The following is a 72,089-nucleotide window of genomic DNA, read 5'->3' on the forward strand; positions in this document are numbered from 1 at the left end:
TATGCATATATATATTTGAAATGTGGTACTTAAATCAAACTTATAATTTAAATTCAAATCTATATTTTACTCTATTTCTTTTCTATCTCTAACCCATATTAATTTTCTTATAAATTTTAAATCCATACCTTTTATTTAAATTTTTTTAGATACATCTGCCTTACTTTTAATGCTAGGTTTATTTATGGTGTCTTTTAAATTTAATAAAAACCCTTCAAAATTTGCTGACGAGGAGACCTTGCTTATTAAAAAACTATATGTAATTATTGTACGTAACTTGATGCCTACCACAATAAAAAGCATTGTTTTCCGAAACGATCGTACAGATAATTGATTTTGTTGTTGTTCCTTCTTATGAAACAGATTTTTAATTTAATTATAATTTGATTTTTAAATTTTAAATTATCAATCACATTACTTAATTTATATATATATATATATATATATATATATATATATATATATATTAAGTGAGAATGTGTGCGTGAAAACAACTCTCAACCTATATATTCAAAGAATTTTTTATCTACAGACTTGAAATTTAATATATAGGGTATTCAGACATGTGGCAAATTTTTAACCGGTTCTCATCCGGAACAAAAGGCTGTTAAGGGGTCAAATTTCAAAAATTGATACGTGAGAGTGATCGGATTTTATCTGCTTGTCAACTGTTTCACGAATGAGCATTGCAGGGCCATGAAACATGATATCTTCTTCATGTTTAGAATAAGTAGATTGGAAAAGACTTTCTAATTATTCTGTCAAGCTGGTCTAATGATTATCGTAATTGACTCACTGTTTATAGGTTTTGATTTTGATCTCGGCTGGAGCATTTTTTCTGTTTATACTTACGAGAAATGAACGGTTTCGAAAAACATAATACTCGCATGCACATGTCTAGGTTTCTGTATGAATTAAAATATAATATTTATGCATATTTTCCGACCAGGCAACGCCGGGCGGCCTGCTAGTATATATATATATATATATATATATATATAAGGCTACTTGACGTTTACCCGAACGCAGTAAAATCATTATAGTTTTAGTTTATTTGTTTGTACATTTGTAAACTGTTACACAAGAAAGAAATATAATTTCGGTACTTTTGCAGTTTAGTGCCAGTTTTTCCGTGAGTTGCGCTCGGTAACGCCCAGCGAAAAACGGAAAATGCCGGATTATAACGAGCGAGCCAAAAGAGACGCCAACTCAACTAGCTGACGTTAAAATTTGAAAGAAAAAAAAAGAAAAAAGGAAAGTGTTTTACAGGGATAGAAAAGAAAGGCAAAGTTTCATTTCGTTTCTCCAACAATAAGTATAATAATAATAATAATAATAATAATAATAATAATAATAATAATACTTGGAAAATGACTTCATCCAGACTGGAAATAATTTGTAAATCCACAGAAAACATCCTCGCCTTTTGCCAGGCAAACCAGCAATGGAGTGGAGAGGCAAAACATGCCGGCGAAAGTACATGAAGAAACGAAGCTCAAACAAGGGTTTCTGACTGGAGGTTCAGGTTCACTAATGGCTACTGCAGACAATGGACGTCCTTGCGCCATGGCAACTTTTTTCGAGAGGTTCCATCTCTTTCTACCTACGATTATACAAATTATATATTTGCGGGCGTTCAGAATGACAACACCCGAAAACCTACAGCGAGAGTGTGATATCGAGTCAGATAGCACTCTCACCGACTGGAAAAACTTCCTGTGGGAAATTTGCAAAGTATTTCCTTTGTTATCCCCGGCAGGTCGGAGGCCCAGGACATACAGTGAAAGTTAACGAATCCATTTTCAATAGACAAAAACATAATGTCGGGAGTGTCGTCGAACCGAACCGCTCTTCGGAGGAGATGACTCTGCTGAGAAGAAGGGCTTTTCTTGTCACAGTCCCAGACCGTAAATCAGAAAACCTTCTTCCGTTAATGAAAAAATACATACTGCCGGGGACCACGATAGTTTCCGATTGTTGGAAAGCGTACTGCAAAGTAGGCTCAGAAGAGTACGAATATCTCACGGTAAACCACCGTCTTCATTTCGTGGACCCTACGACTAGGATTACCACGAATCATGTGGAAGGTGGTGAAACAACGGAATAAAAGAGAGTGTGGAACCAAACGCGATCTGCTTGACAGTTATCTTAGTGAATTTATGTGGAGACAAAAATTCGGAAAAAATCCTTTTGTGTCTATCATTAAGTATACAGCAGAAAGCTACCTTGTTCAGGAACTGCCTCCTCCTCCATTCTATAACAACCTTTCTCAGCCTACTTTGACTGATTCAGTTGCTTTACTTCAACCGGCAGAAAATACTACCCTAAAGAAATCACCTATCCTCGGGAAACCACATGTTGTCCAAAAATGTAATCGCCTTACCCACAATAAGTGGCAACCGCAAAAAAGCTATATATAAAAATAATTTAAAAAAGAAAAGATTTATTTTGCTGCAAAAAAAAAAAAAAGAAATGCATAAACAAAAATTGTTTTTACAAAAACTGCAGTTGTCGACTGTCCAGAACTTTTCTTAGAATTTATTTTTTTAAACTTTCATTAACCCCCCCCCCCATAGTAATAAAACAGTAAAATGTTTGTCATTCTTACGGTACGTTTCTGTTTTTGTTTCTTTCTGTTTTTTTTTTTCTTTCATTTTATTTTTATACTTGCATTCGCTCGTTATATTACGGCAATTATTTTTTCTTCTTGATTCGCTCGTTATAATCCAGCGTTTTCCGTTTTTCGCCGAGCGTTGCCGAGCGCGACTTACGGAAAAAAGGACACTAAAGTGCAGAAGTACGATAATATTAGTTGAAGAGCGAAACTCCTTATATTCTTCAATGACACATATGCCTTCTTTCTCTTGTTCATTTCGATTTTTCAGTCATGCTGGCTTAAAAACGGTGAAGATGGCTAAATACCAAGGTATATATATAAAAAAACGAAATCATAGGAAGATCTCCATCATTCCAGTAATAATGGAAACTACTTTTCCTATAAAAAAGAATCACACAATTACCTGACGAGTGTATCTGGTGACCCAAGTGAAAGACATGTCCAAGCAATTGCACTTTAAAAGACGATTTTAATAATAAACAGATTTCTTGGTTGGAGTCTCTGAAATAGTAGCCGAATGTTTGGCATTCGGTAGGATGTCTACCACCCAACAAAACAAAAACAACAGAAAATTGAAAAAAAAATCGAAACACATACACACATGTAACTATTTTAACGTATGAAGAATATTGAGTTTCTATTTTTCTTTGCAAGTTGAAAACTAAATTTATTAGAAAAGCTTCTCATAAGAATGTTCTGAGTGAATTTTAAATAATTAATACACTTATATACATATATATATATATATATATATATATATATATATATATATATATATATATATGGCGAGAGAAAGGCAAAGAGAGAGAGAGAGAGAGAGAGAGAGTTGGTATTGAATGTCTTTCAGAAAATGTCCTCAAGAATATGAAAAAAAAATTCCCTCAACACAATCTCATCTTTACTGTGATAGATTTGTAATTAGAAACTTTCTCCATTGTTTTCTGCTTTTTCCCCGGGATTTCTACTTAACAATGCTGTATATTGGGAAATAATTCTATGGTAACTTCTCTATTTTGTGTTTACAGACATTAAGGAATACGAGAAGTGGCGATGTAATATAATGTGGCCAAAGAAGCTTATGAAGAAAAGGGAAATGAGATATCGCCATGTTGGAAAAACAAGGAAGGAATGAAGATCGTCTTTGTCTCAAGTAAAAAATATATTTTTATAATATTTTTTTCTGTTTTATTTTAGAGGATTACTCTCCTTGTCTTTCGGATTTATCTAAAGTAAATCTAGGATTTAATCCGGGGGATAAAATAGGATTCTGATAAATCCTGCTCCATTTAAAAACAGCTTACTTATCCGAGTGACCACGACCCTTTTTATGGTTGCCGATGTTAATCGGAATAGACATATATATTTGTCACTGTCTTTTTATTCTATTAGATTTCTGAATTTCTCAAAATTGGTCTATTAGTTTTATCAAAGATTTTGCAGAAACTTCGATGATCATTATTATTACATTTATTTTCCTCGTTTTGCCTTGTTCTTCCATGTGAAACGTTTCATAAATGACTTCCAACTTTTCCTGTTTGTTGTCATTTCGCTTGTACCGCCTACCAGGACCACGTCGTCATGAACTGATCCTTTTCATGTCTTACGGCCTATCACATGGGTTTGAGCCATAGGCGCTGATGTGGGGCACATCATTGAAGAAGGGTGAAAATCCCATAACAGTTGAGACATCGTTATTCGCCGTGCTTTTTTATATTTATTCTGAGTGGATTTAAACAATCCCAAGAATGACAAAAGTGGGCGACGACATTTTCGCCTCCTTACTGCCTCTTTCTCACAGAAGAGACGTTACGAGTCTATCTCTGTTCTTTCGCAAGTTTCATGAGGGGTGCTCGACTGAGCTCCAATCCATGTCTACCCTCTGTAAAATATTTGTTACAAATACTCGTTAAGCTGCATCTTTCATCAACAATTTCCCTTTTTTTCTATCTGTGCCTAAAACTAAACGTAAATTTCATGAACAGAGTTTCTTTCCGAGAACTGCACGTCTATGGAAGGAACTTCTGTGAAGCTGTTTACCGTCTGAGGATAACTTGTTCCTTTTCAAGTCTCATGTAAATAAAATTTTGTTGACCTGTCCTTTTAAATAACTAGACTTTACTCAAGTGTCACAATTTCTGATCATCACTAAGTTGTCTCATCAACTACCTAACACTTATTAACCCTTATCCCTGAGTTGCCTCCCAGTCTTGGTAAGGGCTGAATTTAAAGTAAAATAAATAAATAAATAAAACCCATTGGTAATTGAAAATAGAACAGGATTGAGTCTCTTATAAATATGTAACGACACATTAAAAAATATCATTCAAAACTTAAGCATTGGAGAACGACAGACTGACGGACAGAGTTGCTTCTGGAGATCCTTGGACGCATCTAATAAGAAACATTTCTGAATTAGTAAAACTGTTCTTTATTTCAAGATAAAATAAAATTCTAAACGAAGAACACTAACACAAATAAAGGAAACCAATTCAAATAAAATAAAAAATCGAAAGGACCCTCATCAAAAAAGGGACCCATAACGATGAAGACCATAACTCAGAAAGGGCTCATCACCAAGAAAGAGTCCATAACTAACGAAAATACCATAAGCAACGATGCGATATTAAGCAAAGGGGGATATTAAGAAAGGGGGGGGGGAGTAACATTGGTTGAAAATAAATTACTTCTGAACTCTACAAAATTTTAAAAGAAGGGGAAAGCATTTAAACTGTTAAATACAATCTCATATTTTATTTAAAAACTAGCAGGGTGCCCGGCATCGCCCGGTCGAAAAATACACTTAAATATATTATTTTGATTAATGCAGATTTCGCATTTATTATTATACTAGCGAGGGGTACCCGGCGTTGCCCGAGTGTTTGGAGGTGTGTGTGGAAACTCCGGGGGTGGGGGTGGGGTTAAAAAATGTTTTGGTAGGTAAGTATGAGGATCGAACCCAAACCCGAACCCTAGAGACAAAGTTGTAAATTAAAGTGTGAAAAAAAAAAAAACGTGCGACGTTAACCATTGCCCCATCGCGAGATGCTAACGGAAAAACGTTTGGATATATTTAATTACTTGGATTTGGTAGGTGCCCGTTTTAATGAGTTAATGAGGTCAAGTTTGACTGCGGGATAGTATTTCATTTACTGCGGGAACGCTTCCCAAGATGTTATAGGAAAAAGACTAACCCACATGCGGCGAGCGACATATGTTGAATATTTATCTTCCCAAAGTCGAGCAAATTAAATAGACAGGCGAAATTCGTTGTTAACTGTGAGATATTACGATTTATATGTGATATAAAAAGTTTTAAAAAGTTGTGAACCGACCGACCGCTTCTCTATAAAAAACCTTTTGTAGACATACAGAAAAAGCGAACACACATACAAACATACATACATTTTCGCTTTTATATTTATAGATTATATTGGACCCAATATATAGTAATGATTTCAAACGTTAAAAAAAAATGACTCGTGCCCACCACCGAGAATTAAAACTTAAACGTTTAGCTTACGATCTATTTCAGCCTCTGCCGTTAATTACTGAGCTATGAAGACATGTTTGCTGCAAAGCTAAAAATTAAAACATGAACCAATAGCTACTACGTTATGCATGCATATTCGTAAGTTCGACGTTCAATCTTCAACTAGTAAATTTCACTTTTTTTGATTTCACACTTTTGTAACAATTTTCCCGGGCTAAAATCCAAATATAAAGTTTTGCATGGGTTCAAATACCTTATATATATGAAGTTTCATGCCTCTAGACCAAAAACTCTAGGAGGGGTTAGGTAGACCAAATTTTTTAAACAAAAATATAAACATACGCATAAATATATCGGGAAAGAGTTTTGTGTTTACTATAAACATTTATGCAAATATTATGCAAGTATAAATCATGTGGAATATCGACATTAATATAATATACGATTATACGATATAATTTCATAATTAACTAAAGATGATCATCCTGTAAGAAAACCGGAATAACTAGTAGGGAATTAATTAAAATGAATGTTTAAAAGAATATGCAAATTAGCTAGATCTTTTGCAAATGAATGCATTTCCACGACCCATATATAACAAAGTTGTATTTTCTTCTTAAATAAATAGAAAAAAGGGTTGCCTTTTTTCTGTTGTTCTTGGCCTTCGGGCCGGGATCAATGTGTAGTGTCTGTTCTGCAGATGCTGCACTTGAGGTAATTTGTCCCGGTCAATGGAGGGGAAACCCTCTATACTGGGACAATTATTATTTTTGGACCCAACCAGAGTGCACCTTTTGCCTTTTTTTCGGGGAGCTGGTTTAACCCCACATTAAAAATGACCTTGTGTCACATTTTGCTTTGATGGGACAGCAAATAAATACTAATAGAAAAAGGGTTTCTAATATGAATATCAATACGCAAAAAAAACAAAAAACAAACAAATTATAGTATCAATATGAGTATCAATACAAAATAAAAATCAAAGTCTAGATTATAAGAAAATCCTCAATTATTAAAAGATTGAAAGTTTTGGAAACTATTTGCATCCAATAATTTGATAGATTAAATAATTGCCTTAACAAAATGTGTTATAGTTTCATAATAATTTTGTTCAATTAATAATTTAATACTATTTAAAACGAACATAATTTGGTAATAAAAGAAATAAATAAATGGCATAGTTTAAAAAATAAAAAAAAGCTCCTGCCGAACGCTGTATAAGTACTCTACTACACATAAAGGAATGGACTATCTGGGAAGACACACCAAATACTACACTTTCTCCGTAGATTAAGTATTGAAAAATAATAACAGTATTGTTCAGTTTCAGCTAGGCACCAAATCACTGCTATTAATAGAAATAATATGGTATGTACAGCATAACCATGTTGACACAACGGTTCTCATTAGATCACCGAAGTTAATAATGTTGAACCTGGACAGTACCAGATGAGTTACCAGTTTTTAATACCAGGCGCTGCGTGGAGGAGGACTTCGACATGTCCCTGCAATAATCGCAAAAACCTAATGTCGGCATCTTCCCTGACCAGAATATACATGCGACTGGAGACTGTTTGTGAAGTTTATATTTTCTTGACACTTCCTTCTGCAGGGGAAGCTGGTTTAACCCACCTTACGTGAATCGTGCTAGTTTTATGATTTTGAATTCAAACAGATACCAAATTAGCACTAGCAATAGATTATGATGAAGCGCAAAATATATGGTATTTACTAAATATCATTTCACTTTTTTTTAACTGATCAAAAATACTAGGAAGAACATTTGTCGGGCTTAGGTTTAATCTTGCTTAATGAGAGACAAGCTTGTATGGGTTATTTCGTTTTAAACAAATAGATTTTTAAAAGCTATTTGGTATTTTTCATTTTAAAAGCTATATTTGAAACAATGTTTCAAGATTATGTGCCGTTACTTCTATGGTTTTTGCGCATGTATTCCTGTGTGATAGATTGGAAATAGTATCCCCTAATGAAGTTTTTAGATATTGACTAGCAGAGTGCGCCCTGCCTTGCCGGGTCAGAGAATACAATGAAATATATTTCAATTTATGAAGATTTCATGTTTATTATTAGAGAGCCGATTCTCGATTGAATATTATATGTACCTAATATATAATAGTGATTGGGGGGGGACGACTTTGTCCGGTCGTAAAATACGCGTGAATATGATATTTTAATTTTCCCGGATTTCCTATAAATTATTATAGAGTCGTGATTTCAAAAGTAAAAAAAAAAAAGTATTTGGGTGCCACCAGCTAGAATCGAAACCGAAAGCAAAACTGTAGCATTCAAAGCTGGTGACGTTACCACTGTACCAACATGACATGCATATGAACTGACAAAAAAATTAAAAAATATACTAAGATGAATGTACAAAATGTATAAGGATTTTTTCAATTTTTACACATTTTTGACCCCTTAAAAACTATTGTAACTGGCTAAAGACCCACAAAAAGTTCAATCATTTGCGGTCCCTAGCGCCGCACCGCGATTTTTAGTTTCGGAGGGGATCGATTTTGAAAATATGAAGACAGACAGACGAACAGACATATAACCCTTTATATATTAGATGTGCAATGTGCGAGAAAGGATGAATGAGCATAACAAGCTTTTATTTATTCGTTCGGCTTATCTTTCTTCTTTCCTTTTCATTTCTTTTATCATCGGATTTTTAGATAGAGACGCGATTTGGACGAATAATGAAAAACACTTTTGGGATTCGCTATGTCACTTCCAAAAGCAACAAGTTTGCATAGAAACACGTGAACTGAAAATATTTTCCAACAATAAAAATCATTTAAAACTCCAAATCTAGCAATCCGGTATGAAATTCAACAAGCGTATGAAACAGTGGTTTGGTAAAGAGAAATTCAAAATTCTTCTCTGGAACACCTACAGCACAATGAACCTACTTTAACTCTCCAACATCTATTCCGGGAGACTGAAATGTGACACTCTGAAACCTCTTTAAGCCTGCGGCTCTATATCCAGTGAAAACATGTCACCCAGAAGATAAAATCACACACACACACTCACAACATAACCTTGAAACGAACTTTTGTCTTATTATTATTCAATAACTCAATAAATTCTCAAGGAACTTCCATCTTTCAAAGTAAATTTCACATTTCTGTAAAATTGTGTCTTTTTTTTACAGAGGCATAACCACTTATCATGGCCCAGAGACCACTCGAGGATAAGGGTTAAGAGTGTACAGTATTCTATTGGACAATATAGTAATCGTTAGTAATGGAAATTCGGTAAATTTGTTAACTTAAGTGGAACGGCTCATCAAGAACTTGTTTACGTTGGACTTGAAGACAACCATATTGTAGTCAGCTGGAAAGCAGGAAAACGGAAGACAATTCCACAGGCGTGCAGTTCTAAGAAAGAAACTTTGTTCATGGAATCTACGTTTACGTTTAGGCACAGATAAAAAGTGGGAGGAATTAAATCTCTCTCTATATATATAAATATATACATATACATATATCTATCTTCTATACTCCTATAAATTCGTTTCTCTTTTGTGTGTATTGACATTCATATTAAAAACCCTCTTTTCTATTTATTTAAAAAGAAAATACAATCTTGTTATATATGGGCCGTAGAATTGCATTCACTAGCAAAAGATCTAGCTAATTTGCATATTCTTTTTAATTAATTCTCTATTAAATTTTTCGGTTTTCTTATGGAATGATCATCTTTAGTTAACTATTACGTGTGATTATATTCATGCAGATATTCTACATGATTTATACTTGCATAATATTTGCGTAAAAAGTGTGCAGTAAACACAATTGTTTCCATATATATTTATCTATATGCATATATTTTTGTTATATATATATATATATATATATATATATATATATATATATATATATATATATAAAAGTGAACGTGTCTGTGTATCTGTGTACATTTCACCGCGCAATAACTCTGTCACTTTTTGGTCTACAGACTCGAAATTTGATATACAAATTACTGAGATTTGGAAAAATCTTTGTAATCCGTTTTCGGCCAGAAATTTGGCTGTTAAGGGGTCAAAGTTCAACGATTAAACCTTTGAGAACTCTACCGAACTTCTCCACCAATTTTGGGTATAAACAATTGAAATTTTAGATATAGGTTCCTTGTACATGGATCTAACTTAATAACTTGATTTGAGCTCAAAACAATGAATGTTAAGGGGTCATCATAATAGAGGTCAAAGTTAAAAAAAAATTGACCTCTGCGGTTTCTTCCAAATTACTCAGAAAATTTCTGGTCTAAATATTTGAAATTTGACACAAGGTTATTCAGAGATAGGGCAAGAGTTTTCTTCAGTTTGGGTCGAAAATTTTTAGTTATCAATATATAAATGTATGTATGTATGTATGTATGTATGTATGTATGCATGTCTGCCTTAGACTTTCAATAGAGGCGACGGATTTTACCAAGATGAGTATCGTTTTAAAGTTCGATCTTTCATACGACAAATATCGAAAAATTGGCTAAAAACATTAATATCTTCCCCTTCAACTAGGCACTTTTCTACAGGGGGTGGGGGTCACTTTTTTCGCCGATATTTTTTAAAGTTATCCTCTCCTTTAGATTGTCTGGCCTTAATTTTAAAAAATGTCGCTTCCGGTTTGGCGGTGGTCGTAACAGAATAAACGTTAGGTTTTACCCCGTCCTTTTCCTCCTTTCCGGTACGGGTTCGAGCCTGCCTGTCTTCCTACTATCACTTTTTTTTTTTGCTCAACATACACATCCAAACACCCGGGCAACGCCGGGCTGAAATGCTAGTATATACATATATATACATATATACACACATATATATGCATATATATATATATACATATACACACACATATGCATATATATACATATACACACACATATATGCATATATATACATACACACACACATATATGCATATACACACACATATATGCATATATATACATATACACACACACATATATGCATATATATACATATACACACACAAATATATGCATATATATACATATACACACACAAATATATGCATATATATACACATACACACACAAATATATGCATATATATACATATACACACACACATATATGCATATACACACACACATATATATATACATATACACACACACATATATACATATACACACACACATATATACATATACACACACACATATATATACATATACACACACACATATATATACATATACACACACACATATATATACATATACACACACACATATATATACATATACACACACACATATATATACATATACACACACACATATATATACATATACACATATATATATATATATATATATATATATATATATATATATATACACATATACACTGTAATAATAGCATTATAAACAAGACAAAGCCATACATTGGTATACATAGACCTATTCGTTGATGTAATAAGGAAAAACTACAATGGGGAGAGGTGTTATATGAGATTTTCCTTATTACATCATCAAACGAACCTAGGCACGCTAATACATGGGTTTATTTTGTCTCTAGTGTTATTACCATGTTTAAGCTCCACTGTACCTGTTGAGTTTCACACATCTTGATAGCTTCACATTTAAAGAATCCCTGCATACTTATTTTAACCCTCTTCGAATATATACACTATGTATATTTTCCATTCAGTGTGTCACTCTTCTACATCTTCAGACACGCTGTTGATGCTGCTCACTCACTAGCCAACAGCAAATAGCCTGGGATCTTTTTATATCTTGCATTTTGAATATCATTTAGTTTAATATTCTCATAGTGATTTAACATAGGCCGACGTGTTCAAATCACTGGACAACCAGTTGATCCTAACAAGTTGTGGTCTGAAGTCCTAACAAGTTGTGGTCTAAAGTCGACAATGACATGTACAACTAAATATTTGACTCCATTGGAGATTGTCAAGCAGTTAAACTATTTTAATCATCTGATAATTGCACTTTAAAAGTGTTAAACTTTTAAAGTGTTAAACTTCGAATTGCTTTTCAACATTTGAAATGACGATATTTGTACAGTCCAATTAAGACATTAAAAAATGAGAATATCGAAAAAAGACTAAAACTTATTTATTTTACGGCATTGCACGATTTGTTAGTTTATTTATTGCGAAATTAAAACCCACTGATGTTGGATTGCGAACACACAACCATTGACCTATACACAGGAAATATCAATTCTTATGATTTTTATGTCTTTTTCCCGCCATACGCCAACAAGACAATGTATATAACAAAACACGAGAACACCTGAAAGTATTAAAACTCACATGGAAAGTGACAAATAGATTTCTTTGTTGGTGGTAATTGTAAATGAATTGTTTTAGATAGACAAGACACTTTCATTCTTGACTATCGTCATAAATGATTGATTCTTGGAGGCCACCGTTAGCAATTTATTTTAGACGAACATAACAAAAGATTTGTTTTAGACAACCACAGTAAACAATTTCTTCTTAATAGTACTGATAAACAAACTTTTCACAATAGTTCTTGTAAATGATTAATTCTGGCTGTCTATTGTCGAAGATGTATTATAAGCACCTCATTTGAAATTCCTAAATTTATTTCCAATGAATTGTTTACAATCTGTACTGTGGTTAAATAGCTTATAAGAGAGTTGATATGCACCATGTTAGGCCCCCCATATATATATGAACTTAACGATGCGTCTACCTAACCTCGCATTATTAACTACACCCATGTATTTACTTATTTATTTATTATTTATTTATCCGAACTTTACCTTGTTTACTTAGTATAAATATATACATGTATGTATATATATATGTGTGTGTGTGTATGTTTATATTTTTATTACCATCTATATTTATGTAATTGTATATACGTGTATAGGGGTGGATGCGTGTGTATGTGTATATATGTATATGTACATCTACTTCTTACTGGAGATCTATATCTCCACATATATGTATATAGGTAGGTGTGTGTATATATTTATATATAAGTATATATGTCTATATATATATTTGTGAGTGTATATATGTGTATAAGAGTTGTGTGTATTTCTGCATATGCATCCATGTATCTCTGTATATGCATTGTTTATATATATATATATATATATGTGTGTGTGTGTGTGTGTGCGTATGTGTCTGTATATGGATATGTACAAATGTACCTATGTATGTATATGTATGTATGCATATTTGCGCATGGGTTAACGTATGTATTTAAAAAAAAAAACCATTGTAAACTGAAATGAACAAGTCCGCGCATACCGACTACGAAAATTTTAAATGAACCCTGTACTTTTCAAAAACATGACATCTACACTAACCCTTTCCCTCTCTCTCTCATCTACTTAATATACCTTGCTGAACAAGCAAAAGGCAGTAAAAATTAAAAATTGAAACTCCTCCCTCCTCCGCTTACCCCCTCCCTTTTTCTTTTCTTTACCATCCTCTCTTCCCCTCCCTCTCCCTATATCCATATATCTCCACCCACTCCTACCTGAATCTGCTACCCCCACACACCCAATACAATCTAATGAAATATTGTCAATACCCGTCTCCCTCCCCCCTTATTATCTCCTACCTCACCCCCATTTTCTCTTTTTTTTTCGTATTTTTTCTAAAACACTTCTTCCTAATACTAACAACCACTTCTGTAAGGTCTGATGAGGCTGTTGAATCGTAAACATGGTCCAACATCTGAAACATATGTAACCAAACAGATAAAACGGTAATAAAAAAATAAAACACATATTTGCTCTGCAATAGTACTGAGCACTCTCTTCAGGTTTTTACCAATTACCAGTTTTACCATATATATATATATATATATAATATAATGATTAGATCACTCTGACTAACGTAAAAAACATTTAAAATATAAAATGTTTAATTTCAACGTTATTTCACGCGGTTAATGATAGCCGAATGGATTGGGTTGTCGAGTTCGAATCTATTGAATGGTGTTAATCGTAACACCCTGCACTGAAGATTCCCGAAAGGATGAAACACTAGTGTTTGTAGGTATTTAATTATTATAATAAATAATTATATATATATAATAAAATTTTTAAAACATACTGGTTTTTAATAGCTCGATAGTGTAAGACTAGAGCTGAAATAAAATATTTTTTTTAATATTATAAAAACGCATCTAATGTAGAGAACAAATTTTCACACACCTTAAAAATCAATTTTTATTTACATACACTATGTCAACCTTCTTTTTACCTATATATATATATATATATATATATATATATATATATAAGTTCGAAATGTATAAGGCATTTATTTTTCTTGAAGAGAACACCATCAGTGTTCGTAAAAAAAGGATAGGAAAAAGACTGCATTGCATTCCACCTTTCTTAGCATTTGAAATTTTTTATTGCACTATTATATATTATATATTATTTCCATAAAATATTGTTTTTCATTCATTAATCAGATCATACATACTGCAAATATTCTAAAATAATTATTCATAATTTTTTTCAATATTATCATGAATTCCTAATACAATAAAAATATACTCGATACTAGCAAGGCGCCCGGCATTGCCCGGTCGTAAAATATGCTTAAATATGATATTTTGATTAAGCAGATTTCGTATGTATTATTTTATTGGACCCAATATATAGTAATGGTTTAAAAAGTTTTTAAAAAAATAAATAAATGATTCATGCCACTGAAAATCGAAACCAAAAAGTTAGCTTACGATTTATTTTTCCACTGCAGTTAATGACTGAGCTATGAGGACATGTTTGCTGGAAGGCTAAAAATTAAAACATGAACCAATAGCTACTACGTTATGCATGCATATTCGTAATGCCGACGTTCGACCTTCATTTAGCAATTTAAAAAAAAAAATTATTTTCACACTTTTGTACTTGTTTTCCCGGGCTTAAACCCATAAGAGAAATGTGGTAATGATTCCTTTGTCTCCATCTTAAACCATATATCAGAAAGCTACCCAATTGGGTTGGCGAAGTTTCTTCCACATTCGCTGTCTCTTCTCATCCCACTTTAACATCGTCTAATACGACAGTAGAAAAGTTTACCTAATCCTAAAGGAATATCTCGGCTGTTTACATTTATTTTTTTAAAAAAGTTGCCCAGCCCCACCCTACAGCAAAAAAAAATATATTCAGGAAAAGAAAAAAATAATAACAACAAAAAGTTTACATTAGTTATAAAAAAAATTTCAAAAAAATATTAGATCAAAAACATAAAAAAGTGCTTTAATTTTAAACCTTTGTTAAAAAAATATGAAAAAGACACACAAAGAAATGGCTTTCTTATTAATTTTTTCAATTTTGTTTGACAAAAAAAAAAATGGTTGAAAAAAAGAAATACAACTTACTCTAGTAGTGAAATTAATGTTTTCCTTTTAACTGCCGAATACTGTTAAATGTTCATGCAAAAAAAAAGAGGTTTTTCTTCTTCAGCTTGCAACGCTCTCGGCCCATACAAAAAAAAACGACAATCCTTTTTCTCTTCCAGTTTCGACGTTCGTAGAAAATCCGTGTTTCGTTCTTCCCACTGACACACAAATTAACCGTATGTTCGAACGACCTCGAGTGAACAATTTTCCCAGCTTTTATATCCTATCTAGAAAAAAAAGAAGAGACAGGAAAATGAAAATGGCTTCTCCCCTCATGCCCTGCCTTCCCAAGATGCCTTTCGTGTATATAAATGAGCTAGCCATTCTTTCCTTCTTCTTTCCCAAAGAGCGATACAGATACGCCCGGTACGTTTTTTTTTCTTTCTAACCATATACCCCACACGCCTCCTTGATCTCCGAGATCAATAAGACACTTCATAATCCTTTATACAAGCAGGCCTCCTCCTCTCACGTTGAGACCTCTGGGGGACAACTTCTTGGGGGTTGACGTTTTCAGGTTCACTACAGATATTCTCGTCCAGTTGTAAAGAACCACAATGTGAGGGCTAAGTCGAATTGGGGTGCATCGTTAGCTTCTTGGTGGATCTCGGTATCTTCCTCTTCACTGCCATCAGTGCGCATTGGCAGGGTTACACGACGCAGGTCTAGGATATGCCAGGGAACGCCATTCACTGTGACGTTGTTCTTCGACTGCTTTCCTGTTACGAACCCCTCCCCAGCGAGTGGTATATTTTGCATGGGGGGGGGGCTTCACCCACCCCTCCTCACCCACTTTAATAGTAGCTTCTTCACCCTCAATTCCTACCGTTTTGTTGCACGGATGCTGCCACTTATATGCAAAGATGTATCTAATGAGGCACAGTTGTCTGATCTTGTCTGGATTTCAGTGAGATGTATCAAAACACCGCCTCTATAGGTGAAATGTTGCTTTTTTCCGCAGCAGTCTTGATGGTGCTATGGTTCCTCTCCACTATCCCATTGCTACTCGGCTGATAGGCTGCCCTAAAAAATTGCCTTACTCCCCACTTATCACACACCTCTTTAAAGGCTTCTGATCGGAAAGCGGGGCCATTGTCCATTAACAGTTCCTCAACCGGCCCTCTCTCACAAAAATATTTCTTCGATGACCCCTCCAATCGTCCATGCAGCTTCTACCCTGATCTCTCCCCATATGCCAAACTTCCCCGGTCCACAGTCCATCGACAAATACAGCTTATGGCAATAATGGGTCACATCAATGGCCAATCACTTCAAGTCCTCCGCAATGTTCAACTCTCCTGCTTCATGTCTGGATGGTCCGAGATCTATCGATTGGCACTCCTGACAGTGCTCCACTACTTCCCTGACCTCCTTCTCGGTGGTTTCCGGCTAAACCTCTCTTGCCAGGAATAACGTCCGTTCTCGACCAAAGTGGAGCATTTCATGTAACTTTTTAACTTCCTCCCCTGCACAGCATACTGAGGAAACCTCCTTTCTCTCTTGCAGCCAGGCCTTCTTTACTTGTGTCATCGAACCCGCCTTGTTCTTTTCTGATGGGATCAGCACTACAGATACCTTCAACTGGAATTCTGCTATCAAATCTGCAAGTGCTCCAAGCCTGCGCTTGATCAGCATTTCTGCAGCACCTCTGGTCCTAGCTCTTATCGCCAGTCACTGCCGACTTGATCCATGAAACTACCGTTGCCGAATCGGATTTGATTTCAATCGTTTTCAATCCCCACTTCAGGGCCAGATTGATTCCTTTCGTAGCGGCCTCTAGTTCGGCTACGTTGATATGGAAACAGTCGTTTTTCTTTCTTAGCCACGCCGCATCTTCCACAGTTACACCTCCCATCTCTAATACGACGCCCAATATCAGACTGCTGGCATCGCACCAAATCACCCCCATGTCTCCGCCGTTGACGTACCATTCCCCCTTTACTGGGTCTTCTTTCGTCACTCTTGCAATGATTTCTTGTAGCATGTTCATGACCTCCTTCGTCACACGGCCCTCCCAGCCATCAGTGCCCGTTTGTCATTTAATAAAGCTGAACGCTATTTTTTCCTTTTTTTCTTTCTAACCATATACCCCACAATTACTTGTTTTGTTTTTCAATTAAAAATTGTTACAAAAATAAAACAAAAAATTGTTTTTAAAAATAAAATTAAAAAATGTCATGGTAGGTTGTTGTTCCTTTTTTATTTTCGTTGTATTTTTATTTATTTATTTTTTGATGATTTTTATTAATTTTAAATACTTTCTTCAGTATTTTTCTTAAGTAGCATTGTTATGCTCTGATAATTGGCGATACTCGGCAAAAACCGGCACATTCCGAGCAAAGCCGAGTGGACGCTGAGTTACGTTTGGTTCAAATTCTGCACAAGTACAAAGAAATTATTAGAGTAGAAGGCTTTCCGGAATATAGAGACCTCAATAGCGCATTGGTGGAATTTTGCTGTTTGTCAGGTTCGTCAAGAGTATATGCATCGAAGGTGGTATGAGTTCATCAGTGCACATTCTATTAAAGTACGTGTAAAAGACGCACAGGAATGCAACATTGTAGCGCTTTGACTCAGAAGAAATACATTAGAAGTTTTGTTGGATAACTTTTTCTTATTAGTTACACCGTTAGTTTGTATTACTATTATATATATATATATATATATATATATATATATATATATATATATATATATATATATATATATATTGTATTACTATTATATATATATTATAGAAGAAATTGACTTAAAAACAAACCTATCCATGCTCTCTTTGTTTCAAAACCATTCTTATTCTTTCCCTGTTATGTTTTTTTCTGTGAACTTTACTTGCAACCATAACTCTTCCACATTTACTAACCAAAAACTCATCCATTCTTTCAACGTAATTCTGAAAACGATATAAAATACACAAATGTACTCATTGAACTGAAGTTTGACATCATTCGGTTTTCAAAGTTTTTTTGTTTATTTTGTCTCTTACACTCAAGTACATCATTTTGTCTTTTTGTAATTATTTGCAAGAATTCCCAACTGAGATTTCTTAATGGCGAACAACCTGTTTTTTTTTCCATGAACAATTATTCTGTAGAATTAGTCTGCCGATCCCATTCAATCTACAAGAAGTTGGTGTCTGTTAAGTCATGAGAGCAACCAATCCTTTTGACAATGCAGCGATCAAGTATATCGTTTTATCTTAGATCTTTGTATAAGCTTTGAAGATTAAAAAAGTGAAATTCCCTGCGTTATTTCAAATTGCTCCCAAACATCTTATACCAAATGTCTTTTAAAAAATTAAAATGAAGATTATGTTTTTTTGTGTTTCTAATATAGACTCAAAACCTAGTTATTAGATTTAAACTAAACTTTGGTGTTGATATACTAAGAGCGGGACAGTGTAACAGACTATGTAAAAATTTATCTACATCAATGAAATCTACATCAAATAAAGTTAAATGTGCCATAGTTGAAGGCATTATGTAAAAAGATTTAATTAAGCAAAAAATGTAGACTGTTTCTAAAATGTCGACGCGGTTGGGATCAGAACTAGCCTTGCTTTTTATGATAATAACAACAAAAGAATTGTTTGTTCCAATAAATATTATATGTATTTTCCCATCTAACATTATTCCATAAAAAAATTCAACAGTTAAGATTAAGTAGTAAAAAAAAATCATTATTATTGATAGATAAAGTATTAAATTATTATGTCTATTAAATAGTGGGAACCATGGTTATAGGCGGCATATGTACTTATTTACCTAATCCTTTGCTCGAAGGCTTGATGTGACGCAATTTGAGCCTAATATAGGGTGTAGTCATTTCTGTTTTTACATCAATCTGTATATGTTACTTTCAATAATAATTTTTTTTGAAATAGTTAATTCATCAATACTATAAAGAAATTATTTTTAAAATAATCTATAAATACTATTATAAAATTATTTTTGACATAACTAATGTGTCAATACTACAAGGAAATTATTTTTGAAATATTCAATTTTTCAATACTCTAAAGAAATTATTTTTGAAATAATCAATCTGCCAATACTATTAATAAATTATTTTTGAAATAATCAATGTGTGAATACAATTAATAAATTATTTTTGAAATAATCAATTTTTCAATACAATTAAGAAAGTATTTTTGAAATAATGAATCTGTCAATATTAAAAAAAATAATTTTTGAAATAATCAATTTGTCAATACTATCACAAAATTATTTTTGTAAATAATCAATTTAACAACACTATTCAGAAATTATTTTAAAAATAATCTGTCAATTAAATTTTTCAATACTATTAAGAAAGTATTTCAGAAATAATCATTCTTAATAGATTCAGAAATACTGTTCAGAGATTATTTTTGAAATAATCAACGTGTCAATACTATTAAGAAAGTATTTTTGAAATTTTGGAATATTCACACAATTCCACTAATTATTATAAAAATAACTAAAAAAAAAAAAATAAATTATACTATCATTGAATTTTTTGTACTCAAGAAATACTTGGATGTTAGTATAGGGCTTTGTCTTGAATTGAATTCCTTAAAAGAGGCCTCACATGTATAGTGTATATATATTATGGTTAAGTAATGGTCCCTATTTATTCGCAGCATAACATTATTACTTTTTATTATTTAATCATTTCGACTATTATCCTCATCTTCTACTTGTTGTTTTCACGACATTTCGGCCAATAATACCGCTAGTCTTCGTCAGGTTAATCGCAACGGGATAGGAATGTCGAATCCTCCAACTACAGCCACAGCAATTGCTGCCTTCAGTAGCTGTTGTCATCTCACCCAAGTTTGGTCAACTGATCCTCTGACCGGCTTTGGGTGGGATCGAAACTGCTACCTCTAGCTCCACGCTCACCTGGAATCGTAGATATTCCGCATCTCTATCAACTGCACCACGGGACCTGAAAGGCAATCAAATTTGGATTTTTTTGTTTGTTTTATAAATCAAATTGTTTTTCCAATTGTCGGGTCCGTACCGATTGTTATATTATTGAAATAGTTTGGAATTATTTTGGAGATGAGAATAATTGGCCGAGATGTGAAAACAACAACTAAAAGAATAAAAAATAATAAAAAAAAAAAATTAATCATCTTCAAAATAATTCCAAACTATTTCAATAATATAACAATCGGTACGGACCCGACAATTGGAAAAACAATTGGATATATAAGACCAAAACATCCAAACTTGATTGCCTTTCTGAGCTCGTGATGCAGTGGATAGAGATGCAGAATATATACGATTCCTGGTGAACCTTGTCTAGAGGTAGCGGTTTCGATCCCCCCCCCCCCCGCAAAGCCGGTCAGAGGATCAGTTGACCAAATCGTGGTGAGATGATAACAGCTATTGAAGGCAGCAATTGCTGTGGATGTAGTTGGAGGATTCGACATTCCTGTTCCGTCGCAATTAACCTGACAAAGGCCAGACGAATAATTCGCCGAAACGTCGTGCAAAAAAAAAAAACACCTAGAAGATGAAGTCCAAATAATTAAATAAACAATTATACAATTTACTCATCTCCAAAATAATCCCAAACTAATTCAATAACTTTATTACTGTTTAATAAAATATATAATATATATTATATAGTAGTAGTATAATTTTATTATTGTTTAATAAATATATAACATACTAGCAGTTTAACGCAACTTTGCTCGGGCCCTCTGAACGGTTCATAATTTTATGTGCATATAAATATATACAGTGCCGGAAAAACGAAAGTTCGCACTTGTAATTTTTTCTAAAACTGCAAATTTAAGCTAAATTTAATGTAACTGTTTAAACAACCTATACCTCATTTGATTCACCTTTTATTCCTCTATAATTTTACCTGTTCATATGACTTTTAATTGAAATATTCTAGTGTCCACGTCAGTTTAAAAAAATAACTTAAATGTGAGTAGGCGAAAAGAAAGTCCGCAGCAACAACTTTGCTTAAAACCAGCTTAAATTATCGCCCCTAAATCAGTTTTTAATATCCACCAACAGGCAACAAAGCATCTCTAATCGTAATTGTTGTTGTTCTAGGTTATACAACGTAACATTTAGTCCATATGCCATGACTTTCTCAGAGTGATCGTCAGGAGCTCATTAATCTCCACTTTTCTGGTTTATCTAATCGTGAAATCGGCTGCAGATGGAAATGTGATGAGAAAACGGCATGAAAGACTGTGCAAAAGCACCAAATCGCCAGCAGTGTTCGTGATGCCCCTAAATATGGTCATGCTAGAGTTATTTCTAACAGGGAAGACAATGCTATCAAGATCCGCAGCCTAAGAAACAGATTTGAAATGGCTCCCCAAATCCAACAACAGTGCGATCCTGTTAAAAAGTGCTCTCTTTCTACTGTCAAGAACAGATTAATGGAATTTAATTTGTGAGGATATGTTGCAAGACGCAAGCCAATGATTTCTGTAAAGAACAGAAAGCGCCGTTTGGACATGGTCAGATGCAATGAAGATCATGACTCTTTATATTGGTCAAAAGTGCTTTTTAGCGATGAAAGCAAGTTCAATAGGCTAGACAGAGATGGTAGGCAATACGTCCATCGGAGGAAAGACGAAGAATTTAATCCTAGGTGCTCAGTTTCAACGCTGCAAGGTGGTGGAGGTTCAGTTTTGGTGTGGGGTATTATTAGTACCAATGGTTCAGGGCCTATAGTTCGCTTGCAAAGGCGAATTAATTCCATCAAGTACATTAATATGTTGACTGAGCATTTTCTACCCTACTTTGGTCGGAATTTGGATGATAATCCCATCTTCATGCAGGATAATGCTCCCATTCACACAGCTGGTAATGTCACGAGGTTCATGGAAGAGCATGATATTCCATGTTTGGATTGGCCTGCACAATCTCCAGACCTCAATCCTATCGAAAACGTATGGCATTACATCAAGCAACAGCTACGCAATGATAAAATTTCAAATTTGGAAGAAATTTGGACCAAAATTAAAGAAAAGTGTGATGCCCTTTCCATGGAGTATTGCTGCAGTCTATTTCAAGGAATTCCCAAAAGATTGTAGGCTGTCAAATTGCAGAAGTGCTATGCTACTAAATATTAACTAGTTCATTGTGTTCCTGTTGTATTTTGTTGCATTAATATTTTAAACTTTGACCCTTTGGCAGCCTAATTTTCGGCCAATAACCGATTAAAAAGCTTGCCCAATGTCTGAATACAATTTATGTAAAATTTCAAGGTTTAGAAAAAATTGGCTGAGTAATTTTGTAGAGACCGCAGAGGTAAAAGTTTTTAAACTTTGGCCCCAATTTTGGCCCCTTAATATTTATTGTTTTGGGCTCCAATCAAATTAACATGTTTGATCCATGTTCAAGTAACCTACATCTAAAATTTCAAGTGTTTAGACCCAGAATTGGCGGAGGAGTTTCGTAGAGTTTTCAAAGGTTAAATCATTAATATTTGACCCTTTGACAGCTAAATTTCTGGACAAAAACCGATTAAAAAGATTTTCACAAATCTCAATACACCTTATGTCAAATCTCGAATCTGTAGACTAAAAATTGACACAGAAGTTTGATAGGGAAATGTACACACACACACACACACACACACACACACAAATAGACAATTTTACTTTTATAGATGTACTAGCAGTTCAGCCCGGCTTTGCTCGGGATCTATGTAATGTAACTTGCCATATGTGTGAATATACATTATGTAAGATTTCAAATGTTTAGTCCAAAATTTGTCTGAGTAATTTTGTAAAGACCGCAGAGGTATTTTTTAAAACTTTTACCCCAATTTTGACCCCTTAACATTTATTATTTTAGTCTCAAATCAAAATACAAAGTTTTACCTATTTCCAAGTCACCCACATCTAAAATTTCAAGTGTTTAGATCTAAAATTGGCGGAGGAATTTGGTAGAATCTGCAAAGGTCAATTCTTTCAACTTTGACCTTTCGGCAGCCAAATTTTACCATCAAAACTGATTAAAATGCTTGCTGCATGTCTGAATACCCGTTATGTATAAATTTCAAATGTTTAGACCCAAAATTGGCTGAGTAGTTTGCTAGACATCGCAATGGTCAAATCATTTGAACATTGACTAATTGGCAGCTCAAATTTTCGACCCAAACCAATTCAAAAGCCTGCACTATCTCTGAATACCCTTTATGTAAAATTTCAAACGTTTAGACCAAAAATTGGTTGAGTAATTTGGTAGACACGGCAGAGGTCAAATTTTTTCAAACTTTGACCCAAATTTTGACCCCTAAACATTTATTATTTTGAGCTCAAATCCAATTAAAAAGTTTGATCCATGTCCAAGTAACCTACATTTAAAATTTAAAGTGTTTAGACCCAAAATTGGCGGAAGTGTTTGGTAGAGTTCTCCAAGGTCAAATCGTTGAACTTTGACACCTTGACGGCCAAATTTCTGGCCAAAAACCGATTAAAACGATTTTCCCCAATCTCAATACTCCGTATGTCAAATCTCGAGTCTGTAGACTGAAATTGACAGTTATTTGGTAGGGAAATCTACACACACACACACACACACACACACACACACACACACACACACACACTTTTATAGATATACTAGCATTTCAGCCCGGCGTTGCCTGGGTGTTTGGAAGTGTATGTTAAGCAAAAAAAAAAGCGGTTAATTTTTTAAATTTGTCCCCTATTATGACACCTTCAAATTTATTGTTTCGGGCTCCAATTAAGTTATTAAGTTAGATCCATGTCCAAGGAACCTATATCTAAAATGTCAAGTGTTCAGACACAAAATTGTCGGAGGAGTTTTGTAGCGTTTTCAAAGGTCAAATCGTTGGATTTTAACCCCTTAACTACCAAATTTCTCGCCGAAAACCGATCACATCGATTTTCCCAAATCTCAGTACCCTGTATATCAAATTTAGAGTTTTTAGACTGAAAATTGACAGAGTTATTGCGTAGGGAAATGTACATACACACAGAAACACACATAGACACGTTCACTTTATATATATAAAAAAGGTAAACGTCTGTGTGTGTGTGAGTGTGTGTGCGTGGTCACGAATAGGCTCCTATATGGTTGACTACTTTAAAAAACTGATTACATATAATAACAGAAGATGTATCAAGGATCAGAAATGGGTATGTTTTATCTGGCAGAACGGTGGTTCATAAAAATTGTGGGGTCTGCGTTCGCGCCTGGCCCCCAAAGTATGGAAATAAAAAATGAAAAAAAAAACCCTTTACAAGGGTTTTTGATATAGATGTACATAATAATAAGTATGTTTCAACTTAAATAGAGATGGTATAATAAAATTGTGTGGTCTTCGTTCGCGCCTGTACTCCATGGAAATATGGCACAAACTTTAATAAAGACTTTTCATATCTATTTGCGTAAGTATACTTTGATAATCATGTTTCAGTTTGAAGAAATATGATATAATAAAATTATTGGTTGTTCGTTTGCGCCTGACCCCCATAGAATGTAAATATGTCACAAAGTTTAACAAGGGTTTTTAAAAGGGGTTAGGGTCCACAATAACACCTTAACTTTAATCTTAATTCTCGTTAGCTTTTATTTAGTTTTTTTTTAGTTAAATCATATTGTGTCGAATAAATTCACCTCATAAATTCACGTTCTTATTAAAGTGAAAGCCATAAAAAAGTCGGTACTTTAAGACAATTCTCCACAAAAATTTTGCATAACTCTGTTTTTTTTCCTTCTCCACTTGCACGTGGCACTCTTTTTAAAGGAAAAAATCCTGCTCACGTGATTACGTGTCGTTATAAAAACATTTACATAACCTTTTTTATTTTTATTTATATATCTGTTTAAGCTTTTTTGTCAGTGTACTACAAGGAATTCAGTTGATTACAACACTTTCTGCGTGTTCTTTACATTACAATAGTACAACCCTGAATCCGACGGCCCAATACTACACCGTTCAATACTGTAAAACTGAAACGAAGCTGTTCTCTTTGAAAGCGCGCCATTTTCTTCTTATTCATATTTACATCGATTCTTTGCTTTAAAAAACTAAAGTAATTACGCGTTTACTTTTTTAATATCCCATTTTGCTGTTTCGGATTATTTTACTAAAGTAAGTAAAGCTTCATTATTTTTCTAAACTGTTTTTGTTTCTTTGTTTTTCGATATTTCGTCGATATTATTTAGTAAGAGTTTAGCAGAAAAGCCAACAAACGACTACCTGAAAAAATAGATATACAAGAAATAAATGTTACCATAGTCAATAAAAGATCAGTTCATGTTTTTTTTTGTTTAAAAATAGTTTTTAATGCTCTTTACTTGAAATAATTTCAGCGAACCGAAATTAAAACGAAATTTGAGGCGATAACTACTTAAATGAAACGCGGAATATTCAGTGTAGCTTTATCGCCATATATATTTTAGAACTTACTAACTAGCTCTACCTACGTATTGAGCACTTTTGAAGTAAATACTTAAAGTTTACGCATAAATTTATACTTTCATATATTAATTTTAAGTGAGTAAATGAAGTAGTTATATAGATAGATAGATTAATATAACATACCTTTACTGCTGTTTAATAAATATATAACATATTAATATATTAGTAGTGTAATTTTATCATTGTTTAATATTTATATATATTAACATCATAACGTTATTACTGTTTAATAAAGGTTCTTATTAATTAGAACTTTTGGCTTACACTCGTATGTCGTCTTCAAGAACTAAATTAAAGTCATTAATTTTTAAAGGTCATTATGAATAAAAGACTTCTTAGAAAGCCACGCAATGAAAGTTTCTTCCTTCTTTAAATACGTTGTCTCTACAAAAGATATCCTGAATATAAATTGTGCTACGATCCTTCTAAGTTAAAAAATGTTTTAAATGCCGAATCCAATTACTACCATTTTTCTCCTTTAAATTATATTTTGATAATTGAAGATCTCAGTTAACAGACATTTTATTGTATTTTGTTTCTTTTGTGAAATTATTGTAATAAAGACATCATTGCTTTTGTCTCAAATTGAAAATTTAAAAGAACACTATGAAAGATTAAATCCAAAGAAAATGTGCGAACATTTGAAAGAAGAGCTTTTAGATCTTTGTCTGTTCAAAAAGATCAGCCTTAAACTACACAGTATGTTCAAAATGAACCAAAACTGGATTCAGTTTGGATACATTTCCTATTTATATAGACCGAAAGAAACTAGGAATCTATTATGTAAATCTCACCTGTCTGTTTAAATGTATGAATGTTTGTATGTCTGCCTAAAACTTTCGATAGAGGCGACGGATTTTCACAAGATCGGTATTGTTTTTAAGCGCAATCATTCGGACGACAAATATCGAAAAAATGGCTAAAACATTAATTCCTTCGCCCTCAACTGGGCACTTTTCTACAGGGAAAGGTCGTGTTTGTCTAACCGATATGAGCAAAACTACACTTGAAATATTGAAAACTAGACCAGGGATAATAATACTGTTAGATGTTCCTTTAAAATATCGAAATTAGCAGACATACACAACTTTCATTGCTGGCAAACATTGTAGTCCACATTTTGTAGTGTTCTTATTTTTGAACTCTCACACCAAAAGTTTAAAAATGAGTGTTTTTCAAATATTTTTCACAGGTATAGTATATATGTTCTATTCAATGAATGCAGTCATATTTAATAATGGTTTATATACGTGTGTATGTGTGCTATGATATTTTTTTACATTAATTTTGATAAAAATCTTTATATATATATATATATATATACTTTATTTTATTTCTTGTTTGCTGTAATGTATATATATGTGTGTATATCTATATACATATATACATGTATATCTACATATATATGTATATCTACATATAGATATATATATTACATTTTTATATAAAAATTCTGTATATTTTCCTCTTTACTTCTTATTTCATATCATATATATATATATATATATATATATATATATATATATAATATGTGTGTACTGAACAATATTGAAGGATAGTATCTCTCTTCAACCTTTTTACGGGGATATGTCTCTGTGTAATTATAATGTGTGTATGTGCGCGTGTCATTCACAGCGAGAGAGAGATTTTAAATCAAATAAATATTATTGACAAAAATCTTTTAATCCTCATTCATTCCTTTAGATGTCTAATCGTTATTAAAAATTGAAATATGAATCAAACGAGCGATTCATTTTTAAGTGTTCAAGTGACAAGAGAGTCAGAATGTTTGAACAGCGTTCAAGTCGTGCAATTGAAACCATTTACATTTCTAATACACGCACACTCTTCACACGTTGCCTATTTGAATTCTTGACGTCTCCTCCAAGCTCAGTAAATACGAGCAAGTAGTCTTCAGAATAAATGCCAGCTAACATTGCCATTGTCCATTCTGCAAGCGAGACACTTCTGAGGCTTTGCTTATATAAGATATTCATAATCGAATTATGAATTGCTTGAACTGAGTTAGGCTTTTACACGAGCCAACCATATTTACACTGGCTTTAGAAAAAGAATTAAATCAAGTATTCCATTCGATTTTTTCGGTTTCTTCATTCAATATTTAAAATCGCTTTTCAAACATTTTGTTTGCAGTCCTTTCAATATTTGAAACATATGACTAGATTTAGCATAACATTAACAAGGGCACCCGGTGATGACCAGGAAAGAATGCAGATCCTGTGTTCTCCATCTGTAGAAAAGGATGTATTTGTTTCTTTTTCACAGGGAATAATGTGACACAAGGGTCGAAAAGTGGGATTGAAAAGTCAGCGCCCCACTCCCAAAGAGGAGGATTCTGACCTGCAAAAGTGCCTGAACATCCCCGTCGGCATTCTCTGATAGAAGCGCTACAGAAGATTCATGTGCTGTCCTTCTTGTCCGAAGACGACTTCCTGTGAACTATCATTCTCTACTTGTCACGGTCGCGACTGAGGGTCTGCCAGCTTCCAGTAGGGATCAACCTGTCCTTTAGATTTCGCTTGACGGTGTCACGAAACCTGAGCTTAGGTCTGCCTATGCCTCGTATCCCATCCTCCAGTTGTGAAAACAGTATCTGTTTGGGTAGTCGGGAGTTCTCCATTCTGTTTGCGTGCCCGAGTGCCTGAACATCCCCGTCGGCATTCTCCGGCAGAAGCGCTACAGAAGATTAGTAATAAATTAATCCCTTCTCAAATATAGAAGGTGATGCTTCAAAGATTAGACGTCTTAGAACTGCACAGGACGTAGTCAAAAGGAAAAATGTGGTACTTGTAATTACTATTAACAGCAGAAGTGCAGTGGAATTACAGTATATTGAGAGAAGATAGCTAATTTATGTTTGAGATGTGAAAGAGAATCCAGGTATGAAAAAATTGAGATGATACTTCAAACTTAGGTATATCTGGATGGCGATTTATTTTTCAAAGGGGTTACCACATATTAAGTCCCGGAGGCCACTCGAGGATAAGAGTTAATATGTGAATTGTAGTCATTGGAACAGTTGTGTAATAATCGTTTGTAGAAGTAATTTGTATCATACTATGAGGAAAAAGAATTTGAACTAAGATGAAGAGCATTTCATGACAAATGATTATTTTTGATAGCTTATCGTAAAAAAATGTCCCTATTTATTTAACTATTCATCAATCTGTACACTATGTAGCTGCGCAAGGTAATGATAATAAGAGGATTAGATAAATCAATTATATAAAGGAATGTTCTAATATTCAGCATCATTTAACTATTAATCAATCCATCTCATTAATCCTTATCCTCGAGTGGCTTTTGATCTTCTCATGTAGTGATTAAAAGAGTTTTACATAGAAAACTATTTGTTTTTCATTATTTTTTCTGGTCCTGGATATGACCTTAAACTATATCCGATGGTGAGGCCCCAGCTTGCGAGCTTTGGGGAGTGTGGAGCAACCCTTTAATTGCCATTGCTCCCAAGTCCACTCTGACCCGGAGTGGTAATACCTGTTAGGGTCCCAACTATGAGTTAAATAGAAACTGACTTGAAAAAAAAAACAAATATATTCTATTAAAAATATTTTCTTCAAAATCACTGGATTCGGCATTAAGTAACCTGAAAAGGGTTGATATGCCATAAAACAAAAACAACCAATCAACATTATTTACTCTTTATTAAGACCTTTTGAAAAATACTAGGAAATTTACCTACAATATGCTTTAATGTGCCTACCTTTAAAAAGTAAGGCATGTTTATATATTTGTATGACCAAGATTTAATTTTAAACTAATTAATCGATCATTATGAAGTTTAGAACCAACTACTGGGCTATATTTAGTTTAATTTTGTAATACCGTACTTTGGAGCAATTGTGTCAAGTCCGAGGTAATTGCGATAACTAGCTAAAAATGCTCTTTTGCCAACCACACATATAAAGAGCACTTTTTCTTTTTTTTTTTTTTGGTTGGCATAATTACCCCCGGATATGGCGCAATTACCCCAGGGAATAAGAACGAGAAGGAAATCTTTATAGAATTTCACTTGTCTATTTACAGTTACTAGGTCGACTTTTACGGAACCCTAGTTCTTCATCCTCACCATCATCATTGGAGCCGCTACCATGGTCTTCATCTGAGCAATCCCGGAATTACAGCAACCAGATGATGAACAGATGACCCGGGAGGAAGCACTTGGTCACACTATTAATGAAATTCAGATGATGAGACTGGATTAACGAACAGGCGTTCCTATAATCCTATAATCCAAGCCCCAGGCGCTACTAAAATATTCATTAAAAAAACAACACTACTCTCAATAGCTTTGTACGAGCCAACGAACTGAACCAGTTTACTTATGTTGAAAGACTATATGTTTTTATATTCTCAAACCAATTCTCAAATCAATGGTGGTCCAAAATATAAAAGAACCGCACCACGTTGGAAACTGAAGTGGCAAAAGAAAATTAACCTATGCAGAAAAGTATTGCCCCAAATGAATTCATTCTTTTCAATCGTCAGGATAACAATGTTAGCATGCTCAGTTCTAAATATCAGACTAATATAGAAAGAATTAAAAAATATGGCAAACATAAAGCAAAATATCAGCACTTGCAAAAAAAAAAAATAAACAAAAAGCAATCTAATAAAAACAAAGCAAAAATGAAAATTGGGCAATTCAAAACAATTGAGAAAATATTCTACATGAAACTTACAAGGCTCTGAAACTTCATAGCCTTTCTCTCCTGTTAGAGCTTTGTTCCAGTTATATATATGTTACAGGGTGGAATAATAAAATTGTCACCCTAGAAATAACAATATGATTCCATTTCCGTTTGATGAAAACCAGTTTTATTTTTTATTGCAGACCATCTCCAAGTTCAACGAGCGAGGTTGGAGATGCAGCTGTACAACTCATGCTCTCTACCAATCCAAGTTATGACAACAGGACCATTGCCAGCACCCTCAAAATGCATTACTGGATTGCCATGAATAACAGGTACGTGCCCAGAAACAAAGTTTTCGACCATGGTTATGGTCTTTGGTGTGGTTTCAAGTAAGGACTAAATCATGCCACCTCACATGTTCGAAGTCGGCTTTAAAGTCAACACCAAAGTGTACCTAGACGTGCTGAAGAGTGTGGCGATTCTTTGGTGCAATCAGGTGACCGCTGGTAGACCCTGGTTGTGGCAACAGGACTCAGCGCCCTCCCACAAGTTCAAAGATACCCAGACTTGGCTTCAGAAGGAGTACTATGACTTTATATCTGTCTTTCACTGCCCCCCTTCTCTCCCAGCCTGAACCCGCTGGACTAATTATTTGTCGTATATTGAGAAACTCACCAACGCTGTCTAATCACTGCCATCTGCCAAGTATATGCTAAGCTCAAGCCGGCGCTTGTGGAAAAGGCATGCTCTCAGTTCCAGACCCGTATTGAGGCGGTGACTGAGGCTACATTGAATAGATGTCAGCTCTACTACATAATCAAGTTACCTGAATTGATTTTTTCAATAAAAGTTTTAAAATAAACTGCAGTGCTGTTTCTTTTGGGCGACACTTTTATCATTCCATGCGGCAGATCCATTGCTCTTTCTGCTTCAAGTAAAATCGTTTTTCTCTATGACTCCAAATGCTTTCTTACACGTTTCTATCTACAAATCTACTATCACTTTGTATGGAGTTTTGTTATCATCTTCGGGCTGATGAATCTCTATCCCATTTGTGGGTTCTTGATGAAATGCAGAATGGATCAGCCCACTTTTCTTCTTATCTACACCGTTTTTTTCTCACAGCCGTGATGTTGCTAGTTTGAGGCTTTTCTATAAATACTATTATGGCATGAGTTTATTCAGAATTGTTTAATCTATTTCTTGTTTCCTTTGTTCCAGCTCATTTAATTCTTTGGTCTAGTGATCTCTATTAATTCACTATTTTGATGCCCCATTGTGATACAGTTTCTTGTTACAGCAGATTTTTTTCAAGAACTGCAGGCTTGCGTACTCTCTTTCTGCTGATTGTTTCCCTCCTACCTAAAGCTTGGGTCTTGTTAAAAACTAAAGCCAATAAGAATCCTATTTTTACGATAATCATCTTTCGATATTGTTAGTGCCTTACATCAGGTGGCTTCATGCCTTGCCTGTAGATCAACATCAAGAAACAAAAGCCAATAAAACGACATCTATCACAAAACTGGTAAAACAGTTTGGGCAAGACTGACAAATGCTACCGAAACACCAAACAAGAATGACACAGAAATAGCTTAAAAGAACCGCCAGAAATATATCCACTCTTTCAATGGTAGAAAAGTTGAAGAATGGGCAAATCAACGGCCCACAGAGGATGGATTAAATATAATCAGAGGATGATAAAAGCTGTTTAAGATCAAAGCTTGATGATTAGTGTAGAGAAACGCATATGCAATATACTGACACCTTCATGTCACAATATATATTTATGTATACTAAAAACGTATGTACTGTACATGATGCGCATTTGCATGCATATGTAAATATATAATGCACACAAACGCACACAACTCTCTCTCTCTCTCTCTCTCTCTATATATATATATATATATATGTGTGTGTGTTTTATTTTTTTTAATACCGTTTTATCTGTTTTGTTTAAAACGCTATTAAAAAAATAAAACACAGATGCAATAGTATTGAGCACTCTCTTCAGGTTTTTACTAATGACCAGTTTTACCATATATATATATATATATATATATATATATATATATATAGTAAGTTATAAAATATATATGGCACACACACACACACACATATATATATATATATATATATATATATATACGAGAAAAATTATGTTCCCATTAGATCACCGAAGTTAAGCAACGTTGAGCCTAGTCAATATTAAAATGGGTGAGTATTTGAGAATTCCAATTGCTGAATGTGTTCTCTGCTTATCTTTGCATTGCTTCTTGCCACTGGACTTGAGCAGTGCCGATTAAGGAGAGATATGGTTGTAGATTGTGCAATCCTTGCTTCATAATTACACGCAAAGGATACTCTTAGAAAGAGAATACATTGTCTCTTGAGACTGCACGGAGACATCGAGATGTATATATATATATATATATATATATATATATATATATATATATAAAGAATTAAATAAAAAGAGCTTCTTATATTTAATTCCATGTTAATTTAGCATTTCTAAATAAATTCTTTAATTGGGCTATTTCAAAATATATATTAAACAAATAGATTGCTTTCAAATTTTCAGTCAGATGCATTTAATTAATCATCACAAATTGAAGGCAGAACATGAAAAAAAAATAGGAAAAAAGTTAAATATATGGATGAATGACAGGCATTTTCTAACAGTTATTAAAGAGGACAGCAGCGGGGAGGGGGAGAACGAAGAGAAGGGGGAAAAGTAGGAGGAAAAGGAAGGAGAGGAGGAAGAGAAAGAAGAAGTAGAGGAGGAGTAAGAAGAAAAGTATGAGGTAAATGAAGACGAGAAAGAAGATGAGAATGAAGAAAAGAAGGATGGGAGAAGATAAAAAAAAGGATGAGTAGAATAAAGAAGAGAAAAAGAAGAGAATGAGGAAAAAGAAAAAAAAGGATAGAGAGAAAAGATTGAGGAGAGGGAAAGAAAAAATGAAGGAGTAAGAGAGAGAGAGAAGGAAAGGAAGGAATAGGTGATGGAAAAGAAGAAGAAAAAGTAGAAAATAAAAATTTAAAAAAAGATGTAAACGAAAGAAAAAGAAGAATCATAAACGAAACCAATATATTTCTATCATGGCTTGTGACCGACAGTTTTTTGGGTTTTTTTATCCATCCTTGTCGCTAAAGCTTTTAGTATTTTATCGATGAAACGGACAGCATAAGTTTGCCAATGACAGGCCAGAGAGATGAGGACGACACTAAAAATGAAAGTGATTAAATCACGAAAGATAGCATCAACTGTCAAAGCGAAGAGACATTGGCTCGCAGAAACACTTCTCAGCATTCTACACCATAATTGGTACGAGAAGAAAAAAGAGTTGGAAACCATAGATCAGATACTATCAGCAATACTACTACTAATAATAATAATAGTGCAGACTTGCAGAGATTAATATTGGAAACAATTTTGAAATCTTCCGGTTTTTTTCCCATATTCTTCTGACATTTTGCTTAACCTTTTCCCAGGTAAATTATTCTAGGAAAAATATTTCATTTGGAATAAATCTTTTTGTCAAGAACAAAAAAAGCTATGTTACCAGAATTATAAAATTTTCGAAGCAGTTCGTGTGTATCAGAATGATACAGTAGTCTAAAATCAAATCACTGTGTAACGTGAGCAGTCGATTTTGTTGTATAGGTATTTCATCAAGATATCGTGCGTCTTATTTTAAATAAAATTAAGATCCGCGGACTCGCAAGAAAATCCAGAAAGAATTAAACCGAGACGGACAAATGTTTTAATGTTTACTTTGTCTCATCCTGTTCTTGATTTTTTTTATCAGGTTGACAAGAAAGTTCTTGCGATTTTTAGCTTTTAAATTCAGATGGCCATATCTCAGCTAAAACAAAAAATATTGATCGAAATAAACACCATCAGAATCAATACACTTTTTCCAACTCAAAACAAGTGTATTTATGACAGTAGTAAAAAAAAAAATCTTCCGTTCTGGTGGCGATTAAGTCGCTGAAGGCGTTTTTGATCGCTTAGGTTTTTGAAACATTTCTCATGCAGAAAATCATCGAGATGCTTGAAAAAGTGGTAGTCAATGACTGAGAGGTCTGGAGAGTATGGCGGATGAGGCAAAGTTTCGTAGCCCAAGTCGTTCAATTTCTGCGGGGTCAGTTTAGCAATGTGCGGTCGACCATTGTCGTGGAAGAGAATTGGGCCTTTTCTGTTGACTAATGCTGGGTGTTGTTATCAATGTTTCTGGTGCATTTCATCCATTTGTTGACAGTACTTTTCCGCTGCAATGGTGTCGCCTGCATTAAAAAAAACTGTAATGGATAAGACCGGTCGCAAATCACCAAACAGTTAGTATGACCTTTATTTAGTGCAACTCTGGTTTCGGGAAGTGTCGTGAAGCTTCGTTGGCATCTAACAACTGAGTTGAGCGTTGCTGGTTGTCATAAAGTGCAACTTTTCATCGCAAGTCACAACTCGGTTGAGAAATGGGTCATTTTTGTTGCGGAAAAGAAGGGAAGATAACACTTCATAATATTGTTTCTTTGGATTGTCGTTCAATTCGCGAGACACTCATTTATCAAATATTTTTGTCTTTCCAATCGTTCTCAAATGGTTGGAAATCGTTGTATACGTTATGTCTAACTCAGAAGCAAATTCTCGAACAGTTGTGCGTGGATTGGCTTTGACTAAATCTCTTAATTCATCGTTGTCAACATCCGATAGCCAATCACTATGCTCATCATTTTCAAGACGGTCGACGCCGCCACGAAATTTCTTAAGCTATCATTGTGCCGTGAATTCAACAGTGGTCCATGGGTCAAATGCTTTGTTGATATCGCGAGCTGTTTCAGTAGCTTTTCCGCCTAGTTTGAACTGAAATAAGAAAATTGTACGAATTTGTTTTTTGCCATTTTCTATTCAAGGTTCTGATTAGAAGACATAATTGTTTTAAAACGAGCGTAATTTAAAGATTAGGTAGAGCAGAAAATACTCTTTAAAATGATATATAAAGTAAACATATAACGAAAACTTATTTGGGCATACATTATTTGAAATAAAAATTAAAAATTCTGCAAAACCTTCTTGTCAACCTAATACTTTCAAGTCACCTCTTATCAAGGTCTGGAGATCATTCGAGGATAAGGGTTAGTGAGTGCCAGGTGAGACCCCACCGTGATGGTCGGTGATGGTGACAATTATCAGATTATTTTAGAGGATGTCTCATTTAGACTTGTTTTCTAAATTTTAGAGCAAACGTTAATTCAATACAACAAAAAAAGGGGCATGATTTGTTAATTCTCCAATAACGACCACTGTATATTCATTTGTAAATATGTATCCGTTCTGTCACAAAATCAATGAATACATAACTGGCTGACGAAAGTTTGATGATTTGTTTTACGACATATCAACACTTTTCGTGTTATTTAATTCTGAATCCTGTATTTTGTTAAAACATTTTATGCTTCAAATTCTTTATATCTTCAAATATTTATTAATGGTGTTTGGTTTGGTTGTTGTGTAGAGAATAATTGTTGTTTTTGTTTTTGACTTTGCAGAACAGGATTGAGTTTTACAAAGGGAAAGAAAAAAATCAATAACATCAATGTTTTGTGCATTTTAGTTCAGGAAGCCAGTATTTTCAGACAATCTGATCTGTTAGCACAAGAACCTAACGAAAGATGGAAGGAAGAACGTAAATCTATTTCTTTCCTTGTTTTTCTCTTTTCTGCTTTTTATACGTACTTTTTCTTCTAATTTGACTTTCTTATTTCTTTATGTGGACGATGATTCTCTGCTTTTATTTCTGACGTCTTTGATGTTTTTAACATCCAGCATCGAGCCGTCTTCATCTGCCCCTCTTCAAAGTTTTTTTTTTTTATTAATATATACTCCTCCTCCTTACATTTCAATAATCAAAGACAATTAATGAAAGAAATTTTTTAAAAGTCCAAGTTCGTGATTTTTTTTTCTTTCAATCATCAAAAATGACTCGCGTTTTTCTTTTTTTCAGTAGACAGTAGAGTCTTAACTTCCGGGGAGCTGGTCCCCATTTCCCCAATCTCTCCACATTAAAAAACAGCCTTGTGCCTAATTTGCTCACTGGGGAAGTAAATAAATACACAGTAGAGTCTTAACTTATTATTTAATACTAAAAAATAGATTAGGGTATATTTACACTGGAAAGTAAACAGCAAGTCAGACAACCTTCCATTCTAAATATAAAGTCAACGATAGGTATGTTTCTTTTTACATAATCAGAAGTGATAATTTTAAATAAAAAATCTGTGGTTTTTATATAATATTAGCGCGAACACTGGTGAAGCATAAATTTTTTTGTTATCTATAACAAAATATTTACACTAATTCTTTATGAGACCTGAGACGTTTTTTTATGGGTTCGTGAATCGGTAAATTCTAGGCTTTAATCCTTGTCAAAACCTATTCAAGTTTGGAATCATTAATTCTCGAAATAGCTAATATATCAGACGGTGGATACCAACTTTCAACACTAAAACAACAAATACTTATAGACTACAAAACTATTTATCAGAATTCAACCACATTTGGTATTGAATATCCTTAGAATGCTAACTGTGCTAACGATCAAAATTATACTACTGCTACACCTATTGTGTGATGAATACTATTTACGGGCACAATAAAGACTGGTCAGAATTGCACTAAATCAAGCATGGAGGGTCATTATGATACGGAATGTGTCAGATGAATCGGAACTTCACATTAAAATGCTGCTATTACTTCCACTAAAAGTGATAATTTCAAATTTAATAATGATAAAATCTTAGCATCTTCGAACGTAATACTTATCATAAACATTTATCAACTTCAAATATAGTAATTTACCTTCAAATATAATAATTATCAAAGACACTTCAATTTCAAATGTACCAATACTCATAAACATTGATAAGCTTAAAACAATTATGATTGTAAACACTTATCAGCTGAAAAATATGATTATTATTAATAATACGCCTTAGTAGCGTGCATCAGTGATATGCCAATATCAGAGGGAGTTGATCGAATGATTCATAAAGACGTTTGGAGAGAATCACCAATTCAGTAACGACCGTCTGGTGATCTAACACGTTGGTTAGGAAGGGCATTCAACCATCAAATCTCACTGGCAAAACGATCTTAGGTAAAATTAAGAATCTTACAAACGTCAAATCTCTGCAAACGGAACAACGATATTAAAAACAGGAAATAGAACCTGGTGTCACTAGCTAAAATGGCATCACAATACATAATGGCATTGACCCATATTTTTTAAAATAATTCGTTTTAAATTGTCTTACCATAATATAAGAGTGGCTATTCCTTTTCTTATTGATTTACGTTGTGAATTTAGTGCCCTTAAGTGTAAAGAAAAATGAACAAGGCAGTAAGAATGAAGAAAAGGAAAAGGGGGGGGGGATCTTTTCTTTTTTTTTTACAAAGGAGTCATCACTTATCAAGGTCTGGAGGCCGCTCGAGGATAAGAGTGAATGAGTGTACAGTAGGTACCTCCAACGCGTGCCACAGTTTTAACCTCCCTTGTATGTAACACTGTAATTTAATTTAATATTATCATCCTAAATTTTTTACCATTTAAAAGAAGAAGCTTCAAATAAACTGCTAATATTTAAAAAAAAAAAAAAAAAATTACAGCATACAAAAATAATGAAAATACGAGATAAATATCGTGTTTATATTATATAAAAAAATATATACACTTTAAAACAACGTTCCTATGTAGTGACGTTTTTTGAGCTGTTGACACACCCAAGTTTTAAAACTCTAGCAAAAAAATCAAATAACAGTCATATGTTCCTGAAATTTTCGATATTTATTCATTATTAAATAAACTTACTTATTACAAGTAGGTTTCATTAAATATATTAGAAGATTTTTTTTTAGGTGTTCTACCCCCCCCCCATATTTCATGTTACGAAAACTAAAAAAAATAAATGTAGGTCGATAAAAATTTCAACATTTTTTTAAGCTGAAAAGATAAAATAATTAAAAAATAATTATTTATATATATATATATATATATATATATATATATATATAAAATCCTGTTATTTTTTTCACTTACCTTAAAGTTGTAAATAAAATTGGACATAAAATCAATATTACTATGTTAAAAAAAAATAATAATTTTTCTTGATTTTTTTCTTCTCAGTAATGTAATTATTTGAATTACAACAACAACAAAAAATTCTAAAAAATAATTATTTTTAAAAAGCTTTTATGATATTAAATTCAAATATTACGTGATTTGAAGTTTAAAAAGATTTTTTTTATATCGCAGATTTCCAATAATAAAAAATATATTCATATAATAGAATTTATGACTGTAGATAATAAAAATTGCAAAAGCAAAATCGACTAAAAAAATTTCGTTTGGATTTGATTATTTAAAATGAAAGAGATGATAATCAAACTTTGCGACTTTTTTCCTCAAAAGTATAGAGGCCTGTAAGCAGTAGTATCTTTAGATACATGTATCAACAGAACAGGTTTAAATTAATTTTATTGTCTTTGTAGTTAAATTAAAAATGTATTTGTTTTATAAAAAGTAAGTCTTGTATTGTTTTTTATCCATTTTTTATTGTATATTTTATTTATTCATAAATTTCTGCATAAATGATCTTTCATAGAAATTGACCAAAACTATAGTAAACACAGGAAATGATGACGTTACTAATAACTGTGAATAAGGATGACACTCTACATAACGATTTGGATATGCCTAGTGTACGGTAATCAATGGGAAAATGTCGTAGTAATCGTTAGTAGTGGAAATTTGGTAAATTGGATTGCATAAGAGATGGCTCATTAAGAATTTGTTCATGTTGGACTTGAAGACGACCATATTGTAGTCAGTTGGAAAGCAGGAAAACGGAACAGAGTTCCACAGGCGTGCAGTTTTAAGAAAGAAGCTTTGTTCATGGAATCTACATTTAGGCTTAGGCACAGATAAAGAGTAGGGGAAATTATTGAATGTGGTTTCAACTAGACGAATGTTTTTCATGAAAATCAAGAAAGTGAGAACCATAAATTGGATCTCACACGAGCACTTGCCATGCAAATAACGATAAAGTAGAAACAGGCTTGCAGCGTCTCTTTTATGTGAAAGAGGTTGCGGGGAAGAGAAAAGAGCATTCTCTATTAGGCTATGAAGTTTATTTTGAACATTTTCACGGCAGGATAAGTTGCTTCTAGCAACTCCTACCAAGATGTGGCAACAGTACTCCATCCTTGGGCATACTTGGCTCTTATGCAGGTAGAGAATTGCATATATCCACTGGAGCAGTAGAACGATCCCACCATTTTTCCAGCAGCCCTGGCAACGTATCTCAGTTCAGGAGTAAAGATCAGACCCAGACGCTTGACAAAACATTTGGCATCCCCAAGACGAGTCTTTCATTTTAATTGATGCCAGATGGGGATCAGAGCGTTGATGATAGAAAGATAAAAAGATGCATTAAAATTAACCACCAACCGCTTTTCCCTTTATACCACGTGATCAAGATTAGAGGAGAGAAAAAGAGAGAACTTCGTCGTTTACGGCCTTTGAAGTGTTGCCATAAATGATGGTGTCATCAGCATAAATGTCTACAAATGACCTTAGTATGTGATTTGGGAGATCATTGATGTAGATCAAGAAGAGAGTTGGGCCCAGGATTGCCCCCTGAGAGATTCCAGCATTAATACTGAGCGTCTGATTTCTGCCCATCAACCACTACTCTTATGAACCTATCAGAGAGAAATGATTTAATAAGTTAGAAGATATTTCCAGCTATACAGTAGCTAGAGATTTTGTGGAGTAGACCTTTATGCCATAACCTATCAAAGGCCTTTGATATGTCAAGGAAAGTTGCCCTAGAAAGGAAGCCTCTATCGAGAAATTCGTTAATCTTATAACCATTAGCAGATCTGCTGTAGATCTAGCAGAACAGAAACCATATTGCATGTCACTAAGGAGGTTATTTTTACTGAGGTGGTTGACTACTTCTCTATTTAACACAGATTCCACCAACTTACTCATGATGCACAGGAGACTTATTGCCTGTATTGAGAGGAAGATGGCCCATCATCTGAATTCTTAAATACAGGACATTACTGATGAGGTTTTCCATCAATTCTCCTTAAGACAATGCTTAAACAGCTCTGTAAGTATGGAAACTAGTTATGGTTAAAGCTTTTTGAGCACTATAATAGGAATGCCGTTAGGGCAAGTTGCTTTACTGTAATTGAGGTTTTTGATTAGATTAGCAACAGATATCTTTATGTCCTATGTTTTCAGACACAGGAGGAAATACAAGTGTTTAGCAGCCCTGATCGCACAGCATAGAATTAGTTGCAAAGATTTTGACAAAGAGTTTTGATTTTTTCAATGTTGACAAGATTACCTCGGGTCCACTGATAAGAGTTAGGATAGAGCACACACATCTATTCAGGACCCTGTTTGTTATTTGTCAAAATTGGTGGGAACCAAGCTGCTGCTCAGCTACTTTGAACTTGACGGACCAAGCATGCAACTCTCTCGCATTGTTCATTACTCTTTTACAGTGGTTGCTGGCAGTCCTGAAAGCAGCTTTAGTCTCAGTACATCGATTACGTTGGAAGCAATAGAAATAGTGATTTTTGTGTGCAATGGCAGCATCATATTCTGGAGAAAACCACAGCTGGCTGTTAGGTTTTTGCTGTATGTCTTTGGAGAGTATGAAACGGTCTATACCTATAATTAACCATTCCGTTAGGTCTGATACTTTAGGGGACACATTTTTTTAAAACTTGGAACGCAGAGGTAGATCTGATATAAATGTATGAAAGCTATCCCAGTCGGCCATAGAGCATCAATATACTGTACGATAAAAAGATATGTCAGAGGACTTATTACATTTTGTTTTTATCTTAACTGAGATGACGAAGTAGTTGAGAGATTCCAGTATGGACAGAACAGAAGATAAACATAGCTCAGGGCAAGTTTTGGGTAAAAGGTCTAAAAGGCTTGCATACTGACCATCAGTGTCGGCTACATGGGTGATTTAATGAACAATCTGAATTAGGTTGTAAGCAAAGGGGGAATTGTGACAAAACCTCCCTTCATCATGTTTTGTTTGAGTGGGCTAACCATTCCACATTGTGAACATTGAAGTCTCCACATAAGTGAATATTAGCCGAAGGATGAGCAGAAAGGATGTGATCAATTTTATCAGATATGCTCTTAAATATAGTAACCTCACTGTTGTGGAGACGATAGAGGGCAAATATAAACTCCGTAGTGTGAGCAAGTGCAATCCGAATGCATATATAGGACAATTTAGGGTCTTCTCTGGAGATGTCCACACCACATGGAAAGCCATCTCTAATGTAGGCACATATTCCATGCCTATGGCGGTCTTGGGGGTAAGATTTGGATGTTAAATTAGAATATCCTTTAATTACGAACTCATCTAGGAAAATAGTCGGTCCAATGCCAGTTTCACTTAGGAATAATCGGTCTGGTTGGGTCTCCTGTAATTGGATTTCAACCTTTGGAAGGTTTGAACGTAGACCTCTGATATTGGAGAAGGAGACATGGTAGTGGGCGTCTACATTGGAAGTTGGAGTTCTGAGTTTAATTGTGTATTTTTTTCTGGAGACTTTTATGATGGAGTTTTAGGATTCGTCGAATAGGTCGACAGACTTGGTTAGAGCAGGGCAGAAAGGGAAATTAAGGGAGAAAAGAAGTGAAGAAATATTGTTTTATAGCACATAAAATAAAGCCGTAACAATTACCCATTAATATGGTATTAGAAAGTCCCACCAGAAGCTACTACATTGTCAAGAAGTCATTCATCGAATGGGAATACAGCAGCCACAGTAATTTGCATATATGGGGATAGGTTCTCTTCTCACTAACTGAAATAAAGAAAGAATTCAGTTGGCAAAGTTAACTATGTAATTCTTGAGCAACTCAGCTAATTTCCTTGAGTCATTCCCAACTTTATTTGAGTGGAAATTGTCTACCCCTTTTGCTAACATTCGACGCTAGACAGTGCATTTATAAGTATGACTATTTGAAAAGTATACTAAAATGGAATGGCGTCGGCAGCTAAATTTTGTTATAGAATGTGGGTAGACATTGAATTCAAAACTGGAGAATGCGTTTATTTTGAGGAAAAATAGCAAGTATTATCAGCCTTAGCACGACAAAACCATCACTTTTGTTAACTCAGTCTATATAACCCAAATAAGATGGCATGTGATCAACATTCCAACTATGATTTATGAAGGTGTTGATGACAAAAAAGTTGCTATTGTAACCAACAGCCATTCAGAAGAAATCGTCTCTAAAATATCAATGTTGAAAAAGTTGCTATGGTAACCAACAGGCAATCAGAAAAAAACGTCTCTGACGTTTTTTTCTGATTCTGAGTACTTTTGACACCCAGTAACAAGAATCATTGTCAGCACTCTAAAAATGCAAATCTGGACGGTTCAATGCTTGAGAGCACAGCTCAATGCAATTTTGGCCCACGATTATGGTCTTTGGTGTGGTTTGAAGTGAGGGCCACATCATGCCAGCTCACATCTTCGGAGTTAGCTTGAAGTCAACACCAAAATGTACCTGGATGTGCTGAAGAGTGTGGTGATCCCCGGGTGTAATCAGGTGGTTGCTAGTAAACCCTGGGTGTGGCAGCAGGACTCAGTGCCAACCCACAAGTTCAAAGAGACCCAGGCTTGGCTTCAGAAGGAGTGCTACAACTTTGTATCCTTCTCTTACTGATTCCTCTTCTCTCTCGACCTGAACTCACTGGACTACTTTGTTTGGTTATACATCGAGAACATTACCAGCATAGCCTCTCACAACACCAAAGCTAGCCTGATCGCTGCCATCCGCCGAGTATTTGCCAAGCTCCTGCTTACGCTTGTGATAAAGACATGCTCTCAATTCTAGACCTGTATTGAGGCAGTGACTGAAGCTGCAGGCAGCTACATTGATTAGACGTCAACTCTACTACATAATCAAGTTACCTGAATTCATTTTTTCAATAAAAGTTTGAAAATAAAGCTGTAGTATATATTATTCAATTGGAATTCGTTATTGAGATGAGTATTATTTATTTATTTATTGCGGACTATTATCCTCATCTTTCTTAATTTCACAACATTTAGGCCAACTATTCTTCTGGCCTTCGTCAGATGCTAACCATGACGGGATAGGAACTCCGAATCTCCTGCATTCTCAGCAATTACTGCCATCCATAGTTGTTGTCGTCTCCCCACGTTTTCGGCCAAGTAAGCCTCTGGCCAGCTTTGGGTAGGATTGAAACAGCTATCTTCAGAGAATTCTCACCTGGAACCGTAGAGATTCAACGTCTCTATCCACAGTCCCAGTGGCCCCAGGCGCCCGTGGTGGAGTGGATAGAAACGGTTCCAGGTGAGAATTGTCTGAAGATAGCAGTTTTAATCCTACCCAAAGCTGGCCAGAGGCTTACTTGACCAAAAACGTGGGGAGACGACAACAACTATGGATGGCAGTAATTGTTGAGGATGTGGTTAGGAGATTCGGAGTTCCTATCCCATCGCGGTTACCACCTGACGAAGTCCAGAGGAATAGTTGGCCGAAACGTTGTGAAACAACAGTTAAGAAAGATGAGGATAATAGTCCGCAATAAATAAATTAATTAATTAATAAAGGGCAACAAATTTATTGTTCCACCTTGTATTATTAACTTAGAATGTTTTATCATACAAAGAAAAACAAAAACAATAAAAGCAGAATTAAGTAATCAGAATTATTAGTTTACATCAAGATTTTTAAAACCATTCTAATGAGAACAAATCTGTTTTATTTTTGGCCTTCAAAAAAGTACACCAGTTTGGAAAGGAAATCCCCCATACAAAAAAAAAAAAAGAACCCAAATCTAAGAAAAATAAGTTTAAAAATAACCAAACTTTAAAAATAATACTTTTATTAATGAGTTACCACTTATCAAGGTTAAATGCCATTCGTGGATAAGGGTTAATGAGATGAATGCATATTAGTTAAATGTTGAACAATATTATAAAAAGAATTGAAAAGGATGAATAGAATGAACAAAATTTGATTACTTATGAGGACGGTTTATAACAAGATCGTTGACATTGGATTTGAAGACGACCATGTTGTAGCATGCAGAGAAGCAGTCTCATCGCAATACATTCCACATGGGAAATTATTAGAAATAATCTCTGCCATGGAAATTCTGTTTAATATGAGTTACATACAAGAAGAAAGGAAAGTTCTTGCCAGTTATGGTAGGAAGACGAGTTCTTGCTGTGAATGTTGTACAAAGAGGAAACAGAGTTTGGTTGAGCACCTTCCATGAGAATAAGAATTGAGTAGAGAAAGACTAGCAACGTTTAATTTTTTAAGAAGGAACTATAGAGAACAAAACTGATCATTGTTCATTAAACTACAAAGTAGATTTTGTACTCTGTCATGGTAAGAAAGAATACTCCGAACGAAACCTCTTCATATTTGATAAAAGTACTCGTATTATTGCTCCAAGACACCACCAAGTTTTTTTTTTTTGTTTTTTTGTCACCTCGAAGAATTGATAATAATGAAGACAACAAGGGTGTATTAACGGAAGTATAAAATGGTAAAGTCTGCATCGGATACTGTGGTGATGATTCCTGAAGGCATTTACTTGCTTCTCACAACAGGAAAATGTGGTACAAGGCCAGAAGGTAGGGAGAATCAACCTAGTTTCACTAAAGAAGGGGCACACTGGCCTTCTAAAAATGGCCTTTGAAGGCATGTATATATTCCTTGCTCAGAGCGCTTTAGACAGTTTATTGCTAACTGTATCTTTAAGAGAGGAGACAAGGCCAAGGAAAGTGGATCTCTTAGAACTACCCAGAATGAATACCTTAGCCTGACAAATAAAAGGCCTCTGCAATGACCCGGTTTTTGCCAGACTGCTTGTATACTAATACAGAACGTCAATTCAGTTTTTTTCTCCCCATCAGCCCCAAAGTCACCAGAGTATGCCATTGTTGAGAAGACGTATTCTCTGTTTACTGAAGTACGGTTCTGTGCAGTTCTATGAGCTTCACCCTGTCAAGGATTTGCCTTCTCATCTTTTGAATAGAGGTTAGTTTGTTGCTAGTCACCTGAGGCTTCACACCGGGGATGTCCAGACATGTTTTGCAAGCCAGAGTGCTCTTCCTCTAGAGTTCTGTCTTTTCAAATCCCATTTTCATCTTTCCACCATGAGATGGAGATAATTATCAAAAGAGTAAATGACTGCGGCTATAAATACTATGACACTTCATCGTAGTATTTGGAAAAGTCCATCTTTTCCTGAAATAAGACTGATCACTTTCACAACATACCAGTTTCTATGTTGTTTTTATTTTTCTTTTGAAAGGGGATATCTTTTAGCTTTTGAAATTTATTTAGTTGACTATGATGGAAATTGACCATTTTTAAAAACATTTTTTGTGCATCATTGTTTAATTAAAACAACAAATAACAAAAACAACAGCAGAAGTTTTGTGTTTTTTTTTTCTTAAAAAAATATGAAACAAAGCTTTTTGTTTCCGTTTGTTCGAAGACAATCGTTTATTTTATTCAGCACGTGATTCGTTGTTATCTGCACTTGATTTGTTTGTAATGGGATTTAAGGGAATTCAATCGTGTATTGTCGTTGCACATCACGTTGTGCTTTTGTCATGTGAAATAACATTTAAATTATAAACACATAAAATTCGCATCATTTCTATATAAATAAAACAATATGTGTATGTCTGTCTGTCCGTGTGTAAATATCTTACTGATAAACTCAAACTACTGGTGACATAACACTGAAATTAACAAGAAATAGTAATCATGTACCAAAGATGGCTTATAATAAGTAAAATCTCTGTTTGAACGGATGGGTAACGCATATAGACATATGTAGGCAAGTTGAAAGGCAAACTGTCCATTTCAACTTGCCGACATATTTTTACTTCTTTCTGCGCATGCCCAATGTAATTCATTTTTTAAGTCATTTAACATTAAATTTTTTCCCATCTATCTCTCGATAGTATATATCGGTAGGAGACGCTGCTGGAGCGCTAAATGTTTAGGTTTCGATTCTAGCTGATCAAACCCCTGTAATAATAAATGCAAAATCTGCATTAATCAAAATATATTTAAGCGTATTTTATAAACACGAAAAGTCCTCTCTACCCCTTCTAGTATTAAATAAAACACTTAATTTTCTTTTATGTAACAATTAATAAGGCTACCTGGCATTGCCTGTGGAACAAGTATAACCTATTTCTATTAAAACGTCTGTCTTTACCTCTTTCTATCAGTCTCTCTCTCATTTTCTTTTTCCTCCTACGATTTCCCTTCCCTTTCCCCAATCTCGTCTTTATACCCCGCCTAGTCCATTCCCATCTAGCTGAGTACAGACATCTTTATATAATAGATTCATTGAGGAATGAGTCGACATTTTCTTTTCAAATTAGTACATCATAACGTTGAAAAATGGATGTAAAACCTACCACCCTGACAAAACTTGATCCAGTTGATCTCCAAAGAAAAAATAATTTCTTTTAAATTTTAGATATTATTCATCCGAAGCAACGCCGATCCACAATATACCAAATTTGTTGTTATTTGTGTCGTATTTTTTTTAACTTTTAGTTAGACATACACAAACAAATTCTCTGCCACTTTATTTTTTTTATAACTCAGTTCCAAAACACAATGCCTATAAGAAGCATTTAATTAATTGCTTTGGTGCGTCCGTTTTATCGATTTCAAACACTTTTAAATCATTCAATATTAACACAATATAGTGCTAGTAAAGAAAACACTCAAAATTCTATTTTTTAACAGCAAATCAAAAAAGCGTAAGAGTCCAAATTTTGAACATTCTTTTCACGAAGCAATATCTTTCACTTTGCACTACATTCGTTACGTTATTGTATAAATATCTGTGGCTAATGTTCTTTATTGGTGACTAGATGTGAAATTGAGAGTGCCCCCAGTCAAAAGATATTGATTTAAAAGATTTCTTAATCAAGCAACGAAGCAGCAAATATAATTACTCAAATAACGACAAGCTGATTGCCTCGAAAACGATTCGACCAGTTAAAATTTGAAACCGCCTTTTGACGAGAAATGATTATTTAAGCCTCGGCATTTTCTCGTTTTTCCACATCAAGTCTAATTTCCAAAGATTTTCGAAATGAATGCTATCACTGATATTCTAATGATTTGAATTTTAAAAATAACAATCAGACAAGGTTTCTTATTTAATATGTTTATATATATTTTATATATTTAGCATTTAAGATTGCTATTTATTTGGCTATGAGCAAAGTGATGTATCTGTTCTGATACTACGCTTCATCTTTTACCTTCTTGGTAAGTAAAGAAGAAATAGATCTAGAGTGAGGCAGTTTTAATTTTTATTCAAATTCTGAGTGTTCTTTTTAGGGAGCTACATTTTCTCCCCATTAAAACTCAACCTTTTCCCTAACTTTACCTTTATCAAAACGTAAGTAAATAGTGACACGATTATCGTTGGTCTTTTGGCTTGGAGTAAAGTGTAATACTTGTTCGGATGTTATACTTCATTTTTATTTCCTTGAATACTCAAAGAGAAATTCTTCAATGCTGAGGCAGTGTTTACTTTGTCCCAATCGAGAGTATCCAGTTTAGAGTGTTTGATTTTTCCCTATAATAAAAGGCGACCTTGTATCAAACTCTACTCTAGTAAGAAGGGAATGCAAATAAGTAAATAGCTGCTATTGATATATACAAAACTATGAATCGAATCCTAGTTATATGGATAAGCTAGAGATCTAACCATAAGACAACTGTGTTTAGATTGCAAACAAAATAGAAGTAGCTGAGCTGGGGAAATCTGATAATAAAACGAGATACAGACACAAATGTAAGAACAAGAGGAACAGACAGAAAATAAGAGAGAGAGAAAAAGTAAGAGAATTAGAAGAGAGAGAGAGAGAGAGAGAGGGAGACAGACAGATAGAAAGTAAAAGACAGAAAGAATGAGTGAGAGAGAAACAAAATGAGATAGAGAGAAAACAGTAAAAAAAAACTTCAGAGAGAGAGATTTGTGGAGAGAGAGTGAGTGAGAAAGTGGTTAAGAGAGAAAAAGAAAAACTGGTGTGTGTATATATATATATATATATATATATATATATATATATATATATATATAGAGAGAGAGAGAGAGAGAGAGAGAGACAGACAGAAAATGGTAGCCGTTTAGGCGATATTTATATCGAAATTAAGGAATGCTCCGCTTTCAGAATCTGTCCTAAGACATTACAGATAACCCCCACAATTTACAGGTGGTTCAATTTGGGGAGAGGGTGTATCCCTTTAGGTGGTGTTGCAGTCTGGGAATCCAGTGTCCTGCTGTCAGGAGGAAGAAAGTAGGAGAGAAAGAGACAGTGCGAGACAACGAGAGAGAGAGAGAGAGAGAGAGAAAGCAAGGCAGAGAAAGAGAGGAAAATGAGACAGAGAGAGGGGAAGCGAGAGAGAGAGAAAAAGCGAAACAGAGAGGGAAAGCAGGACAACGAGAGAGGGTGGAAAGCGACACAAAGAGAAAGAAAACGTGAGAAAAAGAGAAAGCAAGAGAGTGAGTAAATTGAAAGATACGGAGAGAGAGAGACAGAGAGAGAGAGAGAGAGAGAGTCAAAACACACTCAAAATTGTAAAGAAAAAAGGCAATTGAAAAATAAAACTGTGATAGTTTTTAACGTATTTGTCTTCATTATTTTCATATTTTTGATGATAAAATACTAAACTTTATGATGCGAAAATATCCAATTTGAAAATGAAAGAAAAGGAGAATTGATAGAATCTTGCCGAATGAAGAAATGGTTCAAGACAATTTGAATATGAACTAAAAGAAAAATCTGTTGATGCGAAAGAATGATGAAGAAAAGGCAAAGAATAACAGAACATAGAAACACGGAAGAAATTGAAAATGAAAAGAAAACAAGACACAAAGAAATAAATGAGAACTGATCATACCATTCAATCTGCACGTTTAGCTAGGGAAATAATTTTGAAAATTTAAACATGATAAACCAACTAAAAGCCTAAACGGAAAAAACAATAAGGTTATTTCAAGCTTAAACATGACAGACCAACACAAAACTCTATTTCAAGCCTATATATGAAGGAATAACCAAAAATCTTATTTCAACATGACAGACTAATAAAAAAAACACTATTTCAAGCCTAAATATGACAGAATAACCGAAAACGTAATTCAAGCGTAAATATGACAGACTAACTAAAACAATTTATTTTAAGCTTAAACATGACAGACCACCAAAAAGAAAACACTATTTCAAACCTAAACATTACAGACAAACCAGAAAATCATATTTTAGAAGCCTCAGGATGAAAAACCAATCGACAGAGCATCTAAGAGATGCTTTGATGCATCTAAAAGTGACAGACCAACATACGCATCGACTGACAAACAAAGCCTTTTATAAAGATCTTTGTACTCCTGTAAAAATTGAACAAAAATTGCTTTAGTTCATAGTAAAAATGAATAGCCATTTTGAAAGTACATGGGAACTAAAAATGAGATTCGAACATTTTCTTTTAGTTAGATTAATTGGAATAAACGCTGGATGATTAAAAAAAAAATTAAAATTCAATAAATTATTTTGTGACGCATACGTTTTATTTGCTTATTTTTAAATCTTAACGACTATCGCTCTTTCAAAATAAATAATGAACAAATGTTATTCCGTCTTCAAGATGTAAGTCAAAAAATATAAATAAAGCGTAGGAAATAAAAAATATGGAATTATTGAGAGACTAAAATATCTAAATTAAAAATAACCATCTTCCAAATGCATAACAAAGATGTTTTGTTTTGCCATTTTTTTAAATCTTAATAAAGAGTGATTTTATCTTGCACATATTTAAAGCAAACTTTAGAAACTTTAGAATTGAATGAAGAAATATTTCTAGTCGTCACGTAAATTATTAAAAACACAAGAATAGATATTCTTAAGAAACGTTTTTGATTATTCAAACCATACAACTAGGTACCTAGAAAATGAACCCGTTAAACCTGACGTAGTGGTATGAGACCAGAAGGAGAAGGAATCAACTTTAGTAGAAGTTAGTATCTGTAGAATTAAAAGACAAGAGTCTCATTCTTACATTTATAGACCAACTTTATTGAACATATTCGTTAGTACGCTAGGACTGAGAAATAGTATTAATGACGTGTATGAACATAGAGGATAAGACAGACCTGTTGAAAGAGAAAAAAATCATGTGTGGAGATATTCTTGTAGGAAGATGTATCATATTAAAGTCCATGTATGGCGGTAGCCATGTTGGCTTGCTTTTCTTCTTGCATCCCCTGGGATCCAAAGGGCCAGAACAAAGTTACACCCAAACAGAGGAGTGTCAGGCGATAACCGGGGGGAAAAAGAGAGGATTGCCGTTCGTTCAAACCTTTTATATGCTGTCACATGGTCAACAGGCCTGAGAGATGGTCTTTGATTGAGCAAACCAGAAAGGAATCTGGCCGCTACAACAATCAGTAATGATGTTATAAACTTAAGATATTCAAACCTTATGTCATAAGTATTCGCTTTTGTTGCTACATAACTCCCATGATGTTGGATCAAACACGGATCAGAGGGAGAAGATAACGAAATACCAATGTACAACATGAAAAGAAACTGGAAAAAAATCTCCATCATTTCAGTAATCATAGGAGCAACCGGACATATGAAAAATAATTTCAAAACACTACCCGGCACAACTGGTAAATATACCCGGTAAGCCAGTGCAAGAGAGATACAAACAAATTCACTTAAAGGAATGGTTAGAATTTTTAAAAAGTGAAATACATTTATTCCGTCTGCATGATTAATGATGAGAATGTTACTCCAAACTTTAGCATCTCACAGATGTATGGATAAAGTTTCGTATCAACAGCAACAGAGGTGGGGGTATCACACAGTTATATTGCCAAATTAAGTAGAGACGAAGCCTGATTAAGGTAGTTCTTATTTTGTTTTTAAATTAATTTATTCAAAACAAGGTACCTGATCATTGAGACGTAAGAGGCTAATGTAACTTTGGAGCTATATCCAAAGGAGTATCCCAAGTGGGGGGGGGCGGGTTGTGCAGCAAGATGTTTGTTCACATTGTGTTAAAAATATTTTTGCACGTCTGTACAGTCAGAGAAACAGGGAGGAAATTCAAAAGGCTAGAAGTTCGAAGAAGCTATAAGAGCAGAAACATTTCGGTATCTGGATTCTTAAATAGAATGTAGCCATTCAATCAGATCAAATTTGAAATTATATTTCAAACTGAAATGTATTTGGACGGCGACATTATCTGGATGATACTATTGTGGAAAGGGAATTCAGTGTAACTCGATCTTTTGTGGTACTTGTTAATATTAGGTGCATAAGAAGTGCAATGGAATTACTGGAAAGTTGAGAGATGACAACCAGTTTGTGTGCAAGAATTATAAGGCAATGTAAGAGAAAGATGAGAATTCAGATGTGACGAAAGGTAGATGGAAGGTAAAATTATTGAAGTTGTTCAGTCGACTTATTACCTTATGGATACCATTGGAGCACGGGGTGAAGCAGGTGCTTGTATGATGACATACAGTGAATGAAGTAAATTCAAGGACTTTTGCAAGTATATTACAGTGTTACTATTGTCAACCAGGGGTAGTCGATTATATATGCGTATGCAATGCAATGATGTATAGAAGTGAAGGTTGAGGACATGTGTTGCATGAAAAGAAATATGTGAATGATAATATGGATGTGTAATATGGGTCTTTAAGACAGTCTTAGTACTTATGAGATCAGAGGAAAATAAATTTGGGATGTCTGCAGAACAGGAGACTTGAATAGTATAGCCACATTGTCAGAATGGATAAGAGTTCTTGGTTTAGTAGATGTCTGACAGTTTAGGTAAGATGTCCATTGAACAGGGATCAAGGAAAACATGTCAGGAAGTGATAAACATGAATTGAATAAAAATATTAATAAGAGATATTTTAGTTTGAACGTCTATTTCAAACTAACCTATCTCTTATCAAATCTTTATTATGCATGTAAAACGGATATCAAACCGATGATGGTGATGATGATGGTGATGCGTGCCTAATCCACGATCAAAGTGAAACATGGCATTTCAAAGAAAATCATATATTTTAAATAATTATGAAGCCATTGAATGAGTTAAATCCATTCATGATTAAAGTAGCCAATGTTCATAAAGTTTTTACCAAAGAATATTGAAACTTACTGAAAAATGATTCAACGTGGCAAACTGATCGACGGGCAAACATTTTTTTTGTATATATACCAGCAGCATTTATCTTAGGTGTATAGAACCGGATTCCCCCCTAGGAGGAAGGTTCATGGGAATATTAAATTCAGAAACGGTCACCAGTCACTGGTGAAAAGAGATGGGAATGTTAGGGTTTTGCAGTTCTTGCAGGAAGATGTCGACATACTTCTACATACAGCGACTGGTATTCCCAAATGGTCAACCATCTAATACTGACCAGGCTCAACGTTGCTTAATTTCAGTGATTTAATGAGAACCATTGTGGCTACTTGTGTATGCCATTTTTTCTTAGCAAAGATGCATCTAAAAATACTTTACTAAAAATGTCTTCATCTACAAAAAACATTTTTATTAACAAAAGTTAAAAATTAAAAGTGATAAAAAGTGATGTTAAAAATTTTTTTTACCCTTTCTCTGTCAGAACAATTTCCAAACAAGTTGAACCATTCAAATGTCATTTATTCAATTTCAAGTTTTTTTCTGTTTTTTAAATAAAAGTTCATAACTTGCTACAAATAAGCAGGACTGAACCAGTTTTATCAGTTATTAGAAATGACAGTGATCAAGCACATGGTAGAAAAAATATATAAATTGTTATTGATATCAAAGAAAAATTACAGTAATGGAATGGTTTATTTTGATGATCAATAAATTCTTCTCCGTTGTTTTAGTTTCAAAGCTGAGCAATGTCCTATTAAAGAATCTTGTATTTAATATATACATATAGATGCCTCCGTCAGACCCAAGAAACAATGGATACCCCCTATAAAGGTTGCTGCCCATATACTTGTGTGAAAAGGGTTGCACTCTCCCCAACCACACCTCTTCTGAATCGGCAATGTTTAAGTCCAGTGGCAAGGAGGAGTGCTCGACGACTAAAAACAATGCCGAGATAAGCGGAGAGCACATACAGCATTTGGAATTCACAAATGGTCACCCATTTAGTACTAACCAGGCTCAATGTTGCTTAACTTCGGTGATCTACGTCTGTAAATAATTTTTAGCATATTATGTTTATCCCTTCAAATTCATTATTTACTAGCAATTGTCGATTAAAACACAAGAAACAACAGAAAAACCACCTCCAAGTGTGAGAGGAATTTTTCGGGCACGTAATAAAGGTAGTTTAATTATTCCATCTTCTGAAGCAGATTTGTCTGGTTAAAAATCGCAATAAATTGATCCTACAACAAATGGTGTGTCCCCTAAAACATTTTAAACAAATCCAAAGAAACTGAAATTTTTAAAACATTTATTAATTGATGTCTCACACCTATTATTAAAATTATAGAAATATCAGAGACATCTGAACTTTCACAAAGAGCTTCCCCTCTTATTTTAGTAGTGAATTAAGTATATACATAAACACAGACACATGCATATAAATATATAATAAGTTTTGAAAATATATATGACAATTGAACTACACTGAATTTTCCATGTTTAATTCTCATGAGAATTAGTCAGGCTATTGCATGAAATCGATGTCACAGGAAATTCTGTGTAGCTTAATGGCCGTATATTTTTTTTCAAAACTTACTACCTAGCTATATCTTTGTGTCGAGCACTGCTGAAATAAATGCTGAAAATAGATACATAAAAGCTTATGTAGATACATAAAATAATATATATATTAAATTAATTTAAAACATTGGTTAATTGGTAATTAAATTAAAACACGTATATAAATGTTTAGAAACCCAGCCAACGGAAAGATTAAAAAAAAAACAATATAAACAAATGTTTATCTATTTAAATCAATGTATTTTGGTGGATATTCGCCTTTATCAAGAATTTCACTTCGTTTGTTCATTGGTAATTAAATTGAAACACGCATTCGTTTAGAAATCCAGCCAATACACCAATTAATCCACGTTTTAAACACAGGAAACTAATCTAAAATATACCTCTCCGCACTTGCCAAGTGAAATCCTGGACTTTATATAAAAATCCACTTTTGAACAACACCAAACGCATTTATCTCGCCTAGCAATGTCACCATGCGGAGTAAAAAATATTTTGATAAAGGTGATTATCCACCGAAATATATTGGTTTAAATAGATAAACATCCGTTTGTATTTAAAAATCTTTGCATTGGCTGGTTTTCTACATGTATTTATATACGAGTTTTAATTTAATTACCAATTAACCAACGTTTTAAACACAGGAAACTAATAATAATAATAATACTAATAATATATATATATATATATATATATATATATATATATATTTTATTTTATTTTATTAAATATTTTTTAATTTAAATATTAAATATTTTTACGTACATAATCATCATCATCATGCAGTCCGTCAGTCTTGATGATGACTAGTCGGGGCCCCAGTGCTTTATCCTTCGGTGTTGGCATAGTCCTCTTTCTGTGTGAAACATCCGGTCACAGGCACTGCATATGTGAGTGCCAGAGTTGTGTTGTTTATAATATCTTAGCTCCAATCTTTCTCTCTATTCTTTCTTTCCTTTGTGGAGACTGTTCCGCTAGCTACTTGCTTTGGCTTGTTTCTCCCAACTTTCGACATTGATCTTCATTGCCTACCTTGCGAATTCTATTTTCCAGTTCCCCGAGGAAGATAATTTTTGGAATTCAGTTGTCTTTCATTCTGGCAATGTGCCCAGTCCATCGTAGTTGCACAGTAGCAAGGGTAGCTTCCACGATATCTAGGTTTCCTCTCCTGAGAACTTCTGTTTGGTATGTAGTCACTCCATTTGATCTTCATGATCCTTCTCAGGTGTCTCTGTTGGACAGCTTCCAATCTCCTTATGGTTTTGTAGACGCTGCACTTCATGTTTAGCCGGATACTGGCCCTTATCCAGAGCCTTTTTTCTGGCTTGCCAAAGGAGGCACATGCGCTCTGAATTCAACAGATTATTTCTTTATCAGTACGATTATCAGTGCTTAGAGTGCTTCCAAGATATTTGAAGTTTTCAACAACTTTTAGCACCTTACCGTTGATTGTTATTATAGGTTCTTGTGGGTCGTTATCTGGTGAGGGCTGATACATCACTTCTGTCTTTCTTTATGTTGATTTGTAGGCCTATCTTCTCGGCTGTTTGAGAGAAGGTATCAACTATCCTTTGCATCTGAGCTTGATTGTGAGCTATCAGAGCAGTGTCGTCTGCGAACAGTAGTTCTGTTATCAGCTCCTTCCTTGTCTTGGTCTTCAGTTTGCAAGGTTAAACAGTTTTCCATCAGAACGTGTGTGGATGAAGACACCTTCTTCGATGCTTTGATGAAGCAGCATTAGGACGGTTGTCAGAAATAGAGTGAACAGAGTTGGGGCCAGTACGCACCCTTGTTTTGTGCCATGGTTTACTTCCAAGAGTTCGCTTTCTAGGTTCTCAACTACAACTCTCCCTTTTGTCCCTTCGTGAAATTGTTTGATAATTTCCACAAAGTGATCAAGGCATCCAAACGCTTTAAGGACCTTCACAGCATTTTTCGGTCAACCGTATCAAATGCTTTATGGAAGTCTACAAAGACTATATAGAGCTCCCGGTACTGTTCAATGTCTTTTTCTTGAATCTGACGCAAGCTGAAGATTATATCTATTGCAGATCTTTCACACCTAAATCCACACTGTGATTCGATTAGGACCCTTTCCGCCAGTCTTGCTAGCCGAGCTTGTACCACTTTAGCCATTATTTTCCTGGCAATGGTCAGCAAGTATATACCTCGGTAATTGCTGCAGTCTTTGTGGTCACCTTTGTTTTTATAGATTGGGATGATCATGACATCTTTGAATTCTTGTTGCCAGCATTTTGCTATTAGTTGGTGAAGTTTTCTCATGAGTTGTTCTCCACCGAACTTGTATACTTCAGCTGGTATGCCGTCAATTCCTGGAGATTTGTTCATTTTAGTTTTGTCAATCACTTCCCTTACTTCCTCAAAAGTTGATGTGTCATTCAGGTCCATCTGCTGGGGGAAGACTATTATTACATCTCTAATGTTTTGGTCATTATGTGGCTTAAGATCTTCTCATCTGTATTGGTTCTACATTCAGTAGGGTGCTGAAGTACTCTTGCCATCTCTGAATTATCTGTTTTCGTTGGGTCAGTATGGTGTTTCCATCTTCTGATGAGAGGGTGCTAGTCATCTGGGCTCTAGGGCCATACACTTCCTTCCTGAAGAAACCTACAGAATTGTTTTCCTTCGTTTGCTTCTGCATATCTTCAGCCTTTTTCAGCCACTAGGTGTTTTCCATTTCCTTAGTTTTTTCTGGACTTCTGCCCTCAATTGTTTCAGCTTCTTCTGGTTTGCTCTAATCAGGTTGCTTAGCTTCGATTTTAATGCTTGGTTTCTTTAATTTATTACACTGTAGGGGTCTTGATGGCGACTTTGTACAGGCAGGAAGACTTATGCATAGCTGCTCCCTTTTCACCGCGAGGTTAGCCAGTGGTGTTAGCTGAAAGCAAGAAGGCATGCAAGCATGTACTTAACACTAACTTATACCTAACACACTAGATGCATCACATCACCTGCTAGATTAAGAAACCAAATGCACACACTACATACATAAAAGTTATCCATGAATACATATTTCTAGGTATCACCCATAGTCAGCATGGCTAAACCTTTTAAGAAGGATCGCACTCATAACTGCCTAATTGGCAGTCTGATGTTTTACCTCTGAGCTATGACACTCTGTCAAATTTTATGCATGATTTTATCGCTTTTAAATTTAAGTCTTTTGGGTTTCTTTTAACAAGGATCGAACTCCTAGCTGCCCAATCGATAGTCAATATATTTTAGCACGGAGCTACGATACCCTGTCAAATTTTTATGCACGATTTTATCGCTTTTAAATATATGATCTATTGGGTTTGTTTGTTTTTTATTTATTTATTTATTTATTTATTTTAGCGATTTTGCTGTATTTAATTATTTCGCTTACCTAAGTATTTAGAGAGTTAACTGACCTTTGTTTATTGTGTCATTCTTTTTGAGATGTACTTGTTGTTAATATTATTAATAATTATATTTTATTAAATATTTAAATGTATTTTTATTTAAATATTAAATGTTTTTATGCACATAAAGTTATCCATGAACACGTGTTTCTGGGTCCCACCCGTCATCAGCAGGCCTATACGTTTTAACAATGATCGAACTCGTAATTGCTGAATTGGCGGTCTGATGTTTTACCACCGAGCTACGACACCCTATCAAATTTTTGCATGATTTTATCGCTTTTAAATGTAAGATCTATTGAGTTTTTTTTTTTTTTTAATTATTAGCGATTCTGCTGTATTTCATTGTTTCGCATACCTGTCCTTTATTTATTTGTGTCACCCCGTTTTGGGGATATACTTTTTTTGTTATTATTATTAAAATTATTATTATTAATAATACTTTTATTTTATTAAATATTAATTTTTTTTAATAAATACTTTTACATGCATAAAAGTTATCCATAAACACATGTTTCTGTCGCCGATTGGGCAGTTATGAGGTCGACCTTCGTTAAAAGTTTTGCCATGCGTACGACGGGTGATACACAGAAGCACATGTTCATGGATAACTTTTGTGTACATAAAAAATATTTAATAGTTAAATAAAAAATATTTAAATATTTAATAAAATAAAATTAATAATAACTTAATTACCAATGGATTACTTTCCAAGAATTTTTAACTTTCTTTTTTTTCCCATTTTTTACTCGTCTTTTACTTCTTTATACTTAATTTGTCCTGCTTTATTTATATTTTATCATTTAATTTTTTATCACACATTTATTGAAACTGTTTTAGAATTCTTGAAAGTTTTGAAATTTTTTGACGTTTTTCTTTGTATTATTCTTTTAGCATTAATTGTCCCTTCTCTTTTTTATTCACATCATATCGTTTTAACTTTTAAATTTTTTTCGATTTTAACTTTAAAATTTTCCATTTCTAATCTGAATGCATTTAAAGTTGGCGTTTACATTTTACCTTTACTTTTATATAATGCCGGCTTTGTCTCCTCTTCTGATGAGAAGCATTTAGCTTCGAAATGTCATGACCTAAATAACTTTCCACCTTATTCCTGTTTCTGTCAACCTTATTAACTTGATAATGTAATAAAGTTTTTATGTAACTTTACGTTTTATCTTCTATTGTATATATATATATATATATATGTATATATATATATATATATATATATATATATATATATATGCATATATATATACATGTATATATACATATATATACAATAGAAGATAACGCGTAAAGTTACATAAAAACTTTATTGCATATATATATATATATATATATATATATATATATATATATATAAAACTCTAAATGAATAAATGTAAAAGTTTATTTCATTTGTTTTATTTTCTACATCATTATCCAAACGGTTTTCTGTTATTTAAATTGATAATTCCGCATGCTATTTTGAAAATATCAATGCTATCTTCTTGAGGATGTTTCCTGCTTCAACAAGTTTCTTGGACTGACCTACATTCCCGACCTGTAATGGAAGACTTACATCAAATCTGTTGCCAAGGTTTCTGGAAAAATGATTGCATCATTCTATCATTTATAAAGATATTTTCTTTCCAACGCAATCATCTATCTATATAAGAACCAAATACGTCCTAAAATCAAGTACTGTTGCCACATCGGTGGTGGTGGTGAGGTCGCTCGGAGCACCCTTTCCTATTTTGCCAGGGTTCAAAACCGTTTTCGAAACCTAGTATGTTATGTCTTTTTCTCTTCTTTGCAACTCCTTTCTCACAGAAAAGTCATTCCAAATTTATATTAACATGGCAAGTACTCAACTGCGCTTCAATGTATGGTGCTCCCTGCAAAACATCAACACTTAACTAGCTACAGCCTCTGCCAGCAATCCTCCCCCTACTTTCTGTCTTGTCTATGCCTAAATCTCAATGCAACTTCATAAACAAAGTTCCTTTACCTAGAACTGCTCAACTGTGGAACTCTGTACTGTGGGTCTGCTTTCCAGCTTACTACAACATTGTCGTCTTCAAGTCCAATCTAAACAATTTCTTGTTGAGCCGTCCATTAAAAAATCAAATTCTACTCAATATGCACCACCATTACTGATCACTATACCGTTGTCTCACTGACCACCTTACACTCATTAACCCTTATCCGTGAGTAGACTTCTGACCTTGAAAAGTAGTGACTTCCTTGCAATATATATATATATATATATATATATATATATATATATATATATAAAGGCCCAAAGTCAGCTTTTTTAATACCTAATCTGAATAATTATTTTTGCACTTTTCTTAATAAATTAATGTTTATTTTAAATAAATAAAATACGTATTAGATATGTTTAAAGCAAAACAACGCATTATTACAAAATAAACAGATATTTATTTTTGCATTATTATTCTTCGGACTACTGTTCTCATCTTGAGTGTGATTTCACTAAGTTTCGGTCAATATAACCTTCAGGTGTATCTCGTCGAACTCAGGAATGTTTCTGTCAAACTCGGGAATTTAGATGGAATTTTGAGCGGAACTCTTTATTTACTTCACGGGGGTAGCGTGCTCTTGTTCCATTAGCCATGACTGGATAGAGGTCCTAAGTAATTTGCAAATGTATTTTTCGGTCGCCCACACTGAGGATTGAACCTTCAATCTTCAGGAGAATATCACTTTTACAATTGATTTTTCCCAGTACTCTAACCACTGCGCCACAAGTCCTGGCGGTCAATTCCAGTACGAAGTTTAGGAGCATTAAAACTAATTTTTATTTCTAGTTGTAAATATCACTATTTATTACTAATTATTGCTATATACTTATCTACCTCTATATTATTACTTATATATATTAATGTTTTTACTTATTACTTGTATATATTAATGTTTTTACTTATTACTTGTATATATTATCTATTGTTTATAATTACTGGTTCCCATATAGTATTAAATTCTATACTAGGTCTATTTAGCAGTTGGTTATTCCCCAGCATATGTGCTGCTTTTTTCAATCGTCTTACTCTCCACTGTTCCTGTCTATAATTTTTATTTCGTCCCATAATGATATGGAATAAGAGCACGCTATTCCCGTGAAGTAAATAAAGGGTTTCACTCGAAATTCCGTCCAAATTCCGAGTTCGACAATATACACCTGAAGAAGATCGGAGGTTATATCGACGGAAACTTTGTGAAAATCACACTCAAGATAAGAATAGTAGTTCAATGAATAATAATACAAATAACCAATTCTCATCTCAAAAATTCAGAAACGTCATATTTATTTTTGTTTCAAATTTATAAATATATTTCGAAGTTATACTTCATCCTCAGTATTTCTTTCTGTTTTTCTTGTTATTTATATATTGTATTCAAATTCAATCAAGGCTTCTATCAAGGAACACACACCCCTAACGTAATGTTTGTTTTATTTATATGTAATTTTATTGTTCTATATTCTTATATATATGGAAGTGTTTTGATGGTATTAAGAGTAATTAATTTTAATGTGATTTAATTAAAAAGGAATACATTACTAAAATCTTTCTTAGAATATTTGGTCGTTCATTTTAAAGGGAGGTAATTAAAATTAAACTAACATAGCTTGCTTGATTTCTTCTTTCGTTTAATTTTTTATATTTTTTAACAATGCATATTTTTGCATGAAAATTACTGAAATGTTAATATTTATTTATTTAGATGAAAAATACAAGAAATCGTGTCTTGTATTTATAAGAAACTTATGAAAAGTTTATGTAAAACTTTGGTTTTGCATAGAAATAGCGAGCTGGCAAATCCACTTGCAATATATATATATATATATATATATATATATATATATATATAGGATTTGTAATGAAAATCTAACATCACTCTTATACTGATCAAGTTTTCCACCAATAAAGACATAATTTAAGCTGTACATAAAAGTTTGATTTGATTATTTTTATGAGCTTATTCGATTGTTTCCATTTTAAGAGTTGTCCGAGCTGGACAAATTAATGTTTGAACTAAACTATAGCACTGTATCTTATTATCTTGCTAATAACCTAGTACACAATAACAAATTGAAATTAACTAGTGGGAATCAAATTTTATTTCTTAGCTTAAATTCTATTTTAGTAAAACTTTACAAATTAGATCAACTTCAATTTGCATGTTAGATAAATGATATAAAGTAGAAGTTTGCAGAATTCCTTATTTAATAGCAAATTATCTTAAAATATTGATATATATTAAAAGTCATATTTTTGAATAGGGAACACTCTTGGCAATTATCATAGATTAAATTTTCTGAATTTAACACAGAGTAATTTTTATTAATGCAAATAAAACTCAAATAATACCAGACATTAGATTTATTCAACCTTCCTAAATCTTGTCTTGACTAAATATTTTGCATTTTTCAGAAATCCCTTTAAAGAAAACGGTATTTCATTTTGTAAACATAAAAAAAACAGAAGAGAAGAATGAGACAACAGAAGGGTTTTAATTGTAAATTAGTCAAAGAATTTATTGTACCCTAGATATTTCTTTGATCATTTTTTTAATCTCTGATATACAAAATGTTGTGAAAGAAAATAAAAAAAAAAACACAAATGGGTGAGACACAGATGCGCTGAAAATATAGTTGAATGATATAGCTACTGATATCATTCAGATCTGGTTAGGTTTGTGTTATTAATTAGGGCATATAGTGGAGCAGATGTGAATGTGATCGCAAGAAGTGGATGGATATAGAATACTTATATATTATAGCAACTAAAGAATTGATGAGAATACTTGAGTCAGCCGATATCTACCAATTGAGGTAGCAAGATCAGTTGGCAGGGGTAAGCCAAGGAAAAGATGAAAATGATAGGGATGGACTAAACAAAACTACTACTACTCGTTTACATAGACTCACTATGCATCTGCTAAATTCTTGTCCAATTCACCAGCATTTAAAAGATACAAGTTGTGCATGCGTGGTCCCCTCTGGCGCTGCATGTGAAAAAATAGTGAAGAAATGATGAATGTGAGAAGTGTAAAGGGTCAACGTTGTCTTCACATTTTCGCCAAGTTTCAGAAAAATCTAATGGATGGGGCAAAAGTTATGGGGTAAAAAGTGTAATTTTTGGCAATTTTAGGGCATTTGTGACCCCATTTAAGCTTGTGGGATCGCCGAATCCCAGTGAAAATAGACAAACGGTACAATTTCACGCCTTAAGACGTGTATATTTGATTTCAGCACCATGGAAGACCACTATATACACATACATATAAAGTTTTTGAGTAATATGAAAAAAGAGCTCCAAAATGCATGTTTATTTAGTCCTAAAAGTCCCAGAGGGATGCGAACCAGAATTTTGTCAAGGGTCACCCATACTAAATTTATATTAAGAGCAATAGCCTCCACATTTTCGCCAAGTTTCAGGAAAATCCAATGGATGGATCAAACGCTCTGAGGCAAAAAGTGTAAATATTTTGGGGTATTTTTTGCCTCTTTTGAGCCCCTGGGGATGCCAAATCCATGTATAAATAGATAACGGTGAAGTTTCAGGCCTTAGCACATGTATATTTGAGTTTACCACCGTGAAAAAAAACACTATATATTCAGACATATCAATTTTTGAGTAATATGAAAAAAGACCTCCAAAAATGCATGTTTATTTAGCCCTAAAAGTCCCAGACGGATGCGAACCAGAATTTTGCCAGGGTCACCCATACTGAATTTATATTAAGAACAATAGTTTCCACAGTTTGGCCAAGTTTCAGAAAAATCTAAAGGATGGACCAAAAGTTATGGGGCAAAACGTGTCATTTTGGGCTATTTTTGACCTCTTTTTAGCCCCTGGGATGCAATGAGAATTTCTGCAAAAAAAACTTTTACTGTGCACATCTATTTAATGAAATACAATTTGTAGCAAAATTTTAGCAAAAACTAATGGACGGTTATCTGGCAATCGTCCGGTATAACAAACGCAGGGACACCACTGAAAACATAGGTCCCTCTCTGATAAATCAGGAGACCAATAACTGTCTCTGACTCTGAATTTTGTAAAATTTTAATTAGCAACACAGAAATATTACATTCCGAAAGCATTTTCTTTATTATTAATTCTTGAACTATCTATATAAAACCTAGCAACGCACAATATAGAAGATTAAATAGAAAACTAGTAAAAATATTTTAAATGTTCATTTCATGACACTAATTCTGTTACTCTCTTAGAATAAAAATTGTAAAGCTCCTATCTGGAACTAACACCAATTAGTTTTTGACTTTAACAATATAAAATATTGTGTTCTGTGTTGTTCTTGCATTGATTTTTTTTCTCCAGCTCTCAATTGTTTTCGTTACCTGAAGATGATTCAACAAAAAATCGAAAATATTCCTGATATTTATAGAACATAGATTAATCCTTTGGGGTTTGAAATTGAACGAATTTTAAACTTTAAAGAGGGTATGATTAAACAGAAGAATTCTATTTTTTTTAACAGTGTTTGCATGAATGAAAGAAGACTGCTTAAATACACACAGTATATAAACATATATGATTTTTTTTATAAATAGAGATCTATGCATGAATGTGTACAAATGCAAAAATATCTCAATCTAGAAAACTTATTCCCTATCAACACGCACCATGTGTTTAAATACAGGATGAAATTTCCTTCAACTTCTGGAAAGTCTCTATAAATTTATTCACAATTTATCGACTGCACAAAACTTATCCTCATCCGAGGATTGTTTGAAAAGTCGTTAAATTTCCATCTTACTCTTTTTTTTACCACTTTAAATAGAATTAATTTTCGGAAAAAAGAAATGTTTAAGTTTCTATGTCTTACCATAAACCTAATTATGAAATTCCTTTTTATTGCCGTGACATTTTTTTTTTTTTGCTTTTCCTGTTTGTTTTCTTTATCGAAACATTTAGTTAATCCACATATGCCACGTCTAATTAGAGAACTTAGCAATAAGTGGCAAATAACATCTGATACATTTCCGATCAATATTGCCACACAAGAAGATTAAATTATATCAGGTATTAATACTATTTTCTTTTAGTGGAGTATGTAGGTTTCATCCACCATCTTTCCGGAGACATTTCCCAAGTCAAATTCGTAATTTCATTAAATTGCTTTGCAATATTTCAAGTAATTTGGTCGATTTTTTGGTTTCTAATGAAATTCGAAAAATAACTTGTCTTTATATTATGGTCGCTATTTGTCAATCAGCTTATATTTGAATCAATTAATTTTGTAAATTGTATGCATAAAGGTTTTAAAATAGAATATATTAACTCAGGTGTTATTAGTGTATTATATATCTTTAAATGGTATTCATCTCTTTCTATATAAAGTTAAGGTTGTTTTTGTAGTTTTGTTCTATGGCATATCAACTATTTTGAGGTTAATAAATGCCGAATCCAGTAATTTTGGTTTGTGGAGGATAGTATGGCCTGCTATTGTAATTGGCGATCGCATCCTCCATGTTTTAAAGGTAGGTGAAAAAAGCAAAGGTCGCGTAATAAAGAAATGAAGTATATATGATAAAAAATAAATGTAGATTTATTTACATTTAATTACAAATTAAAGGTTGTAAGAATTTGTAGCAAAAGATAAATGAGTAACGTTTACTTGCGCTTAGATCTCCAGATACTTTGAGAGTTCGAACGCGACCTGGCTATCGCCAGAAGCGAGAGGTAGTTTCCCTCACATCTGCATTGTCCTGAGGTCCAGCGAAAAAAGAAAGAAAAATACAAAAGGGGCTGTATCGTCCCCTGATGGCAAGGTATGGTGTTACCAGAGTTGAAGCACGATAGTCGTGTTTACCTTAAGGTCCTCTGTTTGTGTCTGTGTGTCCACATGTGGAGAACTAAGCTCCCATAAGTTCTTTATATCTTCAAATATTTTTCATAGAGTATAGTTTGGCTGTTTTGTTTTATAGTATATCAACCCGTTACAGGTTATTTAATGCTGAATCCAGTAATTTTAGAAAACGTTTTTATTTTTTAAGTTCTTTATATATTCAAATATTTATTCATAGTGATTAGTCTCTACCGGTCCAAGTTACGAAAACAGGACCCTTGCCATCACCTTCTAAATGCAAATCCGAATGGTTTAACACTTTAGGGCACAGTTAAACAAAGTTTCCAGCCACACACTAACAACTTACCAACAGTAGAATTTTCATGGCCCGTTGTTCTATCATTGTTGCTAAGCGACGACATGGAAAAAATGGCTTTACCGATGATAGATAAATTAAAATAACAGTTTTAATTATCGGTAATTATAGGGGGTATTCTAAGATAAACCTAAACTAAGATCACTCCCAGACTTATGCACTGAAGTTCTGTAAATTTTAAAGAAAATCTGTTCAGCCGTTTCAGAGCCTATAAGAAATGAACTCACACATAGACAAAGTTGCATTTATATTGTAGAGATTACTGCATTATTATATAAAACATTTACTTTCATGATTTCACAATCCATTGATCCATCATTATTTTTTTTAAATATAACTTAAACAAGGGAAGTAACTGATGGTTTGAAATCTTTATTATTTAAGTATAAGTTGTAATTCTTCAAAAAATATTTTCATTAATAATTAATTTTCTAATTTATCATTTTTATAATTTTAGGATATTTTACTAATTTTGATATGACAATTAAGAAAATAGTATTGGTTTTAATTGAAATTCAATATTTTGATTTTCGTTTTTATTCCGAACAAGTGTCAAAAATATAAAATTTAAAATGTGACATTGCAGAGGAAAACTTCATCTTTCAAATAAAATAAAATATATTGCCCATATATTTTATTTTTGCATGTAGTTTCAAATTAAAAAAAAAAAAAATTTAAAAACAAACATTAATTATTCTTCAAGCAAATAGAAGAAAATCTGTTTTAGTGGTCTTTGGTGTGGTTCCAAATGAGGGCCACATAATGCTTCCTCACATCTTCGAAGTCAGCTTAAAAGTCAACACCAAAGTGTACCTGGATGTGCTCAAGAATATGGTATCCCCTGGTGCAATCAGGTGGCTGCTGGCAGACACTCAGTGTGCAGCAGGACTCGGTGCCACCCCACAAGTCCAAAAAGACACAGGATTGGCTTCAGAAGGAGTGCTACGACTTTGTACCCTTCTCTCACTAGCTCCCCCTCCCCCCACGACCTGGGCCCGCTGAACTACTTTGGTCATACATCGAGAACATCACCAACATGACCTTCCACAAAACCAAAGCCAGCCTAATCGCCACTATTAGTCGAATATTCACTGAGCTTCCACCAATGCTTGTAGAAAAGGCATGCTCTCAGTTGAGGCTACATTGAATAGATGTCAGCTCTACTACATAATCAAGTATCCTGAATTGATTTTTTTCAATAAAAGTTTTGAAATAAACTGTAATGTTGTTTTCTTGAGAGCAACAATTTATCATTTCACCCTGTGTATGTTGATTTCAATTTCCATAAATTGTGCAAAACTAATTTCCAGGAATTAGTTTTACCTGTTCTCAGATGCTTATTGTTCTAGTATAATTTACTATTTCATGCACATATTTCTCTAATATATAACGAGAAGCCAGTCTGATTTGCTGAGTGCGTCATCCATAACTTCTGTTCTTCAATATTTATATTTTATTTTGAATAGCCAATTTTTTAGGAGGGACAGAGAAAAGCTATTCTTTTGAAAGTAAAATATATTTCGCTGAAGTTTCTAGGAAAAAAATATTTCTACTCAGAAAACTGATAGAATGTCGTTATTTTTCACTAAGAAAATCAACTGCAACAGTTACTTAAATCTTCAATAAAAAAAAGAAAATTTATACATTGCTCTATTTATAACAACTTTCAGACAACAAATTATATTTATTTTGAATAAATATTAACCTACTTATTTCTCATAATTACTTGCATATCATAATAATACGTAGAATAATAAGATTTCTAAAATTTATTTACAATTCTGACTTAGTGAAACATTGCAAGTGGATGTCAAATTTTTTAAATATCCACGTATTCTAATTCAAATTTAATTCTATGTTAATTCTATATCTATTTAATTCTAATTTTATATTTAAATATATAAAGAACAATATGGTTGTCTTCAAGTCTAACGTAAACAAGTTTTTGATGAGCCGTTCCATATAAGTAACAAATTTACCGAATTTCTATTACTAACGATTTTTATACTGTCCAATTTCTACTGTACACTCTTTAACCCTTATCCTCGAGTGGCCTCTTGGCCTTGATAAGTGGCGATGCCTATGTAAAAAAAAAAAAAATCTGCATACAAAAAAAATACATATGCAGTCAACTGTTACAATATTTACTCACACTTTTATTTCAGGTACCATAATGCTATCCCTAGTAAGAGTTAGTGCAGAAGATGCCTTCTCTATTTAGTCACAGAATCCGCTCTACACTTTCCTATTTTCTACCTATTCAAGTGTTATTTGTGTGTCCATTCATTTGTTTGTTGTCTATGCATAACTACACTAGAAATATCTCATGCATTTTTCAAATCTCACAATATTGTATTCACATTCTTTCTTAAATTCCCAAACTTTACTCAACACACTTTTTGTTACTATTAGTATAAGCTTAACTACTCTCTCCCACTAAGGACAATCTTGCTACAGATCTACTCAAAACTGTAAGAACTCAGACAAGATTCCGTACTACAAAAATACACCCGAATTTCAACCATTTTTAATGAAGATAATTCATTTTTTAAATGAATTCATAAAAAGCATTATTTTTACATTGCAACAATGAATTTATTCACGAGAAAGACAATGTTTTTAATTACAAAAGTTTCATTTAAAATTACCCATGTAAACAAATTTACATGATTTTTAATTAAAAACTAGGATTGATTTGTTGTATCTCCCCCGCCTGCTTTTTTAAATTCATCCATTCAATTTGGGAAGTTAGTGATGAAAATGCTTATTTAAAATTCATAAATGCCCATAGCACACTCGAGAATGCTAATTATGCTCTGATATTGAAAGAAATCATCCTAAATCTCAACCAAAAGTTGAAGAGGCGTTCTCCAAATGACAAAGTACTTCAGCAAAACTGCTTGGAAAGCCATCAGGGAAACATCAGAGTTGCCTCATGGATCAGAATTTTTTCTCTTTCTGTGGAACACTACACAAAATGGGCTACAGAATAGTTAAAAACAACACTTGATGCATATGTTCCCTCAGAGAAGTTTTATAGTCTTTCTATAATGGTTCACTTCTACTTGGGCAGCTGCAACTACTCAAAGGCAGCATGGATTCTGCAGAGATTTTGAGATAAGTCCAGCACAAAGAGAAAAATGTATATAGAAGCTAGGAGTGAAACAGCTGTAGACAACTGAAGTCTTACCAAAACCACCAGAAAACGCATTTAGTTGTAAAAATTAGGAACTCGCGATTTCTGGAAAATTTATAACAGTGTGGTAAACAATGGTCAATCCAAATTCCCCTCTATCCAACAATCATGAGGTTGTTTGCACGGCAACCAAGGAGGCAAGTCTGTTAGTTGGCAGTTTGCCTTCATTTCCACTTTAAACCCAATGAACCACTCTTTCCCATATTTCCCTTTGCAGATGGAAGCCACATTTTATGATATGAAAATCATCCCTTTCCATGTTCATGACATCACAAAAAACCTGAACACCGCGAAGTCGTGAGGACCTGATCTCATCTTTGCTGAGGGTGCCGCAGTTCTCACCAAACTATTCAACAAATGCCTTATCGAATCTTGCTTTCTTGACTGCTGGAAAACTGCTTCTGTGGTACCAGTTTTCAAGAAGTCTGACAAATAGCTGATCCACTCAATTATCGTCCCATTAGCCTCCCCCTCTCTTCCACAAGGTTTTGGAGTCCTTAATTAATCAAGCATTAGTCCACTAGCTCATAGATACTAAACTTTTTCCCAATGGATTTAGGCAAAATCATTCTACTGTATTCTCTTAACCTGTATATCACACACTCACACACTGGATAAGGCAGAGAGATTAGGGCAGTAGCCCTAGATATATCAAAGGCGTTTGACAGGGTCTGGCACAAGAGTTTCCTCATGAAATTAGATCATACGGTATTACTTGTCATTACTTAATATAATCAACTCCTTCTTAGACAAGAGCAAAATCCAGGTTGTTACCGATTGCCATACGTCAAAACAACGCGATATAAATGTGAGTGTGTCACAAGGATCAATCTTGGAACCTTTTTTATTCCTGATATTCATAAATTACCCCCCCCCTGATAAAACTGTCTCTTAAATGAGTATATTTGCTGATGACACCATGCTCTATAATAGAAATAAGGGGAAAACTATTGAACATCTGAAAGCTTAGTGGAATGGAGACATAAATGGATGGTAACATTTAATGCTGCCAAAACTAAGCTTCTTTGCTTTAAAAATTACAGGAAGTTTCTCAACTACTGATTGCCATGGCTACTAAAATGCTACCTGAAAGTACTTTGTTCAAACTCCTCGGCTCAACCAGCAACATGAATTGGAACAAATACACTGAGGACGTTGCCAGGGTTTCTCCTAAAAAGGTGAATTCTCTCAACTGTGCTAGACAGTTGCTCACAGCTGAGAGTATTCTGTACATCTACAAGGCCACCATTCGCCCACGCATGAAGTATTGTTGCCACATCTGGGTTGGTGCATCTGCCATTTGCTCTTTGATTAGGTTAAAAACAAAAGAAAACTTCAACCTAATAGGGAACATGCTATCAACCAAATTCTAATCCCTCTCCCATCACCGAAATGTTGCATCCTTGTGCATGTTTTACAAGTACTATTATGGTATGTGCTGCAACGAACTCAAGGCACTTTTTATCTTTTTATGCTTGGTCAGAGAAGGGGAATCCTTCTATAGAGATTCAGTTCTAACTTTTATCCAAATCGAAAATGTCCTATTTGGTAAGCTGAATTTATCCTACATTAAAAACTGACCTTTTTTGTAACTTTCCCTTCTTGGGTATGCACGTAATTAGGGACCCATCCTCACATAAAGGCACGATGACTTTTTCAAAAATGAAATCTGAGAAATGACAATTTTGTCTTAAATACGGCATGTATTCCAATACTTTTGGAATATACTGTATTTAAATTAGCAGCAAATGATTTGCCTGAAGCTTTTCACGTTAGCTTTAACTGGAGATGACTTTTTTGCCACCTTTTATATCAATTTGCTTGTCATTGCGTCTTTATTTAAAAAAAAAAAAAAACTCGCTTCACTAGATTTTTGTTTTATTTGTCTAGCTTCCAGCTCTGAAATAAAGTGCCAATTTTTTCTTTTTTTCGCTTATACAATTTCTTTACCATTTAAAGCACAGAACATTTTTAACCATTTGTTAATGCCCTCATATATATATATATATATATATATAGCTAAAAAATATGTAAAATTTGTAATTACATACCTTCAATAAATAGATGACTCCCAGAATTTTCCAGTGAAGTACGTACGTCACTGACTTAACATTAACCTTTTTAACTCCTGTCATGTTTATGCCACGTCATTAAAAACGAGTTAGGTCGACGAGGCGACTTCCATAATGTGCTTTCAACTTAATATATACGGTAGCTGAAAATTTGAAAATTATTATGTAGGTTTCTTTATTATTCAGGTGACTAAATTTAATGTTTTCCTTCGTGTTTGGCTAACTACATCAGTATTCTCGATTTCGCAAACTATTTTTTGCATTAATATAAACCACATTCCTCACACAGGTTCAATGACTAACCATCTTATTTGGTCTATAACTAGTGTTTTCCTCGTAGTATTGACTAGGTTGTGAATCTGTCATTTTTGGATTCAGCTGTTTAACTATGGATCCAATTGTCAGAATGTATCCATATCCTTTACATCTTTATACATTTAAATGCAATCTGTAGTCTAAATAATTCAAATAATTCAAATTATTAGTTCTCATTTCAAAATTTCCAGAACCTAAACTAATAAGAGTTGTATATTACATGGCTGGCGTTGAGACAAACTTTAATCTTTGATGATCCTTGCAAGAAATGCTTTCTAACTTATATTTCATTTTTTGATATTTTATTTTACTTATTTTTTTAAAATCAAAACAAAATATACTTTGCATGCCTGTAACAAGTTAGTTATTTTGTTTCAATATTCTACT

This window comes from Euprymna scolopes, chromosome 23, assembly GCF_053919585.1.
Source record: "Euprymna scolopes isolate OS-2025 chromosome 23, ASM5391958v1, whole genome shotgun sequence".
NCBI classification, from domain to species: Eukaryota; Metazoa; Mollusca; class Cephalopoda; order Sepiida; family Sepiolidae; genus Euprymna; species Euprymna scolopes.